Source organism: Haliotis rufescens, unplaced genomic scaffold (genome assembly GCF_023055435.1).
Source record: "Haliotis rufescens isolate VD_foot unplaced genomic scaffold, xgHalRufe1.0.p SCAF_10, whole genome shotgun sequence".
Lineage (NCBI taxonomy): Eukaryota > Metazoa > Mollusca > Gastropoda > Lepetellida > Haliotidae > Haliotis > Haliotis rufescens.
Window position 1 is genome coordinate 19,816,992 of NW_025963780.1, and position 72,089 is coordinate 19,889,080.

At 39.0% G+C, this 72,089-nt stretch overlaps 1 protein-coding gene across 1 annotated transcript; it reads left to right on the forward strand.

The window, feature by feature from the left end:
• Positions 1 to 11,973: 11,973 nt before the first annotated feature.
• LOC124143107 (thyrotropin-releasing hormone receptor-like) lies at positions 11,974 to 47,452 on the forward strand. Its single transcript, XM_046511933.2, has 2 exons — positions 11,974 to 12,314; positions 45,161 to 47,452. The coding sequence occupies exon 2, from the start codon at positions 46,013 to 46,015 to the stop codon at positions 47,093 to 47,095; it is 1,083 nt and encodes a 360-aa protein (XP_046367889.2). The 5' UTR covers positions 11,974 to 12,314; positions 45,161 to 46,012; the 3' UTR covers positions 47,096 to 47,452.
• Positions 47,453 to 72,089: the final 24,637 nt, after the last annotated feature.

Here is a 72,089-nt window from a genome sequence, read left to right on the forward strand (position 1 = left end):
CTAAATGCACCACTCTAAAATGAGACAGAAATCTAATAACTAATTTAGTGTGCTCGCACAATCAGTAAAGAAGATATTCAAAGGAAAGTGAACTTTTCTGATGGATGAGCTTGAAACCATGTTGTAGCCACGTAACGGTACTTCACACTTACATTTCCTCAGATGCGACGTGTTAAGTTAGAGAGTTTCGTTATTAGATTTGAATTTTTCTGGTTTTGAGAAAGGTCGTCACATTCCCTCCTTTTTATCAATTGAATGCGAGTTCGCTATGCCATAAAACACATGTTAAAAAGTAATCAATTACAGAGCAATATCTTCTTTAAATATTTTAGGAAGTAATTGTTTTAAGATGACAGGGTCGTATCTTGCAACAAGTTCAACTGAGAATCAGTGATTCGGCACAAAACAAATTTAAACGGAGTTGTTTTTTCGGAGATAAATATACTGTGCTACATGTAGGTTACCTGTATATTTAATCCGCTATCTAAGAAAAGATCCAAGCTGAATTCCTTCAACACATTTGATTTTCCAACTTTGTACACTGCTATCCAACATGGCAACAAAACCCATATTTCTTGATGCAAGGGGCATTTTGGAGATAAAGCTATATCTACTCTACAGCCAGACTACATCAAATTTTAAACCCAGCAGGTTTATCTCCATTCTACCATGACAGCAACAACGCTTTGAAATCGGCGCTCTCTTGCAACGCGTAACAACACTAAGTAAGGACTGCTATCTAAGAACATTCCGAAAAGGGGTCACACGTAGTTATATATGTAACAATTTTTACTAAAGTTCGACATTAAAATACTCATAGCCTTGACTAGTTCAAAATAAGTGTCCGAAACACATAGTTTTTCAAAAAGAACCTGACAAATAACCCTCCAGACCTAGTCGAAACATATATGTTTACATTTTATCGCAACCTGTTGTGCACTGTTTGAACTCACCAGTCATTTCTTGGAAATCAAATATGCCATTTCCCATTGTAGGGGTGACAGACTGTAAAATAGTTTTAAAAATGCTTAACGGATATATTTCCCCAACAAACTTTATGAACTTACATTCTAGTATTTATTTTACTTGTGTAAGTCTTAGAAGTTTGCAATTAACCTCCGTAAATAATACACATGAAAAATAAATGTCTCTCCAATCCGAACTTGGTCAATAGCGACCAATGTTGTTGTTTACATTATCCGTGCCTCAGACAAGTTACATGAAGAAATATGACAAACCTTATCTATGATGTGGTTCAACATTAAACCTGTAAATTTAAAAGGGAATGGTGGTTCAATGGTGTAACCACTGGAACTGGAGCATAACGGAACAGCCGCTCTTAAGACTGATGACGAACCAGTTATTTTGTCACAAGGGACCTGATTTGACCTGTCAGTTTCAAGATTTCATTGATTAGACGACAGCGTGTGAAAGAAATGTAACATATGTCGTCAAAGAACAGTGGATCGTGTACGATTTGCTTATTTATGCATGTTCTGAAATGATTTCATCAAGTTTGATGAAGCGCCCGTGACTTCAGTGACATTAACATTGTTTTTATGACCTTTCGAAGGGAGGAATGTTTACTGATGTGCTTTCAAATTCCCTACTGCCAGACCCTTACGGTGGTGGTTGACGGAGATGGCAATGAATATCGATCACAAAAAGGTTTGTAAACAACTTGTCTTGAATAAATGTTTTTCAAAAACTTTTTGTAATGTTATATTTGACATTAATTGTCGGTTGTTTCAATAAGAAAATTGCCTGTTCCGAGTCTGTTCGACATCGAACATGTATGAACAGTTTCAATGATCCAGTATCGTTCAATAATGGTCAAATAGCCAACTTCCTTCCACTGATATATCCTATAGAACTGAAAATTATGGATACCAGTGAGACAGCTGTGTCTTTTTCATATTTGGATCTATGCATAATGTTTCAGAGTGACCAAACCAGTCTACATTGCAAGAGGGATGACTTCAACTTTCAAATAGTCAACTTTCTCATTATGTCGAGTATTATTCCAGCTGCACAAGCCTTTGGGATCTACATTTCACAACTTCTGAAGCACAATCGAGCATGGTCTTTCCACGAAGATTTGAAAGAGCGCCTACGACACTTGTTCAAAGGTTGTTTGATCTGGATTTCAACATTTAAGGCCCCAGCAATGCATTGTTGACATGTGGTGGACATTTCCAAATCTGACGCAAATGACGTCCAATGTCCGATGTAATTTTGATTTCTATCTTACGTTCCCGTGTTTTTGCCTTTGCTTGTATACGCTTACCCTTTTCGCGAACACTTGGTATTATCATTATTTGATAGCAATTCTTAAACAGATACTCATGATACAGTCGTAATCATACAATCGACACGCAAACAGTCATAGAGTCATTTCCAAAGGCTAGGAGACCTAAAGTACCAATTGGCCTCAAAGCGTCATTGTCAATTCCCCTTCTGTACACGTCACCAGTTACATCTGTGCTGTTTGAGAAGGTACATCTAATGGACATGCAAACACTAGATGGATTTGCATTCGCACCCAAAATCTATTTTTACTGAAACAATCGGCGAGAAATAAAAACATAATCATTATATTAAAGGCATTCATCACTTGGTTGTCAGAAAAAAATGTAAAACGCAATGGGTGACTATTGAGACTCCACTTGTTAAATTCTGTGCCTGTCACGGCTTTGACAGCCAAGAGAACCATAAAATGTTCCCGTTATCAAGATTTGAAAAAAATATATTATAAAGACCCCTGTGTCCTTGCAATTTAAGAGGTTGCCACAAAAATCGTTACCTGGAACACTATGTTGACCTGACAATCTGTCAGCTGCATGTAACTTGCCAGCTTTTCAAATGTATGCATCTGAATTGGCACTAAGATGTTCTTTCACATAAAATCTCGTATTGTTCATTAACAGCGGACGAGAAGTCGTACTTTATTCTGTTGATAAAATTTATTGACAGACAGGCAGAGCATGTATTAAAAACACTGATGTAGCCTTTTGAAATACACTAGGAGCTCTAGTTGCATATCCTAAAACGATGTTTCAAACAAGCTGAAACTGTATGGCGTGTCTTGTTGATTAAGTGCATAACTGCGGCTTCGGGACAGAACGCTGTGTAAACAACACTAATTTATTAGTTCACTTGCTTTAGACAACTTTTGACTTTGAATACATGACACTTTTCTATGGATAGCAACTTCTTTTATTCTTTGTCACGACGTTTCAGAGATACTTCTTTCTCCTTCATCAGGTGCATGAGACCGTCGTGACAAAGTATAAAAGAAGTTGCTATCCATAAAAAGCGTCATGTATTCATGTTCTTCCAACTTCTAAATGCCTATCAAAGACTACTTTTGAGTTTGATGCTGCAGTCTGTTTCAGTAGTTGAAAGGTATTCAACGTCATTGATTTTGTGTTATACAGAATTAGAATTTCAGAGCATTGTCTGTTGTCTTTCAATAAAACAACTGCTTTTGTAACTTGTGAACTAGAAACGTGTTTACATTATATTCCAAAACGAAAGCTGCCCCTTTCTCGAAAGTCCCACAACACGAACCAGTACATATATACATGCCTTTCAGCTGACTAAATAAGGAAGCCTGGTACAATAAAGACACTTTCATTTTTTGAAAACACGCTACCTATTGTCGCATTTCCAATCAAATCATCAATCAAGTTAAATGCACTACCTTTGTGATGATGATACTACTCTTAAGGGTACAAAGGTCGAGTGTAACACATACCCACAATGTGCACATGTCACAACAATAGTGGTCAGTCCAGCGACATAACGTCATACTTTCATACTCTTGTTCAATGCGATATGGAGCCACCCAATGTTAATGGGGTTATTAAGTGATTGCATTACATCATCTGAACAAAAGGCTGACTTTATGAAGGTTTCTCTGTATTGCTGACATGTCATAGGTTTTTCTCAATGTTAGATCTTGTAATGAAAATGAGTAATATGTAGATTCACCTATTCTTGGAATCTGTCCCTTGCCAATGGATCATATATACGTCATTCACAAAAGGCTCGTGGCACGCACCATGTATTTACTCGTGAATGATAATTCGAAATGCTTCGTAATTTGCTATGTCTCTAATTAGTATCCATTGTAGAAATTACATGATGCCCACGAAAGGAGAAATTCCTATAACAGGGAAACATCCCAAAGCTGACAAATATATTATTCATCAAATATTCTTCCTGTATTCTATTAAATAAAAAAGCATAACCTACCTACTACTTTTGCTCTCCATAAGAAGTTTTTTACTTGTTCTATTTATTATTTAGTTTTCCTGATATTACTGATACCGTATTTCGGTCACGTGTTTCTTTAAACCTTCCAGTCTTTCGGTAGCTCTATGGCCTCCTTTAACTGTTACAAAACATGAAGAGAAGGTTCATGAACCATTTGAAATATGAATGTATCTAACATAACATGATGTATACATAGTTGCAACAAAAATCTTCTTACAAGTGCATGTAACTGTGGAAAAAACAACATTCTTTGCATCGAAGTTTTTCATTATCATCTGGGATATGTCAAAGTTGTGTCAAGGAGCTAAAACGAAAGCAACATGTGTGTACTATCATTTAATTTGGTTCGTCTGCGAAATAAAGAACTTACCCGTAACACAAGGTATTCTGAATGGATGTCTGAATATAAGAATTATTATGTCTTTTTGAGTGACTTTTAAACACCAACTTGAAAGCCTTTTATCTGAATTTGTTTAAAACTTCTAAAACTCTGCAGAGAGTGACAAATACATGCCTGTTGCGTGTCCACACGGCAGTGGTTTCAACACAGAATAAGCCAAGTTTAAGAAGTTTAAGCAGAAGGCTGACACAGCTTTAAACAGACAGGCTTGTGCCTGGACGTCCTTATTGGCGAACTACTTGGACTTATATCATCAATCAAGTAGGTGTTACACTGTGACGTGTGGACGTTACAAATATCCGCCAATGAACACTTAATAACTAAAAGCTTCCAAACATCACTCAGTTCATTTCTGCGACATTCTGTGTATAACAGGGATGAGTTGCTCCGGTCCTGAAAGCAACTGCCTTTGGTTGAAATGTAGTTAGTTCTGATCATTGATTTTTCGTTGGAAGGTTGCTGCTGCAGGATCGGCTCTGGTTTCACACGAAGCTCGATTAGTCGAACATGTGGGTTTAAAACAAGGATAGAATGATATAGCCGAAGGATCTATACATATTGGTGTGTGTCAGGGTCATGTATGTGTAACTCTAACAAGTGATCAGTGGTAAGTATATACATCATTGCGTACAAATGCCTCAATAAAGTTATACCATTCTTTACTCGCAAAATGGTTATCGTTTGCATAGGTTGAAATGATTATATCATAAAAGTGGCATTTAATTAAAATTTGCATTGTATTTCATTCACATCACGATATATATATGTATTCACAGATGACTTTTAAACAAATAAGCTAAATATATCATAGTCCATATTGAAGGAAGGAATGAAGGCATGTATATGTCAGGTTCCATTTGTTCAAGAACAAAATACATTACAAAGACAATTCCAACAATTTAAAAACGAAATTAAAGACAGGTAATACTGACGCAAGTAGGCATCTTCATGGGCACCAGTTGTGCTCCCCTTATGGCGGATTTGTTTCTTTATGCACATGAATCGGAATTTCTGCTCGGATTGGCAAAGTCAAACCAAGATATTTTGGCCAAGAAGTTTAACTCAAGTTTCAGGTACATCGATGATCTGATATCGTTCAGTAACCATGAAATGGCCAATTCCCTTCCACTGATGTACCCACCTGAACAAGAAATAAAGGAGACCAGTGAGACCTCTCATCTGTTTCAATTTTGGATCTATGCTTGAAGATTCAGAGTGAGAAAACACTTCCCACAATACTTTATGACAAGAAGGATGACCTTCCAATAGTCAACTTTCCCTTCATGTCGAGCAATATTCCAACAGCTCCAGCCTTTGGTGTTTACATTTCCCAACTTTTGAGGTACAATCGAGCATGCTTTTTTTACCAAGACTTCAAAGGGCGTGTGACAAAAATGAATCCGATACCATTCCTAATTTGACTTGTACCATATGTTCCCGTGTTTCACAGGGGAACATATGACTTGCCTTTGCATGTGTTTGTGACGGGTACCACCGGTGAGGCAGGGTACGCTCACCTTTTCGAGAAAAACTGGTATCATTACTATTTGATAGACATTCATAAACACATACTCACTATGTAGTCGGATTCGTACAAACAAACAAAGAGATTTCTATTAAATATGGAAAGGGTTTTGCCACTTTATTATAACGTCCCAGAGGTCACGATACCACTTCGTTATGCTCCTGTTGGTTTCTATCTACGCTACACGCATGTCTACAATGTGTATCTAACGTTCAACGTGGACCTAGCGTTCTCATAATCACCATAACATTCATTTGTTACTAAATGCTCGGCTTTTCAACATTGTCAGTTGAGGTTAAAATTAGTCATAAAAATGCCCCATTTGGGGAAAAAGACAACTTCTGGCATGGATGTTGTCATCATGAATGATTGTGCCCCAGCTATGCCACTTTAGAAGCTTATAGAATTTCAAAACGTATTAAGTTTTTACATGAAATGATCTTCAACACGTTAGTGTGGATTACGGTTTTCTGTCGTGTTACAACACAAAGGACGTGCCTATCGCCAGTCGGTAACTCGAGGCAGTAACTCCGAGGAAATTTGACCTGTTGCTGCACAATCGAATCGGTGAGAAGATTGCGTTTTTCCAAAGTAAAGCCATGTGATTAAATCAAGTAAATAACTTGCGTTAGAAGAGAAATCATTCTGAAAGAAGTTCAATTGTAATTTCGTCTTTTTACAATCAGTTCTGCCTTTTTTGGTTTGGAACGTAAACATCCGGATCAGTCGCGTAAAGAAGGCCTGACATTGAAGGATTTTGGTTGAACATACTGATTAAAACTTGTCTTTCTACCTAACATAGCCAGCAGGGTAATGCTGACGACAGATATAAAAACTAAGCGACGTTAACATTGCGTTAACATTGATGGTACAATAATGTATAATGTCTCCCATAAGAAATGATAATTGCAAACTCGCAGGTTTAAAATGAAAAGAATGTTACGATTATTTTGGGTATTAGACGCTATCGATAAATGTCAACAGCGGTAGCATGTGGGTGACTTCACACCTAATACATGTTGCTGTTGAACTGATTGCTTTCTCCAGACCTGGTCTGTTCTTTACGACCTGCCCAACTTCTGACATCTTGGCTCCGTGTACACTTCCTGAATTATGCTTTGATCGTAGATTGTTCTTTATTGAGGACGCATTACATCTCTCATTGTAATGCACACATAATGCAGATGTCGTCACTGCAACATTATTTGACAAATAAACAGGTTTTCATTGCTCTCAATGATAATGTAGTGTAGTGGGTGATCGTATTTAATTAACTACATTTGCAAACCACAATGCAAAGAACAGAATGTTGTATCCGCAAAGGTAATTACGCTGCGTTTATAGTAGGGGACGATTCTGAGGCTCCGCATCAAACATGGAAGAAACATCCCATTGTAATGATTAAAGACGTTTTGAGTGAGAAATAAAGTGCACACATGTGACACCGATGAATCATTACTGTGATGCTTAGAAAGTGACACCGCAAATGTTATTAAAGACGTTAAACCAAGTCTTAAATTTTATCTTAAATTTGATTGTTGGATTGTTGTCCTCAAAATAACGTTGTTAATTAACTACCATATAAATATATGTTTCAAATACATACTCTATTACGAATGAGAGTACAGATGCAGAAGGCCGCAGTTAAGTATTCAGTCGGGCGGTGAGTGGCTGTGATGTTTGTTAGGCTGTGTATCATCTTAAACTTTCCTCTGTGCTTGGGTGAGACCATTGTGACATCGTTACCGTGACTTTAGAATCAAATAACGTCGCTAATATCTCTGCTACTGAAGCTGGTTAGCTGTACCTTTTACACACATGAATACTTTTGACTGTTTACAAACTGTAAAAGGTGGAAGAATGATTTTGGATGATATAACAGAGTCTCACCGTTGTGGTGATATTCTTTATTTATACTGTGAAAGGATGTACAGTGATTCTGTTGCCATCTTTCGATTTTCAGCAAATAATGTAGTCACACAATGTCGTGTTCCCATATTTGTATTCAGTCATCAATAATATTATAGTTTGTCTGGAAAGAGTGTTGTAGATGGCTCTCTTTTTAAATAGTTGACCCCCATACCATGCTGTAATTATTCATAACAATGCCACGCTACGGAGCAATCGAACTAGTGTGATCTTGAGTGTGAAATTTTAGGGAATGGAGTAACTTATGTGATATGTATTGAGAGACAATATTTTTTCGGTCAAAGTATTAAGGTCTACTTCAGTTTAATCATTTCTATGATATTTGTATGGATTGGAATAGCATCTTTTGGTGTGCGCTAATGGTTATACTCATATGAAACAATGATGTTCCACAATTCAATCAACTTTACCACCCGTAACTAAGGAGTGTAATTATGTAAAACAATACAAATAAATAGGCTTCATTTAAAAAATAGAATCAGTCAACATATATTACTCCAAATTCCGCTCCGTTTCCGAGAAACTGAGATATTCGGTACATATAAACAATAGAAGAATATTTGTATTTGTAATTAGAATACTGCTATATCATTTGCTGCTAAGAGGCGTTATTGTTTGTGTTTCTGAAAGGAATACTCTATTCGCAAACACAAAGAAACAAAACGAAAGCGGACAAAATCACATTCACAAAGATACGAGTATAGCTGATTTTTGGTTGTCTCTAAATAAATTGCCATAATTACTAAAGATTCCGATTCAGTGGTGGGGAATGGGTGAGCTTGTCGCCTAAGGCGCCACAATTCGCTGTACGGAGTCCGTTTGGCGTGCCAGAAACCTATGATGTTCGGTTCGATTCCCGGATTCGCCTGATTATGTTTCTTATTTCTTCACCATACCACTGGTCGTTGGTTTCGCCAAAGTGGTAAACATTTTATAAAATAGACCTCCCACATCAAGTTGACACACACTGATATAACTGCAATACTGTTCAAAGCGACGTTAAATAACACTCACTAAACTCATTCCGATTCAGTCAGATAAGACAGCAAAACACTCCATCACTATGACGGCAACATAGTCTGATGAAACAAGTTCATGGATTTGGACTGTTTAGCGATTGATTTTTTTAGCAATTACATATATAAGCTGGGCATTGAGTCTAACGATTTCCACTACGATCCCCTGTCACTGCTGATCTTCAATCACGCGAGTATGAACATGCTAAAGGGAGGTTTTATTTCCCAGGACAAAAAAACCCACTGATGCTGACACATCAGCATAATACACGTGTGAATTGGTTCCAAATAATTTAGGGGGCGGTGTGGTAGCTTAGTGGTTAAAGCGTTGATCCCCCACATGGGTACAATGTGTGAATCCCATTTCTGGTGTCCCCAGCCGTGATATTGCTGGAATATTGCTAAAACGGGCGTAAAACCATACTCACCCAAATATACTCTTCAAAGCAAAGCCAGATTTGTGTGAGGAAGGAAAATACATTTATACGAAGAACTGTACAAGGTACTGAGCCAAAATGTTGTGGAGAGAATACTTGGTGATTGTAGTCATCTCAGTTATCGGTACATAAAAAGCCCAAGGTGAAGGTCAGCTACGGTCAATAACGCGTACGTCTCCCGTTGGAATCGATAGCGTCCTGACATCTACAGCCTATGGAAGAGACGAGCATGCGAATCATATCCTGGGGAGTAGTAGGCCACTACGCCTGCAACGCAAAAGCCAACTGCTGCAACGTCTGGGGTTGTGGTTGGCGTCGGCGTTGCCGTCTTTCCAATTCATACCACGGGTGTTTTATCGGGTTCAAATCCGGGAATCTGGAGGGCCAGGGGAGAACATCAACGTTGTTGTCGTGATGTCTTGTGATGCGTGATGTATGCGGTCGAGGGTTGTCCTGGTGGAATACACCGTTGGCTGCAATTGGGAGGACGTGTGGTAGGAGAATTTCGTTGATGTATCGTTGAGCCGCAAGACTGCCCTGGATATGGACCAAACCCTTCCTGCCATGATGAGATATAGCCACCCACATCATAACGATACCCTCACCAAACCTGTCCATTTCCTGTACGTAGTTTCCGGCGTAACGTTCTTCCCGACGTCTGTAGACCCGTGCTCTTCCATCCCCTCGACGGAGGAGTAAATCTTAATTCGTCGCTGAACCAGACATCTCTCCATCGCATGTTGAGGTCATACCCAGTCGTAATGCAGTTGTTGTTGACGATGCTGTCGACTCAATATGACGCGTCGAACAGGACAGCTTGCTCGTAGACCTGCTGCTCTTAAACGGTTTCGTACGGTCTGGTCGGAGATTATGTGCATCCGGGTATTTGGGATGCGGTTGACGTGGCTGTGGTCGTCTTTTCACGTAGACGGCACAGTCGGACGTAGCGATCTTCGGCGGGGACGGTTATTCTTGGTCGTCCCGACCTTGGCCGATCACGTGCTTGCCGTAAAAGGTGATTATGCTTGTCGTAAAAGGCGACTAATGGGTTGATGCATGTCAACGATCCCAATTGCGTGGATCGATGCTCATGATATTATTCACTGGATTGTCTGGTCCAGACTCGATTATTTACAGACCGTCGTCATATACCTGGAATATTGCTGAGTGCGGCGTTAAACAACAAACAAACAAACAAACGTGTTGACCCATGCTGTTGAAACCGATCCCACAGCCCCGTGATGGTGCTGGCCTCTTCATTGAAAACCCTGGCTCCAGCTAATAGGGATTCACCTGCCTGCAAGCGGCCTATGACCTTGTTTCTTTGCACTTCTGTTAATCTTGGCATGTTGTTGAAATGTCACTGTTCGATTGACGCAGATGCCAGGCAATCAAAAACCATGCACTTTAATACCGTTGATAGTGCTGCTGAACGTGCAGTGCGTGCAGCTCAATGGCCTTTTTGTTAATGCACTGGGTGCGTTTCTTTCCGAATCGTACGACGTCGTGTTTTCCGACTAATGGTTTGCATGTCCTTGTTGTGATCATTTTGATCCGGAAAATTTGTTACTGACACTTTAACACATTAAACCTCTTCATTTTGCACCTCTTGGTCCTCTAATTTTGTTCTTATTGCCAAAAATATCCGTTTTGCGTGTCTTTTTAAAGAGTATACTTAGGATGAGGCTAATAGACGCATTCATAATATCCAATTACTAGTAAAATGTGAGAGAATATACAATGTACAAATTGCAGCTAATTCATAGCCTCATTAACATTCCTAATTGATACATGCTGAATGTGTTTTTTGTGATCATGACATTGCCAAGAATATATTGCTTTGATATTTAACATGTAATTCCCATATGCTCTTTGTAAAACACGTGCTGACACGTGCTGATCAAGCGAATTAATCTGAGGCCCTGTGCATATTTCCTTCGCAATGGTGTGGATCCCTTGAGGTGGGTTCCGAGAACGGCCCCATTTATTATAATTATCTGTGGTTTGTAAACATCTTACCGGTGCTAGTAGGTTTCACAAGAGGATGAACGCTGAATACTGGCTTTGCTTCGGACTTCCTTCCCACATTAAGCCCACATGCCGTGATATAACGTAATTACTGTTCAAATTAGTGAATTTAACCCAACTCAATAAGTCATACGGAACAAAATATCAAGAATATAATTAGATGGTGATTAAAACATGTTAATGGCATATTATAAGTACAATTAATAGTGGCACATTAGGAAATACTATGTTTATAGCTCGCCATTTGATAGATCTGAAAAAGAGTAAAAACATTTTCCTCACAGCATAACGAGAGATCGTTTATATCCATAAACGCCACTGTATCTAATGATGACACCTCCAGTTAATCAGGTGCCTCAGTCTGGATATTACTCTCTCATGGGAGGCAACTGTTCTTTGTCTAACATCTCCAAAGCATAGCCAGTGTCCAAATGGGTGGAACAGGACAAGCACTGTGCGCATGTGTCTGATGTATTCGACGCATTAAGAACCAACGTTGGAAGCATGGCGTCACGAACCAAGATCAATGATAAAGTATAGATGAGAGAGAAGCTGCAGGCTCCCCACAAGGCGAGCGGTTGGCATCAGGTTCCAATAAAGGATCACCGTTCGGAAGTTAGGTTTTCATGCAGCCTGTACAAAACACAAATGATGGATTTGTGGATAACACGCAGGTCCACGTTGACTTACAAAGTTGTCTGGTAAGTGTTATTTGTTATGGTTTTAAATTTTAAGCAGAAGTTTGGCAGCGTGTTATATCCATTGTTTATGTTCGTTCTAATTACCCATGACGGAGATTGTCAATGATTATCTGTTGTGACGTGTGTTTATTTGGTAGTGTAATTTGACTGTATATCTTTCAGTCAGTATTGTGTGTGGTGTTAGATTCACAGACTGATTAACTTCTGGACAAATTCAAGTCGATTAAGCTTAATGCATTCTATCTTATATGAATTATCCTTTTCAGTTGTAAATATATAAGCATCGTATTTGTACAAAACATATAATGTCAATGAAAGAGAATAACCAGCCTGGCGTAAAGGATCAATTAGCTGTGAAAATTATCTGAATGGACAACTGAAAGTACCATCAAGCTATGACCTCTTTACGATATGTAGTTTAGCTGAAAATGTCCTCAATATTAATAATAGATCAAAGTTAATTAAAATGCATTGGCCACACAATACTACAAACGTTTGCACTGTAAACAAGAAAATAATTAGTAAGCGTCTTCCAGCTTTTGAATATTTTAAAGAATGTTGTTTTACGTCACGGTCAGCAATATTAAAGCTGCACGTTAGCACTTATTTAATCTCGCCTGGATAAGGCAAACCAGAGGCTGACAATTGAGCTGCGATCTAGGCCCCCAGTGTAAATTATGACTGGACGTCTCAATCAGCCAAGTAACACATTACACATGTTGCTATCTGATGCTTATCTGGCTTACATGTATATTACAATTAGGGGGCCTTCCGGGTAAAGATTGTTGTGTTGGGTGTTGCTGTAACTGAAGTCTGATATATGCGTGTAATAAAACAACAAGGGGAGGAAGTAGTATGTGACACATATGTGATAAATACACGCTAGAATCTTACAAGATCTTACCATGAGCTGATTGGAAGATTCCGATGTCACATTCTATTGGCTGACAATGGCTACCGCGCTGATGAATATTTTTACCAAATATCGTCTCGAAAGTAACAGTCTGCAAAAGCATGCCTTTTGGAGCGACAGTACCCTTTTCTCCCCGACCAGGTAATATCTCAAGTTCTCTATCATATTAATAAAACGCCCAAGTGCATGTGCATGGCACATACGTAGAGGACAAATGGTTGGTGTGGTGACGGTGTGGGTTGGTGGTGGTGTGTGGGGTAGGTGAGTAAGTGGGTGAGTGAGTTAAATTCACATCGACAGTATTTCAGCCATATGGTGACTACTGAAAGTTCTACATTAATTGTATATAACTTTAAGTCTCTATTAAACGAAGAAGAAACGAAGAACAACAAGACGATCACAAATGTGTATTTAGCAATTTAGTATTTATGCAACCGTAAAAAGATATCTCTATACATCCAAATACCTTATAAAAACTAACGATTGCCTACAACAAAAAGTTGTCAGCCACCATGACGACTTACAGTACCTCTGCTACCTGCATGGTACTCCAACAGGATTTATACCAGCCCTTTAGGAAGAAAGTTCAGCGAGATATTAAATTTTATACATACTACGCCGGAGTAGAATAGGTCTTCAGCAACACATGCTTGCCGTAAAAGGCGACTAGGCTTGTCGTAAGAAGCGACTGACGGGATCAGGTGGTCAGGCTCGCTGACTTGGTTGATGCATGTCATCTTATCCCAATTGCTTGGATCGATGCTCGTGATGCCAACCACTTGATTGTCTGGTAAAGACTAGATTATATACAGACCGCCGTCAAATAGCTGGAATATTGCTGAGTGCGGCGTAAAACAACAATCAAACAAACAACATATTACGCTTAAAAACTGGAAGGCAATTATACAAAAACAAAAAACAACTAGGAATGACTTGATTAATTTCCCATGAACCACATAGTTATCGAGGTTTTCTTTCAGAAATAAGGCTTAGTAAAATTTTGAAACGTCAATTCCAAACGTCAGTGAATAAGCAATCTCGATCATCTGCCGAAACAGGTTCCATTGGGCGTAAAAGGCAAATTAGTGGTGAAAATCATATGAATGGATCACTGAAAATCAGTGATGACACCAGGTGTTCGCAAAAGGGTGTGCGTGCCCAGCTCCACCGGCAGCACCCGCCACTCACACATTTTTTTATATAAAAATGTAAGTGTTTGTTTTTTGCTTAACGCTGCAGTGAACTGTCAAACACATATTAGAACAGTTATTTCAAACTGATCAAATGCGATCATCATGTTTTCCCTCCTTTTTTACAAAGAAGGCAACTCCTTTTGGTTGGCTCCCATTGGTTGACTCCCATTGTACCATGGTTTAATGAGGCGTGGAAACTCAACGATTTTCTGTTGCTAAGGTCCGGCCCATTAATACTGCGTACAGGACCAAAACATATCACTCACCCTGAAAAATCGTCCAGAAGGCATGCTTACCATGACGAGCAAGATGATAACAGTATTTCCATAAATTGGCGGGGACACGGCAGGCCCAGTCGTCTAAGGCGCCGCGATTCGCGTCCATTGGGCACGCCAGAAACCTATGATTGTGGGTTTGAATCCCGGTTCGCCCCGATTATGTTTCTATGGTTGTCAGCACCATACCCGTGCTCGTGGGTTTCGACGAAGTGGTAAACGTCTGTGACCTTCATCACTTCGGGTTTTCCTTAAGTTGACATGCCGTGATACAACTGGAATACTGTTAAAAGCGGCGTTAAACCCAACCCACTCACTCACCATAAATTGGCTTTAGGATTGGCATCGATGTGGGCAATGGAAACCCTTGGTATGATGAGCAACGTTTTAACCTCGAGGCTTCCCCACTGCTCCTTCTCACTATTAGTGTATCACATGCTACAACTACAAATCACGTGAGTATACGACTAGCTTCGGGGTTTAGTTGACAGACCCAAAGAGCGGAATGTCGGCTTTTCGATCCCCGGCCGCGTGGTATCTCAGTATGCCATGGCCAGCACTATACAAGCAGGCACTCACACGTGCATGTATGTCTTTATATATGTGCAATATTCTTGAACTCGACGTAAAACCCCATTTCACCTCACCTAAACACATGAGTGCCCTATGATTTTTCACTACGCGAAGGAACATAATTTCATTATTAATGTTTGGAACTGAACGTGTAATCCGAGGTCTGTATAAACAAGTACTCGAACTACATGTATAAACATAAGATCAAAGAATTCATGGAAATGTTACTTGTACATACGGCAATAAGCGATGTTCGTATGTTTCAAATGTGAAGCTCCAAATGTTAGTAAGTAACTGTTCTTACACGCAAATACGACTCTTGCATGTATAACATGATTTGTGATTGTGTCAAACGTGTACAATCTACCTTTTGTTCCCGTGTACGTTTATTATGTAAATGTGTATGCCATGTCCTAGTATCTTCATTTAATCGGCATTGAAGCAACGTGTGTTGAAGTGCAGGGAAAGGCATTAATGTTTATCAATATTTCGTATTTCGAAACGAGTAAGATTCCAAAATGACAACCAAATATCTCTTTTTGAAAAAGTACTCATATGACGATTGATTTCACTATAGTGAGTGAGTTATGTTTCACGCCGCTTTTAACAGTATATATCCAGTTATATCACGGCCTGTCAGCTTAATGTGGGAGGAAAGCTCGAAGTGATGCAGGTCTTAGACGTTTACCGCTTCGATGAAACTCACGAGCACGGGTATGGTGCTGACAAGCCTAGAAACATAATCGAGGCGAACCGGGATTCGAACCCACAATCATAGGTTTCTGGCGTACCCAAGGGACGCCATTCTGCACAGCGAATTGCGGCGCCTCAGACGACTGGGCCACCCGTGCCCCCGATTTTATGATAAATGTGTGAAGTAATTTGTGAATTTGGCGCATACCGATGTAATTGCAGAGAAACGAAAGTTTTTATACCAGTTAATAACCAACAAAACACTCTTGCTACAGAGCAGCAGACACTCATAACATGGCTATATACACGTCAGAGTGTTTAAGTGAGTGAGTATGGTTTTTCGCCGCTTTTAGCAATATTCCAGCAATATCACCAGAAAGGGGCTTCACACATTGTACCCATGTCGAACCCGGGTCTTCGGCGTGCCGAGCGAACGTTTTAACCACTAGGCTACCCGACCACCCCTTCAGAGTGTTTAAAGAGTAGACAATGCGTTGTATGCAAACATCATATTACACAAGATATGAAAGCATCTTCTTTATTGCTTGAACGAATCTTGCAATGTAACATATTTGCAATCTGAATGTTCGCAATGATAAGAATTATGTGGAACAAAAGGTTTCAGTTTGCAGTGAAACTGTCCGGAGTACTGTATCTGAGCATAAATTCAACAGATTTGTGTTATTACGAACGTTGTATATACTCGCTTGTGTGGAAGTGCCTTATCCTCTACCGTCAAAAAGGTGTGAATTCCTGATTAAGAGGGTTCAGATTAACCAGGTTTCACTCTATAGTGTTTGGTCCTCTAGGATGGAGACATACAAAACCTCTGGCTGAGAGCCGTATCGTTACATATCTGAAACGACGTAGTGTGCAAAGGGCCCTTTTGGGCTACGGAATATGGATTACTTAAGAAATGAGGAAACCGTACACAGATCATTATGAAAGTTATGAGATCTGCCCATATGGATGACAGTTCATTTCAAAGTCAACATGTAGGAGACTAACAACAAACCAAATTGTACAGGCAAGGACAGAAAATGTTAAAATGTCTGTGAAGCGTTTTTAAAATATTTGAACATGAGCAAGTTCTTGACACACGCCTACTTTCGTAGGAGATGTAGATCACGGTACAAACGTGTGGTTATAAATTCATCTTGGGTCACGGACTTGCTTTTAGTTAGATTTTCTCGAGAAAAAAGTCTTACAAATATACTTGAACATTACAGTAGTAACAAAACATATAGGTGTAGAAACCTTAGTCAGCCATGTGTGCGATAATTTTCATACCAATTACGTTTTCCGCAACTTTTAGATTTGACAATATATTCCAGTGAGCCGAAACGGGCCCTTGCTCTACCTCGTCCCTTTAAATGCCAATGACGAATACTATAAACACAGCATTAAGGAGAGATGCTTCGGTCTGATCACAGCGAAGATATATGCTGTCATGACATCAACTGATATCTGTATCTATTGCATGTACGTACATATCTGACCTGCAGAACATGTATATGGTATAGAGCCATGTGGTATGGGGCGATATGAAGCAAATTCAAACATTCAGACATAAACGACGAGCAGCGGACCGACAGATTCAATTATTGGGAAACAAGAGGACGCCAATAATCTGTTGAGAAATTAATTATAGAACTTTAAGCAGGCTCTTAACTTATTTTCAGGTTGATTTCTCTAGTTTATGGGGATTGGCGTTTTGCATCATATGGTCGATAAACTTCAAGAACAAGCATTTAATGAGCAGTTGTGAACGGGCTAATCACGATAAAACACGGTTCGTGACATTTGAAAAATATAACGCAATTACGCCAAGCTGACCTCATTATTTAACATGGCGACGAAAACACGGCCATCGTGAGTATTGATATTTTCAAAACTGCGTCATTTAGAAGACAAATCGGCTTATTTCACAGTCCAATGATGCCAAAGACACGAAACTTTCAGTTACTTTATGTTTGCAGGTGAATTTTTATATCTCTTTGATACTCTTTTATTGTAATCAATTATTGTGCATATAGTTTAAAGTTAATCTGATGTTGTCTCGCGAAAATCTGTGGGAGTCGTTGTGAGTTCACATTTGTCAAACCTCCAATCTCCACTTCATTTAGGAGGTGTGATTATGTTTGTAAATTGTATTTCAGGAAATACATAACTTTATAATGGGTTACAACAGAAATCTTTGATGGAAAAACACAAAAACGCTTACTTATCCGTCACCTTTCTACGTTCATTAATAATACATGGTGGAACATTTGACAACATTCATAGTTAATCCTCTGAAAAAAGACACCGTACTACTTGATATGATGAGTAACCAATTATTGTCCACCGCCGTCATATAGCTGGAATTTTGCAGCGTTATAAAATACAAAAATACTGTCAAACAGAAATCTTACACTGGCAGCAGCCATCATGTGTTGCTGTTGTTCGAAGGCAACCATTCATACCAATGAATCCATCAATCTGGGGCACAACCAAGTCCTAGTTTAGCGGATGCTTCAGGCGGAAAAAACATGTAGGGAGAAGTGACAGTAAATCATTTGGTGTGTGTTGTGCTTCAGCTTCATTTCCAACCATTTCGGATATGACTTTGTGTCAAAAACAGATGTCACTGCCTCACCCATCTTAGGAAATGAAGTCCAAACAGTTAGTCTTCAGGTCAGCATTAAATTTACACACTTTTGAATGAAATGATGTCTCTTCATCTTCAAGGATTCGAGAGCCAATATCTGAGACCCTTTCTCACCACCACCACCTAAGTAAATTTTATGTTTCTTTGCAATGTCACAGCTATGTAAAGGAGGTCTGTAAATGATAAACAAGTGAATGATCTTATGATAGCACCCCCATGCCGTAGGGGTGACGATGAAACGTTATTAACCAAATCAACAAGCCTGATTATCCGAACCATCAAGTTTTACACAACAAGCATGGATTTGTTAGGGATGTGTTCTAACCCAGGGGACTTACATTACGTTACCAGTGACATCTTTATTCTTCAGGTGCAAATTAGGAACGTGTGGCCATTATTATTTACGGACGGACATTTGAACGTGGTTGGCCGCAATATCCGCTCTCTACCTGTATTATCGTGAGAACGTATTCATCCGTACTAGCGTTACACAACAGCTGTGATAATCATGCAACGAACTGTCAAACCGAAATCGGGTCTCCCACTTTACAATTTGCCACTCAATCAAGCATGAAAGAACATCATCTAAAATTGTAAATTGCTGCACAAGTAACCACATGGAATTGTCATTTTCCCCAACTACTGATGGATGAAACTGTTTGTTGTTTCACATGCGTGACATGGGTAAAGATAATGTTACTTTCAATTACGTAAAACGCTTTGAACGATTCGAAATCATTGTGTTGAATGTATTATTGAACATTTCAGAATTTATATGCTAGTTTGCACAAAGTTACGTCTTTATAAAATATGAGATCAATAAAGTGCACCAAATGATGGATGGGTGTCCATTCTTGATTAGTCAGATAATGCTCCATAATAAATATTTTGGAACAAGATTTTTGTTAAGCCGTTCACACAAAGTTAATATTCTGTCGCTTATTAACGATCAGTCCACAAAATGGTTAATAATACACATGGAAGGGCGTCCTTGAGAATATACCCAATCATATTGCAATACATTTAATTAAATGAATACATTTAAAAGGCAAACTAGAAACCCTGCTGCAAGACGTTTTGTGAGTGAGTGCGCGAGTATGGTTTTACGCCGCTATCAGCGACACTCCAGGAATATCACGGTGAAAACACCGCCTTTTTGGACAGTAAGCTACCGCATGCAACGGAAGAATCTAATTCCATTGATAGGGGACTGAGGTTGAGTGTTAACCATCTACGCGTGGGCACGGGTGGCCCAGTCGTCTAAGGCGCCGCGATTCGCTGTGCGAGTCGCGTCCCTTGGGCACGCCAGAAACCTATGATTGTGGGTTCGAATCCCGGTTCTCCTCAATTATGTTTCTAGGTGCTCGTGGGTTTTACCGAAGTGGTAAACGTCTGAGACCTGCATCACTTCCGGCTTTCCTCCCACATTAAGCTGACACGCCGTGATATAACTGCAATACTGTTAAAAGCGGCGTTAAACCTAACTCACTCACCAACCATCTACGCCCATTCTTCAAAGCGCAGCGTCGACTCGACACGCACTGTTGCTGTTTGAATTAATTGTAAAGGATTAGCTGTCTTTGACTGTTTAGATAGTATTCATAGATTTGTTTGTCCCACAGAAAAAGCCTTCGGAATAAATGTTATATTCTACATTATGAAATACCTGAGGTAGTGTATAACGTCATGAAGTACACCAGTAAAGCTTCTAATATTATCGACTGCATGGATCATGAAGATCTGCCGTATAAACTATCAGGTCGTAGTGTATGGTACGTTTCTTAAGTGGTACCTCACTGCAAAACGTCCGAAACGTTTCCAGAGAATGTATGTCGTTACAAATTATATGCGCCCCTTGGTGTGTTCTGATAAATCCCCTCAATTTTCGGATTTATGAAGAGGTTATACTCTATCATTAATTATAGCAAATTACGCACTGGAAAAGGGTGCTTGTAATACGAAAGCCGAAATGATCAGTTGTGCTCTCATAAAATAGCACATTAAGAACAGGGATAGTATTATCTTGGTATAGATTAATAAGGCCTACACGTTTCCATCGATTCAGTGATGGAGATTGCCCACAGACATCTCTACATCATAAACTAAGTGGTCTTTGTCCGTCGCTAAAAAGAAACAGAGATGCAAGATGTATTGGTCAATATGCAACTAAGTCACAAATGAGAACATAACCAAAAGGTGTCCATTTCGGTAGTTAAGTGCAAAAAGGGTGTTTATTGAGGTGTAAACAGAAAAAAAAACATTGAAAAAGATCAGAACCCTTTTGAAAATTGTAACTACTGAAGACCTACAAAAGTATTAATATGACAATGGTATTTGTGGCCTAAAATACCTCTGAGAAATTTCAAAGAGGTACGAAGGGCGGATAATCAATTATGATTATCTTTGATGGACTGCATTGCCAGAGTTGTCGCTAACTATTTATTAAAGGAAAAAACCCTCCGAGGTCCACACACTGCTGGTCGGATTACTGCTTTGACTGTTGTTTAGTTTCTGACTGATTGAGCAAGACTCATCCATGGTTACAAATCGCTCATCAAAATCAGCTGGGTCTGCTTCAAAGCCACGTACATTCTCGCGAGACATGATGGACCTGGAGCTTTTCTGACACAGTGTACTGAAACCTTTGTCATTGCTATATAATTCACAAGAATGGTCTTAACTCTCTCATTGGAGAATCCGTCTATATTGGCCATGTGACGTGTGGTGAGTCCTTGATTATCCATAATCATATCATGTATTTTATCAACAATTTCCTTAGTTGTGGCAGTTGAAGATCTTCCTGATCTTGGATTATCTACGATGCTCTCTCTTCCCCTCTTGACCTCCGCTGCCCATTTCCTAACAGTGGCAAAGGAAGGGGCACCATCCCATAAAGTTGACACCATGTCTGCATGGAGTTAGCCCTTTGAGTTAGAGATACTTCATGACAGCGTGGTAGCCAATTTTGTCAATCGTGCGTTAGTAGAGTATACCTAGTCGCTTTGATGCCTACAGAAATATGTGTCTTGGTTGTGTAGTTTGTTTAAAAATGCATATAAAATAGTGTGCTTAATAACTACACATAATCAAGTTTAATAACGGTTCTTTCAATTTTCAATCCCATAAAACAAACTGCTTTTGCCGCTCAGTGTACATCACAGAAGATTTCAGGACGCATTCCACGTTCAGACTTCTCTATAAAGGTATTTTGATGAATTCATATCTCTTACAGTGAGGTGTCTTTAATAGCTATTGGTGATACGAACTCTGTTTGTACATTGTGCTTCCAGTGGATTTAGTTCATGTTTTACTTTTCGTGCAAAGCGTTTTACAGAAAAAAAACCCCCCAAAAGACGAAGGGATTAAACATTATTTGCCAATCTCTGGCATTTTGTACAACGTTCCCAAAGCAACAAGAACTGTTTCAAACAGTTTTGAAACGGCATTTTATCTTTATTCGTGGAATCATTTTTCAACTTGACAGGTGATATCTATGACGATTGTACTCACGTCATATATCACTAGTTCCTAAACTGACAAGAAGGAATACAACATTAAGCAACATAAATTGCTGATATGAAATACTGGTTGTATTTGCAGATCAGTTGTCATACTTGACAGCATTCTACTAAGATTTATCGACGCGCTATAAATGCGCGTTGAATTATCAACGCACAGGTTGACACATAGCCAATCTTTTATGATCCCAAAACCAATATCCAAATTTAGATTTCAATTCCACGATTAAGTCCCCATGCTCACTAAGTGATTACATTTCACAACTTTATTGTGAGTGAGTGAGCGTGGTCAAACACTGCATCGGACATCCATTTTCGTTACATCAGAGAGTCTCGGCTGTCTCTGTGAGGAAGTTAACGAACACTTGTATTGTGCTCACCCACTTAAGAATCATATTTATAGGAGGCGAATCTGGGAATCGAAACCCAAATCAGTGTTTAGATGAGCAGCCACTAGTGTCCCTTCACCACTTCATGTATATGCCTTGATATCATGCAAGCAGACAAAAGACGCCAAAATGTCTGTCGGGTGTGGGGGCTAGAATTTAGAATTTAACAGTAGATTGCCCTCGGGTAATACACAAAGAAATAATTGTCCACTGGAGATCTCTGCGCCCCCCCCCCCCCCTTCAATAAAAAGGAATACAGAAAAAGATATGGGATATTGTGTTCGGTTCCTCCTTCCTGAGAAAACTTTTGTCTGGCTTGAAGCAGTGTCCAAAAAAAGATTCTGTCTCTAGGATAAATTTCAGCACCACAAGGCGAGTTGGTATAAGATCACTACAACAATAGAAGGACAAAGCTCATGCTGTCGGGGAACACACATATGTTTTCTGGTTCTGGACTTATTCAATATTTCGAGAGAAGTGCTTTGTTTATCCTCAGACAACACATGCGACACAAGTTAACCCCTTCTTGTCGAGTTCAAGGCTATGTGTTGTGTAATTACATGTTGACGGATGTTGCCATGGGTTAAGACGCATAACGAGCAAGTGTTTAATGTTCAGGGACGCACTACATACGTAAATAATGTCAGATCGGTGCAATAGCCTTGTGGTTTAAGCGTTCGCTCGTCACGCCGAAGACCCGGGTTCTATTCTCCACATTGGTAAAATGTGTAAAACCCATTGGTGGTGTCCCCCGCCGTAATGTTGCTGGAATATTGCTAAACGCGGTGTAAAATCATACACGCCCACTTACTAATTACGCTTTTTCCGGAAACCTTCTAGACGCTAACCAAGATCGTAGAGCATTGCATTTAAGTGATTTACGCGTTTCTAAGGCAACTTAAAATTTCGGCTTGTATGTTTTTGTTTTTGTGTTCACTGTTTAACTCGAACTGCCACATATGGGGGTCCTTTATATTTATCGCCAACATGAAGAGGCGCAGTTGAGAATCTGACAAATCAAACGTGAATACCAACTTGCAGTTGTGATGTCGGCAGTGTCTCCTCAATCTTTAGTTGTAAATTTTGTTTTACTATTTTCACATGAATGGTCATGTTCGAACAACAATATGTTTTCTGTCAGATCACAGTGCCTACACGTGATTGACATTATCGAAAAATGCATGCCAATTTGATATGATACAATTTGATGCAATTTTAATAAATATAAATGTATTGTGTTAGATTATTCGTCATCCCAAAATGTAGTTTTTGGTGTCCTGAGCATATTTGTGTTTTGCTTTGTTTGCTGATTAACCCCACTGTCCTGAATAATCCAACTATATGATCTCGCGATCGGCTCCTAAATACTCGATTCGTTAGGGTACGATGACCTGAAAAAATTTGGTCACCTAGCCTTGCCAGTCTCATTTGTCACATCTCCCCTTCCGAACTAAGGGGCATAGTTTCATCGGGAATCCCCATGTGAAAATATGGATCATTGTGAGGTGAGGTGAGGTGAAATTGGGTTTAACGTCGCGTCCAAGATTATTGCACTTATATAGCGACGTGCATGCACGTGTGTGTGTGTCTGGCTGCTTGTACTAGTCCGGACTGATGCCGATTTATAGTGCAAGCTCACTGAGATACCATGCCGCAGTTTAACATGAATACCCCACTCAGACACAGTATACTGACTCCGAGCCGACCAGTCCTTGTTTTAGCCCCTTAATGTCGAGCGCCAGACAGGGTAACAACAAGAACCATCTTTTAACGTCTTTGGTATGACGCGGCCGGGGATCGAACCCCGGACCTTCCGCTCTCCGAGCGGACGCTCTACCACAAGACGACGGAGGCGGCACTGGATCATTGCATATGTGAGTGAGTGGGTTAAAAGTTAACGCCGCATCGGCATCATTTCAGCCACATAGCGACCATTGCATATGTACACATGAATATCATTTCGTTTACGGATATTATTTAGAAGATTACCCATCTCACAGTTTGGCGCTCTACGGCCCCATTTGAACCAGTTTACTATTTATTACCACACTTTTCCCGGAAAAGCATTGGTTATGTCCCATCGAGATGGTTGAAATGAAGATTTATGGCAATGATTTGTGACCTGTTGTATCTGTGGGTAATGTCTCGTTCATTTATTCTGTCATACGTGAAGAAAGCCTTCTTCGAATTTTGCTCAGATCTGTAGTTTATGAATTTTAGAAAGTCGATAATGGGACATTACACCAACGAAATAGCCTGCACTGTAAATGATAAAATATATATTTGAAGGGCTCATGACAAATATAATGCTCAAACAGGAATATAATACTATTGATTAAAATGTCCCTTTGTAATAACATTCGGCTCGGATAATGCGCGTCTATACACATGACGGTAGGTTATCGATGGCGCAACTGTTTAATTAAATAAACAACATCTACAAACACACTCCAGGAAATAATCTCATTTTAACATGGTGTTGATTTCATAATGCTATTAGATCCGTCATGGTAATTCGGTAACGGAAATACGACTTGATTGAACAAATAATTGACTATAGGTATAAACAATGTAACCTTTAATGCCAATTTTAATAATGTTGAAGACTCGGGAAACGCATATGAAACAGTATGATAATAAGTGGCTATACATGATCACAACTGCATCAAATCAATCCTTATTTAAATGCTTATGTGTCCTCTGTGTTAAAGACCGAGACCGTTGACTGTTAAATGTTGTGGTTGAAACAAGAAGAGCTTCAAACATCAAAGACCGGAAAGAAAACCATAGATGCTCAGCCACAGTGAAAGTACGTAACGCAATTTGAGTTAATCCCTCCCTTTCTTGCATGGACTTTTAGGTTTGGATGCACAGAAATAATCTATCTTTCACAAAAATCCCTTTCAAAGAAATATTAAATGATGGGTGACAAGGAGAACGAAGGCAACTAATGTCCTAGTTGAGCCTTTTGTTTTAGATAATAATTTGTTTCCTGAATATAATATTGGTTCTATTAATAAATATTCTGGATAACTAGATACATTTACATTAGATGATCGATTGGATTGTGTAAATGAAGACTTATATGGTAGTATTTAGCATCCGATAATGAATTTATTTAGCTTATCAACACACTCTGTTCACACTGATTGGTAATCAGTTCATCGCTTTTACATGTCGATCCTGTATATTTGTATGTGAAATCATTAATCATTACACCTTTTGATTTTATGCCAACTGATATGTTTGATTCCATTTCAAAATTGTTCGTAATCAACCAGAATCAACACCCTGTTCAGAGTTCGCGATAAGTAAATACAATTAATTTGTTTCCTTGTATTCCCTTGAGTTTCTATGCGATTAATGAGAGCTCAGCACAACGAACGCCCAATGTACTACTGCCCCTGTGTTGACTCTTGGAATGCACTGACCTGTTTGTGTAATCAGCGATAGAGATAAGTTACACTATTCATATCAGTTTGGGGGTATCCTAGTGGTTAAAGCGTTCGCTCGTCACGCCGAAGACCCGGGTTCGATTCCCGACATGGGTACACTGTGTGAAGCCCATTTCTGGTGTCCCCCGCCGTGATATTGCTGGAACATTCTTAAAGCGGCGTAAAACCATACTCACTCATTCACTCATATAAGTTTGTTGTTTAACGCCGCACTCAGCACTATTCCAGCTATATGACGGTGGTCTGGACAAGAAAACCCAGTGATTGACATCGATGACATGCATCAACCAAGTCAGCGAGCTTGACCACCCGATCCCGTTACTCGCTTGTTACGGCAAGCATGGGTTGCTGAAGACCTATTCTAACCCGGATCTTCGTGTAAGTGATAAGGGTGTACATAAAAGCGACAAAACCGTTTCCATGGTCACAAGAAATATCAGCGTAGAGTTCATGTACATTAGCATTCAATTATGAACCACTGTCAAACAGTGATGATACCAGGTGGTCGTAAAAAGCCGACATGTTCCTGTCCTATCTACATCCTTTCGGGCTTTCCTCGCGCGTCAAGATGACACACATGTACTTGATATAACTGCAGTCCTATTCAAAGAAGTGATTAACCCAATTCACACACTAACTCGTTCCTTTAAATTGCCACTCAACACGAGTTTCTTGGGGATCCATCAAAGATCTAATTGTGATGGAATACATCAGCAACGTCAATCAGCCGATTTGTATGCTTTACTTCGTTCCTTGATACCTTTGATACGCACATAGGCAACCACAAAGGATCCATTAATACATTCTAATTAATACAGACTGGTATGTTAATGAGACAAAGGGATTTGTCTTCTTTAACCCTTACACAATCACATTAAAATACAAATTTAGGTAAGTGATCAGCTGCCACCGGGGTGTCATTGGCATTATTATTATTATTATTATTATTATTATTATTATTATTATTATTATTCTCGCTTTCCGCTGATAGGCACATGTACATGTGTGTACCTCCATTTAAGTTACATATATTTAATTTGAATTTTGGCAATGAAACCCAACTGAACACAATTATAAGCTTCGTCATTGCATTAATAACTGAATGATGAGTCTGCAAGATCTGTTTCCTGGACAAAATGCATTTACGCAAGTGTATATACATGTATTAATGTAGTTAGAATAGCGTAAGGTCTGTGTTAATGTAGTTAGAATGGCGTACGGTCTGTATTAATGTAGTTAGAATGGTGTAAGGTCTGTGTTAATGTAGTTAGAATGGCGTAAGGTCTGTGTTAATGTAGTTAGAATGGCGTAAGGTCTGTGTTAATGTTGTTAGAATGGTGTAAGGTCTGTGTTAATATAGTTAGAATGGCGTAAGGTCTGTGTTAATGTAGTTAGAATGGTGTAAGGTCTGTGTTAATGTAGTTAGAATGGTGTAAGGTCTGTGTTAATGTAGTTAGAATGGTGTAAGGTCTGTGTTAATGTAGTTAGAATGGTGTAAGGTCTGTGTTAATGTAGTTAGAATGGAGTTAGGTCTGTGTTAATGTAGTTAGAATGGTGTAAGGTCTGTGTTAATGTCACTTGCCCGAAGTGATTCAGATCGAGTACCAACCTAAATTAAACCCATTAGAATGGTCATGGGTAGTAGCGGACAAAGATATATAACCAAGTTCCAAGTCAGAATCCTAGGTTGAATTGCTGCGCCTTAGACGAGAAGATTACCCCCAACCAAATTTCGCATTGCATGTTTGTTTTGAAGAAATGACGAATATTCCGGATAAATTGCAATGTTCCCTGTAAAAGATCATATACCCAATCTTCTATCACTGCCACTCTGAACAGTCTTTGGAAGAGATCAGAGTTTTCACCATGTCATGCCAAAGTGAAAATGACAGATGGCGACCCGTTGAAATGTTTGTGTCCGAGTCGCAGTGTGACGTCGGAAATCAATTGTTCAAAGTCCACAGGAACACCAAATACGAGGGTTGATAAAAAAGGGCTGATTAACTTTCAACTATGGTCCATAAAAAGCGAATGAGAGAATGAAGTACATTGTTTGAGTATTTCATTGCAAGTGCATTTGGTCTGTTGAGGACGTTTGTGTGTTAGTGACAGCCAGTTGAACGTTATAGGGGTCCAAATTGACACAGAAATGGAAAAGAACGAGTACCGATCTGTCATCAATTTTTTTACTTTAAGCAAAGGAATTCATGACCGCATGTCACAGGTGTATGGGGATAAGTGCCCTAGCTATTCCATTGTAAAACGTTGGGCAGTAATGTTTAAGGCTTGGAGAACAAGCCTTGATGATGACCCTAGGTCTGGACGTCCCTCAACTTACATCAATGAAGATTTAATCAAGGAGACAGTAACGCTGATATACGTAGATAGACGTATTGCATTTGCTGAACTTGAGGAAGACACACGTACAGGTCTAAGACACGGATCCATTTAAAACTATACTCTTCAAAAAAGAAACTTGACATAGATGTAAAACCACTTTTTGCTAAATATCTAAAATAATTACATTAAATGAGAACCAAATAAGTCAAACAGAAAGATGATGTGTCTATAATTCGCGAAAACACGGTGGTAGGACGCATTGACAGGTGTGCGTTACAGAGACTTGGTCCTACAGCCTTACGTTCTTTCTCGCGTCATCGTTCATGGCGGACAGTTCCAGCAGGACAACGCTAGACCGCATATTGCACGTGTTTGTCAGGACTTCTTACAGCACAACAACATCCTGACATTACCTTGGCCAGCCCAGTCACCAGATTTGTCCCCGATTGAGCATCTGTGGGACGAGTTGGATCGACGCGTTCGCAGAAGGAATCCACCGCCTCAAACACTTCCGGCGCTTCTTGATGCACTTCAGCATGAATGGCAGCACATCCAACAGCGTGTTATTGACAACCTGATTGCATCTATGGGTCGTCGGTGTCAAGCGTAGATTGATGCACGTGGTGGGCACAACCGATACTGACAATTTTCTTTACCCCTGTGACTGTATCGTGTACGTGTGTCTGTCTAGGTGATACGATTAATGTTTTGAAGATTGTGTACAGTGTTTCAATTGTGGTTTCTGTGTCCTATTTTGAAACAATCGCATTATATTACATTTTGAAAGTCAGTGTCAAGTTTCTTTTTGTGAAGAGTATATTATTCATGAACATTAACAGATGTATACTATATCTGCTCGTTGGGTGCCGAAGTTTCTAAATTCTGATCTTAAGGGAAACTGACATTGCCAGAGAAAATCTAGAGCTAATTGAGGAAGATTTCGTCAAATTTAAAAAGAGATTAGTAACGGGTGATGAAACATGGGTCTACCACTATGATCCCGAGTCGAAATGTCAATCAATGATGGAAAGACACCATTCCACTTCTCCGGCACCCAAGAAATTCAAAAGACGATTACCGGTGCCTTCTATGCTGGTTTGCTTCGTCGCCTAAGAGATTCTATCAAAAACATACGGCGAGGAATGCTGACTGCTGGAGTTCTACCTCTTCATGACAATGCCTCTTCTCACACCTATCGACTTGCAAAGGATGCTGTGCGACCATGTGGGTTCGAAGAGCTTCCTCACACTCCATACTCGCCAGACCTGGCACCAAGTGATTTTCACCTGTTTCCTAAACTGAAAGAACACCTTCGTGGAAAGCACTTTGACGACTCCGATAACCTCAAAGCTGCCGGGAATGGGTGTTTCAGGGTGGCATCAGAAAACTTCTTCCCGACTTGAATTGAAAATCTTCACTAACGATATGAGAAGTGTATTGAAAAGCAGGGACATTATGTTGAAAAAAGCAGGGACATTATGTTGAAAAATATACTTAAAAATACTTTCACAATTGTTGGTTTTGTTTGTTAGGCTTGAAACCTTTTGACAAGCCCTCGTAGCACTTGCATTGCATGGCGACGTAATCAACAGGACACCCACGTCAGACCGGTACCGTAGTGGCCACCCACCCGTTTCAACCCCTCGCCAAGACATATGGTTCGAACCACGTATCTTCGACGCAGGTTCCAGATAGCAAGTCTTACAGGCCATACCATTCCTGGCCAAATTCTGACGGCAGAACGTCCTGCAAGATCCCATGATCTGTCACTAATCAAACATGTCTAAGATAAATTGGAACGACTCTGGCTTATCCTTCTTCAGATATGGAATGACATTCCAATGCCTTTCTTCAACGTCGGGGAATTGCATTGCAAGTTTAAAGGGACTTACCTTGATGCGCACGAAAGATCCAGGGCAATATTGTTCCAATGCTACAACCTCCATCCACTTACAAAGGTTGGGCTGTCGGCTAGCCTAGTGGTTAAAGCGTTCGCCCGACACGCCGAAGACCCGGGTTCGAATCACAACATGGGTACAATGTGTGAAGCCCATTTCTGTTGTCCCCAGCCGTGATGTTGCTGAAATATTACGGAGACATAATCACTCACTCACTCATGGTTCATTGAAGTATGAATCGAAAAAGATATATAGTCAATCTTCAAAAAACCTTTGCCGATGAGTATATGATCTGCTCTCAACAGTCATTGCTTTACACAGACATGTCATTAGAAGAATATGATTGTGTGAATATAGACACTGATGTACAGACCACCTGTGGCATATTAGGAAGCAGGAAGGACAATATACTAACTATACTTCCGACCGACATTCTGTTACTGATATACTGCCTGTAATGCCTACTGGCCAAGTCACCGATCACATTTTATGCCTGTTCAATCCGGAATCCATGAAATAAGGATCACACAAGTTGATGGACATATTGGTATTGTGGGTATAATACATATTACCCATCACACAGATTGGCCCTGCCCGACGCAATTGGAAGCATTTCACCATTTATTACATGACACCTTCCCGGAAAACCATTGGTTATGTCCCCCCGAGAGGGTAGAAATTAAGATGTATGGCAGTAATTTGTGACCCGTTGTGATTGTGGGTCTTGTCTCATTCATTTATTGTGTCGTGCGTGAAGTTAATGAATTTTAGAAGGTCGATAATAGGACATTACACCAACGAAATAGGCTGCACTGTAAATGATAAAATGTATCTTTTAAGGACTCATGATCAATAGAATGCTCAAACAGGAACAAAACACGACAACTCCTCGCCAAGACATGTATATGTCGTGATATGGTGTTATATTGGATACGAAAGATTATTACAACGTTGTTTAGGGAATTTTGGTCAAATCGGAGGTGTGGTACTTAAGATAAGGCTTCTGTTGTTAAAATGCAAAATAATTTAAAATTCTGCAAGAGAACGGCTTAAGAATTTTTTCTCATCAATGGTAAATCCTGGGCCACCGTCCGGCTCCACTCTGAGACAAGGCGTGGTTCGTACGTCGTTGGATATCTGTACCTCTGTTTACCCAGCAATTAATGTGATTGTGTGAATGAATGAATTAGTTGGCTTATGTTATATCACGGCTGTGCCGAGTGTAGGAGAAAATCCCATAGCAATCGATTCAGGTCAATAACAATCCTATAGAAACCCGTAGCTGAAGGCTGAACCAGTGATGTGAATTCGAGTGAGTGAGTGAGTTAACATTTAACGTCGCATCGGCATTATTCCAGCCATATAGCGACGAGACCAAGTTAATATATTAACAATTCAGTCATAAATGCAAAGTTATATTTAAAAACAAGTTATGAAACATATTCGAGCATACTATATTTTAAAAAAATTGATGAAACATATTTGAGCAAAACAATATCATTAATACAGTTTAAAACACGGGCAAAAGGCCACCAGTAACCAAAAGTAGGCCACCTCCTTGGGGATGTGAATTCGAATATTGCTCAGATATTTGTATACTCGCCAACGAACTGAGACCTCGGGAGCAAACTTATTCATGTATAACGATGTGAAATGTGCTTTGAGAATGTCTTTCTGCAGCGTGGAGTCATGCGCTATACAAGTAGTTCATGTGCTATTATAGCCTCTTTATTCTATATCATGTAATGTAATCCATCAACGGTAACTAACACTAAGGTAATAATCAGTGATTGGTGACATGTAAGATACATGCAGCCAAGGGCAATAGTAACAATAATTGTAGGACAATTGTCAAAATGGCATTATAACGACAGAGCAGATTCAATTCATATACAATAATAACCCCATAATTCATTTTTTGTTCTTCGTTATTTCATACAGCAGGTGAGATATATTTAGAAATACTTGTTTCATAACAGTTTTATAACAGACAACCACATACATAATACATCTTTTATGTCCATTCCAAATGTGTCCCAGAAACCTATGATTGTGAGTTCGAATCACGGTTCGCCCCGATAATGTTTCAAGGTTTGTCAGCACCATACCCGTGCTCGTGGGTTTCAACGAAGTGGTAAACGTCTCAGACCTACAACACTTCGGCTTTCATCCCACATTAAGCTGACACGCCGTGATATAACTGGAATACTGTTAGAAGCGGCGTTAAACCCAACTCACTCACTCACTCACTCACTCACTCACTCCAAATGTGTCCATGATAAGGAAGTTGTGGGTCAAGACTATGAAACCGAAGTGTAGTAATCCCCACTGTAATTGCAGATAATTCGGGTACACATGGATTACCTGGAAGAAAGGTCACATTTATTATTACCGAGTCTATTATGTCGATGTCGTGTATATAAACACCGGATTACTGACAACCGCTATTTTGTCTTTAACGCCCAATGGAATCAGTTTGGGCAGATAATCAAGACTGGGTATACTACTGCGTTGACGATTTGTATATTATGTTCTGGGACTCACCGAATAGTGGCATGCGTATTGTTAGACCCTTAAGCGTGGTATCCACGTAATTCACTGGTTGAAAATAAAAGCGACAGAGCCCTTGCCATATTCATAAGAAATCTCTGCCAGAAGTAGAGTCGGTTGTACGATTCCATCTGTGTCATGAGCATGTGCTTATGAACCACTATGAAATAGTGATGATACCAGGTGTTCGCGAAAAGGTAAGCGTATCCTATCCCACCAACACATGCACAGGCAAGTGTCACAAACACATGCACAGGCAAACCAATTGTTCACCTGAAAAACCACATGACAATATGGTACAAGTCAAAATAGGGAATTGCATCGGATATCATTCTTGTCACTGATGCGTCAGATTTGGAAATGCCGTCCTCATGTCTACATAAGGTTTTTTGAAGGCTTGGCTGAGGCCTTGAATGTTGTAACCTTGATCATGATCAAGCAGCTTCTGTGCAAGAGTCGCATGACGCTTTTTGAAATGGCTGGTATGTATATTTTAACTGCACAACTTGAACTGTCCTGCATTCGGGAAGGGGTGAAGGATGGGCACGGGGTTTGGGTTTCTGGGGTGGAGTCCTTTAGTCTATTGTTTATGTTTGTTACTAGAAGTGTTAAACGTGTATTTAGGTACATTAAATGCAATCAATGTGTTTATGTTTTTTTCATTTATCACCAATCAATATGGTTCATATCATAAATGTGCAGTGAACAGTTCTGAATTTGAAGAAGTTTGATCAAGAAAAGGAAACTATGTTACCAATTAACGTACTTGTCAATAGACAACTGAGTTGAACTTATCTGTTTTCTGTCTATCTTATATTTTGTCAGACTCACAACAACTTAAAGCTCGAATTGTTTATTGCTTACATGGCATCAAATTGGACCTACGAAAAAACGCTGTCATCTTTCAAAACGGCACTTACACGGCCTTAAAATCTCTTACTCACACACATACCACCTGCAACGTACAGACACCGGATTTGTTATTAAGAGGAGATAATCAAATCAGTTAACGCCAGCCGCCAACAAAAAAACAATCGATAAATTTACGTTACACTTCTACCAAAATAGGGCCTCTAATGTCCTATTAAACTGCAACAATACAAATAATCATTACACTATGCATACGGAACACAGCTGTATTTGAACTCACGAATACTCCGAATCATATTAAACATATTAAAAAGCTTAAATAAAATTAAGTTACAAATGTCTTTTTTGAGCCAGGTACAACACAATATCAATTAGAACCAACAGTCCATGTTTTCATCAACCTGAAATAAGACACACTTACAGTTGTATGTCTGCATAGTCTACATTGTTTTCGTCATTGCATTCCAACAACAGAGCCATTTCCTGGATTGGTCTCTCAATGTAAGTAACCGGTCCAGTTCGTTTTCAATTGGCTGTGGAATCTCTTTTACCTGCAGCTACATTCACTCGATGCACAAGGTTGTCCTTACAAAGGTAAGTATCACTTCCATTGATTGCGAGATCATTTCATCCCTTATCAGAACGATATAACCCTAACAAGGGTTCTACGTGGTCGTAACCGCCTCTGAGCAACTTGTAAGTTCTGAATGAGTTCTCTCCACCTGAACCAGAATTCCCTAACACAATGCTGGACACGTCTCCACTGTTTATGAAAGTAAATGTCCTTGATCTGGAAATTGCCTGGTGGTGGCACAACGATGCTTGTCTTGTGTTTAGAAGATGATTTGGTGGCAATTTAGGTGAATTGGGTACATACAGATTATCTGTAGTCAATGGCCGACTGTTCACAACTTGTCAATAACGTTCTCAAACCTTAAACATCCAATTGCTTGCCGACTTGATCCATCAAGCTAGAGAGCACATACCTACAGTACGGATTTGTCGCTACCATGATCCCCCAACATGGCAAGCACAGGGTGGATTCATAACAAAGGGGTTGAAACCACAGTCTTTGTTCAGCAGAATGTTGACCTATTCAGAGTCATACAATTCGTTTCGAGCACCCACAAAATTAGTACTGTGATCATCTCTCAATTGGCCTCGCACAGCAATAATCTCCTGAAGGCGTTAATGAAGTGAAGGAATCCCTAGAAACTGAGTTTGTTACTTCATTATGTTCAGCACGACACACCAGGCACGCGAACAAAGCACCGTAACGCTTGAGTTCCTTGCGTCCCTCTTTGACGAAAAATGGTCCGACCATATCCAAGCCACAATAAGAAACCAGGGGTGCCTCTGATATCCTATGGAAGCCTTATTCTTCCCTCACTGTAAATCTGTTTCTTGTCTTTGAGTTCTATTGCTTCATTCCGTCAATCCATGGTCAACGTATTAGTTGTAACATACAACGCAGCTGAGCCAAACTGAGCCTCATAATCCCTGGATACCTGCTTCAGCCCATAGTATGTGCAACCAGGAGATGCTGCTGCCCCGAACAAATGCACAGTCATTCTATACTCAGAAGGTTCAGTGTTGAGGTCACCTTTGTCACACAAGAGGAACCTAAGATAGTCTCTGTGCTTCTCTACCACATTGATTTGATAAAACATTTGCTCAATGTCACATTTCCTTTGGAAAATCTGCATGACTTGCAGACGGAATGGATTGAAACAATGGGCTCGACAGATGACATGACATCATGACTGATACCAACTGGTCCGCAATTGTTAATCTCCTTGTGTTTAATGGTACCACTATTCCCATCCAAAGTCTGTCTTTTGTCCATACGGATCATTGTCATTCACTGGTGGGAAGACTGTCCTTGTGGTGAGCGCTTAAGGACACTTATAACCTATCAACAGGCCCACTTTCACATCACTAAATGGTATAATGTCCTTAGCCAAATGTTCAAGATGAGGCCACATTTTCACTTGTTTGGGGGGTAGGTATATGATTCCTGTTCGCTGGCATAATGTTCCGCGTATATGCCGGAGGCAAATTAATAGTGATTGAGTTGTTAAATCGACGAACCTTCAGGCCAGTGATTTTCCTGCTGTCAATTAACTGTTCTTCTGCTGTGAGTGTAGACAGGAGCAGCGTTATGTGTGTTCCATTCACTTGCAACTCCTCACACGTTGTGTCGAGCCGGTGTATGATTGAGTATCTAAAAGTGCAAATACCAAATGTTCATACTCTGGACTGTCACAGTGTGATCCCCTTGCCCACTGTCAATGTGGCCACTCGCACTTGACTTCTTTGGCTCACAAACAGGAATGTCACTTGAATAACCAGTTTCTTTTACTTTAGTCTCACTTGATTCCTGCTTCCACGTATCTTCATGAAAAGGGGTTTGGTGGAACCTGCCACATGTTATGCATTTGCATCTCTTCGTGCAGTCCTTCGACCTGTGCACCGACTTCAAACATGCAAAACATAAGATCCTTTCCTTAACAAACTCCTTCTGATTCAGCATTGTAAAAGTTCAAGAAAATGGTGGCAGTAATCCAGGTCATTACCTTCATGGTCACTGTTAACACACAGTGACACACGTTTGACTTGTGAAGTACCAGCCTGTAACACTGTACGCCTCCTTGGAGTTGGGTGTTAGGTATCTTTAACCTTGAAACTGTCACAGGGTCGCACATATGATGTCGGCTTCCTTAATTAAATACAAAGTAAACAAATTCCCTAAATAGGGGAAATGAATAACCTCTTTATTTCCAATCAGAGACAATCCCGCCTAATGATATGACAACCACTCTGGGAGCTTCGCCAGCAATTTTATCGGCTAGTTTAATAACACAAACACACACACACACACACACACACACACACACACACACACACACGCATGCATGCATGCATGCACATCACTATATAAGTGCCATATTCTTGGATGCGACGTTAAACCCCATTTCACCTCAGCCACCTGAATTTTGGGCCATGCCTCAAGCTTGTCCCTGAAAGAGTTCGCAATGACAAACTGATTGCCGAACTTCTTGTCAAGCAAGGTCTTTGCTTCATAATAAGTTCCACTTATGTTGAGTTGTAGAACACCTTCAACACACTCCCGAGCTACACCTCCAAGATATTTCTGTGGATAGTATATACGTCCTGCAGAGGCAACACCACGAATCTCAATCAGTGTCTCAAATGCACTTTTCCAACTGACAATATCAACGAACATACTGGTTCAAGAGTTAGGAGTCTTCCCAGGCTAATCTGGTCAGCCAATCACTTTGTGATGTGAGAAAGGTTAACGACACTGTCCATGACATTTCTCTGTGAGTTAAACTCTGGAGCAGACACATCAAGTCTAGGTGAGTCTCTTGTTGCTTGAGAGTTACTTGCCTTGAAATTGGCACTGCACTCGCAGGTAAAACAGGTGTTTCAGTTGGCGTATTTGGCAACAATGGGTTTTTCTGGCACATATCTTTCAGCACTATATTGCCGTTCAATCCCTTCATCAATTTATCTATCTTGCGTGTGTCAGCATAATCAACCACTAAATCTCTCTGCAGCTTTCGCTAATACATGAATCGAGCCTCAGTTATATCCAGCACTTTTTCGTGTAGCTAACTAATTTCTTCTTAGATTCCAAATCCATGTATTTCATTCTCACTTTCAGTACTGCTGCATCCGCTGCCGCTTCGACGTTTTCTACTCTCACCATGCATTAGCGAGCTATTTTCACTTATTGTCTCTTCCCACACACTGTGTCCTGTTCAATCACGAAAATGCAAAGAATCCGCGAAGTTCAGTCAGAAATATCCCACTAAATAACATGTTTTGACATAGCATACACATGTCCAGACTCGACTATTTAAATTTACAGACGGCCGCCATATGAAATATTACTGAGTGTGGTGTTATACAACAACAAACATGCAAAGAACAGATGTAGAATAAGTGTTCTGAACTTTTTCTAATCAGTTATATTAATGTAGTATTGTACCACCACACCGCATGTACCGTTTGACTGATATGTAGTTATTTCATGAAAATGAGAACGTTTATGAAATATCTACTCCCCGCAACGTTCCCGTATTGGAAGATGCGCTAATTGCATGATATGATCGTTAAAAGGCCAGTAATTTAATGATTTAATCAAAACAAAATTACCACTAATGAATGACATTCGTAAAAACAGGTATTCATGGTATATGAACATCCATAACACTTGGTATGATGGTTATATCTAAAGCTTCGCTTTGATGGACAAAAATGTATTGTGCATCAATAACAGTTATCTGATAATGTATTTTTTGTGTCCTGAAAAATATGGATCAGTGCATACGTGTTAAAAGTATTAAAACGTGTTTATGAACATCCTTAACAATGTTCCGCATTGCGAATAATGGGTGAGTGAGTGAGTTAATATTTAACGTCACATCGGCAATATTTCAGCCATATCGTGACTGCGAATAATGGACATACATGTATTGTTTATTAATAATAGTTGCCTAATAATGTATTTATTTGGTGTTCTGAAATATGGATCAATGCATACGTGTATGGAAGTAGTAAAAACGTGTTCTTAACAATGTTCCGCATTGCGATTATTTTTCTTTATGGACGATGTTTTGACCCTCCATGTTCATTGGCAGCATTACCACTATAAATCACATGACACATTTCTGAAGAACCATTGGTTACGTCTCCTAGAGGGAGAGGAAATGAAGATGTATGGCATTATTTGTGACCCGGTGTGTTCATGGTAATTTCTCGTTCTTTTATTTTGCCGTACCGGAAAAACGCCATCTTCGGATTGGTTATGTAGCTACAGAGTTTTATAAGGTCGATAATCGTGCTCTATCTTAAAGAAATAGGTTGTACTGTAAAATAATAAAACTACTGGCATGGTATCTTCAAGGACTCACGACAGTACTCAAGTAGGAATAAAACACTCTGAATAAAAAGTCCCCTTGTAATAACATTAATCTTAGATAATGTGGGTCTATTCGTTGACGGTGGCGTGACTGTTTAATTAAATAAAAAATATCTACAAAAACACACTCTAACATATAATATGATTTTAACAAGCACCGGGTAATCGTTTGCACAAATGTTTAGATATTAATACACCATCAACATAAACTGTCTTGGAAAGTGATTCTGATTTTCCAACAATAACATTGATTTTTTATATCCATATTTTTACGGAAAACAGACATTTCGGCTACAAGAGTGTATATTAAAGTAATATTACGTCCAACTGATGAAGTATGAACACCTTCCTAAAACATCATGATAGGAAATGGACTTCATTGCAGTAATATGTGAAAGAGCACTATAATAAAACACCAAAAGGGGTATTCAAATATACAAAACGCAATACAGGCAGCGTTACATTCATCTTACTGATGAAGGTCTTAAAGGGTTAAGCTTCACTTCATGGCATGATTCATTTGGCGTGTTCTCGAACAGCATGGGCAGCAAATATCAAACATCAACGCCAGACATTTATATAAGCAGTCTCGATTATCCGACGAAACAGATTCCATAGGGCGCGAGAGGCAAAATAGCGGTAGAAATTGTGTATAACTAAAAATTAGTGATGACATCAGGTGTTCGAGAAAGGGGTTAGCATGTTTTCCTGACCCACCGGTAGCACCCGCCACGCACATAATTTCATATAAAAGATGTAATTGTTGCCTGACACCGCAAGGCAGTACTCCAGATTCGTAAACTGGAAGTTTCTCGATTAACAATTAAATGAAAGAATTAACCTGAAATATGGCCCTAACTCCATGTCATATGTAGACATGATTGATTGTTTTCATATTAATTCCAACAGTGAGTGAGTTTGGTTTAACCCGCTTACAACAGTACTTCAGTTATATCAAGGTGTGTCAAATGATGGCCGAAGTTCTGCATGTCTTAGACGTATAACACTTTGGTGAAACTCGCCGGTATGGTGCTGGCAAACAAAGAAACACAATCAGGGCAAAGCTGGGATTCGTCAGCTTGAAAAAGTCCATTGTTTTTATAGATTGCTGTCTTGGGTTTGTTGTGTAATGGTCGGTTTTTTAAAGACGGAGACAAATGAGTGGGGATATAAAAGTGTACATCCTGTACATCCAACAAATACTTAACATTTAGTTTTGATGAAATGACTAAAGCATTATATTTACAACTATTGTAAGCTGTCCCCCTTTGCAAAACAGTTATAATTACGATGTATATAAACGATAGGGTTGGAAAGTGTCACTGTGTTAAACTGATCTTTTAACCAAGAACATTAACAAGTATGTCAAGTGAAATACAACGGTTAGGTTATTTGTGGTTATTCTCACTCATTGGCTCATGTCACACATACATGTATATTCTTCCATTTATGTTACAGTAGGGATTATTCAATATTTTGCATGCACATTAACAATACCGTTTGACAAACGAGATCAACGTATTCACAAGGTTTCATACAGAAGAACAAATTGAATAGAATGTCATTGTTGAGGTATTGGCAGTTAGACTTCAATAATACCAGTTACATGCATAATTAAATATAAGTACTTAAAAATACATGATGCATTAATATCATACTGAAGTTTAGGATAACCAGATTCTTTCATATTGCTATTGTTATTCTGTCATGGCATGACTCGTTCATATTTTTATTGTAGTATGAAAGAATCGGGTGGTGCTTAACTTCTTTTTAATAGTATTACTATATGCTTGGTATGCATAATTTCCATCTACTCCTGACCGACAGGGGTGAAAACAGTAGGTTACTTGGTCGCTATTGTAACAAGTATGTAGTTAGAATGTTTTAGACACTGTGCAAATGTCATTGCGCAAAGAAATATGAACTCTTTCATTCTTTCTAAGCTCTATTTGTAGTTGATGCGTTAAATGCGTTTGGTTATAGGGAAGAACGACAGACAATCTCAGGCTTTCTCATTGCATTTAAAACTCAACGGTTGGTATGCATGATCTAAATCTATTTCCTGTACAGCCCACATATACGTAAACTTCATTGATGTGGTCCGTCAGAACGATGTAAAAGCTGTGGACATGCCACTTGATCAAAGAAAGCTGAACTCTTTCAAGGTTTGTACACTATACTTGCAGTTGATGCGTTAGATTGTAAACAGCTCTGTACAACATGAAAAGCTGTGTCCCATGTGGTTACAGAAGTGGAATCAAACGCGACACTCTGGATTTGTCTCTGATTTTGTGCTCGCGTGGAAGAATCGTGGGATTATAAGGCTAACACATACTAGAAGCGATAGCGACCGACAGGTTAATATTCTGGGGAGTGTTTTCAGTCACTGCTTCGATTCAGACACACAATTCTCTTTCTCATTAGAGAATTCTAATCTATAAGAAAGGGGCTGCCATTTTTTTCACATATTTTTTAGGACATTGTCTGGCGAACATTTTTTATCCTCCCGTTTTTCAAACCGGCGATCAGCATGTCCATCCGTCCTCCACAAGTTTCCCGTATCCGGAGCAGAACTCCTAAACCGTTGAATATTTCTTGTTAAAACTTACAGATCAGTGGTCTCAAAGTGAACTGGCGCCTTTTGATGATTTGGGATTTTTTTATTATTATTTTTTTTTTATGACGACAAGTTGGACTTATACTGAAAAGGAGGGCTGTGCTCGTTACCGGAGCAGAACCCCCAAACCGTTGAATATTTCTTGATAAAACGTGCATAACAGATCAGTCTAGTTGTGAACTGGTGCCTTTGGTGATTTGGGATTTTGAAAACTACTGCAAAGCTTTTCTCTCTTCTGAAGGTTCAAAAGGCAATGAACCAAAAGTGGGGTAGCCAAAAGTAGCCAAACTCGAACACCAGACCGGTTGGATATGTTGTCTCCTGATGACTCTTTATTTGTACAATCAGAGGCCCAACATTTTTTTGGGGAAATTATCACGAAAAGGAAGATACAATCTTATATATATGCATGAAGATCTAAGGAAACCTCTTTAAGAGTCGAGTCAGGTGAACTTACTGATGAGCAAATCAGCGCCGAGGCTTCAAAATTATCGTCATGAAAGAAGAAGAAGGTATAACATGGTCATTATATTGTGCATTTTTCATCCTCCCGTTTCTGAGCGCTGTGGCATGTACACACAAAAATGGATGCCATAGAAGGAATATGTGTTATTTGTGGAATCTACTGTGTGCAAATCGCACTTCATTGATGACACTGACATTTCATTTCAACAAAATGTTTGAGTTAATATAATATACTCAATGAAACACTGGATACGTGGTGTATATTAGGAAGCAGCACAAGAATATCATCCAGATGGTAACATTTCGGTCGGCCCGATGACCTGGACCCGGTTATATCAAACTTTAATGATGCATTACCATGCCATGTCATTAACCTTCATTAACTAATGTATCATTAGGGTTTAATGTAGCCATTAGTTAATGAGGCTTTGATACAACCGGGTCCTGGAGATTGACACAGGAAGGAAGATACAGTGAAAACATGTCCGTCCGACAGTCACACAATCACATACCGACTAGAATTCCCTCTGGCCAAGACAGTGGGGTACTATGATAGGAATTAGTTCCGTTATATGGTCGAACATGGTTAACCGCCTCCTTGGTCAAGAGGGGGAGCGTCCGGCCGGAGAGCGGAAGGTCCGGGGTTCGATCCCCGGCCGCGTCATACCAAAAGACGTTAAAAGATGGTACTTGTTGTTACTCTGTCTGGCGCTCGGCATTAAGGGGCTAAAACAAGGACTGGTCGGCTCGGAGTCAGTATACTGTGTCTGAGTGAGGTGTTCATGTTAAACTGCGGCATGGTATCTCAGTGAGCTAGCACTATAAATCGGCATCAGTCCGGACTAGTACAAGCAGCCACACACACACGTGCATGCACGTCGCTATATAAGTGCAATAATCTGGGACGCGACGTTAAACCCCATTTCACCTCACCTCGAACATGGTTAAAAGAAGGAGTTAATGTCAAATGGGTTACGTGGCACTTAAGACAAGGCCATTGTAAGGACAAATGCAATAATTATTTTTAAATTCTTTTGCCATGTAATGTTGATTAATTCACAGGATTTAACAGCATTGAGATGACGAACTTAAATTAGGTCGCAATCTCCGTCTATTGGCTCCTGAGAACTCCGAGGGCCAAGTCCTTTTCCACACCGAAAGACAAGTGTGGTTCGTTCTAAGGTGTACATATTGGCCATGCACGTTGCTCGATAGGTACTCTCTTTTTACAGCAATGGATTTGAGAGCTTCTTATTCCCTTGACGCGCAAAGGTAGCTTTGTTTGTACACTCCAAAGAAAGAAGTGGATTTCATGCAAATGTTTCCGTCGATAATAATAGGTCATGTCCTTTGAGAATGCCCCTCTGTAACAGTATCTCGTGCATTCTCCGTGTATTGACTGGTTGTAGAGCAAGGTTATAACACAAGTAGAGTTCGTTACAAGCAAAATGTCGACCGGTGCAGGTAACATTTAATTTATGTTTTTAGCCTTTACCTACTTACGCGTTTAAGTATGCAGTGAAACCCTGACAAGTAGTAAATGAAAAGGTCATGTGAAAATCTCTACTCAACAGGTTTTCTTTAGTGCGACTTTTGAATCATCAGCTCTTGTTCTTTGATCATTGTCATAGATGTACATATATGAGATATGAGACACAAGTAATGATTAAAATAAGAGTCATGCGGCTTACAATATGTATTTCATGTTAACATATGATCTTGAATAATCATTTAAAACGTTTCATCATCTCTTCTCCAGATCATACCTTTGATGTATATCACCTTTTTACGCTGACAGCGAGATGAACTCAATGTCAACTCTTTGTGGTTTAATGATTAACAGGGCAGTTAAAGTCGGGACGGCGTAATTGTCTGTTAACAACTCAATTGAGTTGTGACGGCTCAGTCAATAAAAGTACTGTTATTCTACCTAAAAAGTCAAATTTACCATGCGACATCTCACTGGGGACCAAGGAAATGTATCCAGACGACAGGTTTTTCTACATAAAAGGTTCTACTGATCAGACATAAAATAATGGTAATTATATGCGAGAATGCCGGTACCAAGGACCGTATCTATAATACAGAGGTTTCCACATTTAAGGTTTTCTACTCAACGAGAATTCACTGTACATATCTAGCAACTCGTGAAGATACGGGGTAGAATAGGTCTTCAGCAACCGATGCTTGCCGTAAAAGGCGACTATGCTTGTCGTAAGAGGCGACTAACGGGATCGGGTGGTCAGGCTCGCTGACTTGGTTGATGCATGTCATCGATCCCAATTGTGTGGATCTATGCTCATGATATCAATCACTGGATTGTCTGGTCCGATTATTTTACAGACCGCCGTCATTTAGCTGGAATATTGCTGAGTGCGGCTCAAAACAACAAACAAACAAACAAAACAAATCCTTGCACACGAACTTTGTGTTTTGATGAAATAACTCCAGAAGAACAGAAACTGTGATGTCACACTGAATATATTATGAAGACCCATTATTGTATCACGACAGGTTAGATTATATTCATACAATATTTTCCAAAAGTGGCTCCCACAGGAGACTAAGTGAGACCAAGCGATATCTACATTGTAGATATCGCTGCAATGAAATTGCATCACAATGTTTTGCAGACCATTATGACGTCATTGATTACCATGACCATGACATTTGATTGTGACGTCATGGTAATCAATGACGTCATAATCAAATGAGATCACTAATTGCTCTGCTACTGAAGCTGTTAGCAAAAGTTGGAAAAATGATGTTGGATGATAAATAAAATCTCACCCTCGTGTCTTTTGATTTAAAATATATCAACACTCATTGATGTATTTGATATCAAAAGACACTCGGGTGAGATTCTACATATATATTTAGTAGAAGTGCGTTTGACAGCTTTTGATAAGAATATCGTTTTATACATGTACAAAAGTGTTTGTTTACTTGCCTGATAGTAAAGTTTGAAAAAATGTCATAGCTTTTTTACAAGTCCTGCATGAAACGACATGTGCCGTTATAATTGTTTTACAATTTCATGTTTTAGAATGTGTTATACAGGGCACAACGTGGCACTACCTTAAAAGTACAGTGTTATATTAAGTCAGTGGCAACGTTCAATATGTATTTAAAGGAACTTATTATAAATCATGCTGGACAAGTTCTGCCCGAAGATTTCTTCATAGAAATGGGAAGTCAATTTTTACTGTTGATGCGAGCTAAATTAACAATGTGCCGGTATTCATTCATCCTTATGTGTGTTCACTATTAAGTTCTCTCTTTTATTTTGGAAGCAAAATAGGCAATATTTTCAAACAACAACGTTTATTTTATGTATGCATGGTCATTTACCTTATAAATGTTGATATGTAAACAGAACGATCAATATTAACATTTGTAAAGTGTGTTTGTGAATTAATGCTTCATGCATTTAATAGTATGCAAATGAAATGTACATATTAAAGACTGATTCTGTTAAAACATATTTTTCTAATTGCAGATGCGATCGTTCTCTTTTGATATTGGACACGAATGAAATTGACAATTCACTGCGTCTGTGTGCCAGGATCCTATACATTATTGAAATAATCTCACTTCTGAAGCCAGGCCATCAGAGGACAACTTGTAAATGTATTGTGACAAAAGTTCCACATTTGAAATTCCCAGGGCATCGACTTGTGTTCCCAGTAAGTGATGCATCCTGTAGTGTTTAATAGTTGATATTGCTTATCGGCTATGGAATGTGTACATGATGTTATTCTTATGGATTGGGACATCACCATATTGAACATATACTTACGATAGATATGTAGTGTATGTCTCAAGTAGCCCAACTCTTACCATTGGAGCAAGGGCTGCTTTCCGTGTGTTATCGATCGGTCGACTGCAGCGGTCTACTTGCTGACGAGGTACTCGATGCACTTGCTATCTTACTACCGCGCTGGAGCAATTGTGAACCAAAGTTACTGAAATGAAAGCAAGATTGGGATTGATTCCTTGAAGGATGAACACCCTGGAGTGTTCTTTTAGTTATTCTCTGTGGAAACCTTGACGTTCGCGGCGATACTTGTACTCTTTCAAGGACAAGCAACTGGTACAATTGACGATCACTGAAAGCTGATGTAAGTTGTCAACTTTTATGAGTAACCTATTGTGTTTTGCGTTCATATTGACTCCCAATTCCGACTTTGTTATTCGCTTAAGAATGTCGATGACCACCTTTTGCTTTGGAATTTCAACAGTGTACAATAGCCACGAATAAAGAAACTTGATATTAAGAAGAGCACAAGAAATACTGGTTTCGTGTGTGGAATATGTTTAATGATTGAAAGTGCCTTTATATTGCCCAATCATGAATAATTCATCCATCAACGGCCTAAATGGTGAAGTGGAAGTGGAAAACAAGGCCTTATTATTGGCAGGGATTTACCTAAATAACTATTACCTGTGGGTCATTTTTGCCATTGGTTTTCCCGGAAACTGTGCCAGTGTTGTGACAATTATTCGCATGCAAAAGCTGACCACGTCGACATTTTATGTTGCCTTCTTAGCCGTAGCGGACAACTTGGCTATTGTTCAAAAGCTGCTGTACCTCCAACTTACATTACACGGGGTATGGATCGGATCCGTTGGATGTAAGATACTGAATTTCTTAACTTTGTTCCTGGTCACTTATTCCAACTGGATATTGGTAGCTATGGCAGTCGAGCGATTTGTAGCTGTGAAATATCCTTTGAAGATTAGTGTGTTTTGGAGCATAAAGCGGGCATATGTAAGTCTTATTATGCTGGGTGTGCTCATGTTCGGAGTGTATAGCCACCTTTTTTGGACCTTCACTTCAGGCAATGGAATAGATTGCGGGATGTTTATTGAATACGTTCAGTTTTACCGTGATATTTGGTATTGGATCAGTGCGGCTGTGTACTCCATTATACCTTGCATTCTTCTCCTTTCTTTGAATGTTCTCATCATACGGGCAATCAAGATCTCCCGACAGCAGCGCATTGAGATGTCTGTTGAGAGTGAAAAGGCACAGACAACGGGAAAAACAGTGCGCCAGGACAGACAAATAACTGTAATGTTAATGACCGTCACCTTTGTGTTTGTGATTTTAACGGTACCACGAACTATTTACGTTGTGGTGGATCTTTTCTGGACTGTTGAGTATGGTACACTGGAAGATGCTCAGAAATATCTCATTAATCAAGTGACATTTTTCCTGTGTGATTCCAACCATGCTATCAATTTCTACCTGTATTTTATCACTGGCCGTAAGTTCAGACGTCAGTTTCTGGACCTGTGCATGTGTCGGAAACGGAAACGACAAGCCCAGAACGTAACAAAGTGTCATTCAGTGTCATGTACAACTTCAGTGAAAGCTGAATCTCGAAACGGCAGCAGAGCAAATAGAAAATTTAAACCAGTAGCTATGTGAATTACTTTTTTGAAACGAAATAGGCATTAGATTTAGAATTAAAAATTAATCATTTGATCGAAAAACAGAATAAATCATTGCTTTCAAAATAGACATTTATGGGTTGAGAAAGTTGACTGATATGTACCATTGAAAGCATAATGACTCTTGATAATAATTATACAAATTTAATTGAAAAATGTGTCCTTGTTGGGCATGGTGTGTAATACATGTGTGACTAATACATTGTATGTTGCTGGGTGTTTTACTATTGTCAACTCCAATCAAATGTGATTGCTAGAATATTTTCGGTAGCACTGACCTGTATAGCTCACTACAGTATACGATATATTGAATAAAATATTTGCACAGCAAATACAGGCGTTCAAGCTTACATTCTCACCATAATAGAATGTGTACATGATTAAAAAAGTAGATGAGAAATAGTTGAAGTGAATACACACCACAGTCATACTAACGGCATGATATTTAATTTCATCTCTTGCCAAAAATCATGTCACTTTTTGAAAACAACACATGCCATAAAGCAATTAGTGACATTCGACTCATCTCAGTTGTTTCTTTGTTGTTTAACGCCGCATCAAGCAATATTGCAGCAATATAAAGGCTGTCTTATATAAAATCGAATCTGGAACAGATAATCTCCAGTGATGGACACCATGAACATTAATCCAAGCAGTTGGGATACGATGGAATCAACCAAGTCAGCGGGCCTAACCACCGTATCCCGTCTTACGACAAACATATTCGCCTTTTACGGCAAGCATTGGTTGATGAAGACCTATTCTACCCCGGATCTTAACGGGTCTTATGTTTCAATAAGACCTCGATTATCACTGACTGACAGGAATCCATATTGGAACTAGTTTGGTGCACGTGACTATCCCAGAGCACAACGAGGTCTCGTTGCGCTGGTTGAGCTGATATAACTGTTCAAATTATATCCTTTTGATTTTGTCTTCAAAATAAAGTGTATACAAGTAACTTTTTTCAGTTACGCATAGAATAATCTGTCTTTAAGAACGGTCGCCCTGTAAACGAACTAAACTGAGGACCAAAAGAAAGTACACCGAATTTGTGATTGAAAATTGAAAGAACCGTTGTTGAATTTGATTGTATCTATTTAACCATCACTCATTACTTCAACTGTTTGTAAAAAGAAATCTTTGGCTGGGTACCAAAATTCATAACTGAATAATAACTAAAATAAAATTTCGATATGAAATCATTTCGGTCAAGTTGGTCAAACATGGCGTGTTTATGTTCGTGTGCACTTGTGATCTGCTTGGATGATGTGACACCTCCGTTGGAAACGTCTAATTAGAAGACTGACTGAACCCACGATCAACGCATGAAGGCGATGGATACATGAAAAGGAACTTTCTTTGTCTACCCAAATGGATGAAAAATGAAAAAGGACGAAGTGCAAGTATGTATATTTTGGTTCTCTCTGTATTCAAATGATAATGATATTTAAAAAAACAACAACAACAACCGTATCCCCAGCTACTTGGAAAATAAATGTGCAGTGGTTGATGGGTATCTTTGCAGAATAAACATCTCCAATGCTTTGTACTTTTATCAAAGCTGGTCCAGACATCCGCCCCGACGAATTAAGATTGATATCTGTACAGATGTGGTACACACCTGTGAAGTACATTTATAATCGTTCGGTCGTTTGCAAACATAAAGTTTTCGAAATATGTTATGATTGTGATTCTGAATGCCCCTACATCTTAGCTGTTTCATATTAAAAAAGGAGTCTTTTCATTTAAACATTTCTGAAATTGCGGATAAGAATAGGTCCTCGGTACGTTATTCTTGTTGAAACTCTCCACAAGACTGTGTGACAAGAAGGACTACTACAACTGCCCCTTTAAAATCGAACGATATTAAAACACCCTCAACCGTTGGTATCCACGTTTCACAACTTTTGGGACACATTCGAGCGTGCTCTCTCTTGAAACGGCGTCATACGACTCTTGTTCAAAAGCTTCTTTTATCAGGGTTACAAAACAACTGTTGTAAAGCTTTCAAAAAGTTTTATTGTAGACATGCAGATGACATTTTCAATTTTCAATCAGTGACAAAAATGATGTTCGATGCAATTCCCTATTTCGATTTTTTTAATATCTCTACCTGATACTGATTCATAATCAACATATGCTCATGATACAGTAGAATCGTACAGTGGACTTTGCATTTAGCAGAGATTTCTTATGAATATTGAAAGGGTTTTGTCGCTTGTGATAACATATTTGGAAGTTATATTCAAGCAAACATGGACATCTGTGAGTAAGGTGACATAGGGTTCTAAGTCGCGTTCAAGCCTACTTCAGTTATATAGCAAAGTGCATGCACTTGTGTGTGTGAATGCTTGTCGTAGTCCGGACTTAAGGATACCCCACTCAAACACATTATACTCCGAGCAATCCAGTCCTTGTTTTATTCCCTTAATTCCGAGCGACAGGCAGGGTAACGTCTTTCAGCGTCGTTTGGTCTTTTGGTATGACTCGGTCAAGGGATCGAACTAAAGGCTTCCCGCAATCAAGACATACGTCGTCTCCACTGGACCATGGAGGCGATAAAATCCACCAAAAGTAGCAATTCGTGAAAATCAAGAGTGATCAAAGCAGGACGAAACAGATGAGTACATTGATCTATTTTGAAGATAAGTGGTTCACGGCTCTCCTTTACTCCTTTCCTGTTTGAAACGAGTATTGAATGGATGTGTGGAGCGAATCTCGCCCTTCAAGCAAGGAAACACTACTTATGTCACGAGGGATCCCATAGAAAACAATACACATACATCAGTTTACGCAAGCACTTCTTTGACAAACTGCCATTCTCGTGTTCTCAGATCGTCAACGTTGATTTAAAGCATGACCATCTCACTTTACAAATATGTTTATCGCATGACACGCTGGCCTTCGTTTCTCTGGAGAAATGGTTGAAGAGAATAAACAGTAATTTCAGGAGCAGTCGTAGCGCTCAGATGGTAATTGAGTTTTTTTTTAGTAGACCAGATCTCTAAAACATTTGTGTATGGACATTTCCATCCTCGCTCAACATTAGCCGCTGTAAAGGGAAAGCTGTATTTGCGTTAGTGGTGAGTTGTAAACGTTGTTTATTATCAACAAGTGTAAGCATTTTAAACACAATGGTCTAACGATTTTGCGTTTTGATTGGCCCGACAGAGGTATCGACATTACACCTCGGTACGTTTTGGGCCGCATCAGCAAACATTCAATAATCGTATGCACAAGCTTCTTTCTCTTTGTACACAAATATAATGAATGCCTTCTTCCCTCGATAACATTTCCGTAGATTATGAGTTGGGGAGTTGCAACGACGTGCTTCAGGACTATCATCATTACAGATTTTCTCTGTGATGGCCAATACAATATTGACTGCATGCCCATCGTCGTGTTCTGTTAACATCAGACATTGTTGCTTCCGATAATGACACTCAGATGCCATATTAAAACGAAATACGCTGACATTTTATTATGAACTTAAATTATAATTAGATATTACGTCAGAACGAAGTGATTCCACAAAACACGAGATCATTTCGTAAAAGCACATTATTGTGTGGCGGAGTAAACATTGCAGTTGTGACCATGTAATGGTCATGGAACAGTGGGGGTAACCTAGGGGTCAAAACGAGATGCACTTTATGTCTGCGTCCTTCTTTAACTAATGTTTATGAAGGTGTCTCAATGCTTATTGCTTATCTTATTAGAAGCGATTCTGTGTATCGGGTGGACAGGCTCGGTGAATTGAATGAAAATATTGCCTAGCGCGGCGATAAACAAGAAACAAACCTGTGTTCTATTCCCCACATGTTGAAGCCGATTCGTGGTGTCCCCTAATGTAATATTGCTTGAATATGCCTTCACACAGCGTCAGACCAAACTGTCTGTACATCCAGTTTGTGAATATCAACTACTGCACACGTACATGTAGGTCTGTGAAATTACATGATCAACCTATAGCTATAGTCTCTGAAGGCTATATACATTTAACATGAACATAATAACCTCTGTATTTGAAAAGGGATGTAATATGTGCAGAACTTCCACAGCATAAAGGCATCTTGCGAAACATCAACTATTTCCTTCTATGAATGAAAGCAATATGAATGTAGCAGTGCAGGGTAGTAGAAGACAACAGGCATGTAGGGCAGCAGCTTCAAGTTTAATAACTACTTCGTATGCAGATGAATTGTATGCAAACACCAACAGTTCTGTGGAAACAAATTTTCTTACATACCTGTGGGTGAGAAACCAATTTGAAATAACTGATATAAAAACCGTAAGTATTAGATCGAATTCCGTATCCACTGGCATCTCCATGGTGATGACCAGAGGTCAGATGTGACGAACTATGTTCCTGATTATAATTCATTGTATGCAATAAAAGACTCAGAATTAATAAATTCTGCTACCGTATTTGTTGCAGTGTAGGCCAAGTGAGGACTTCAAAATGGTATCAACCATCAATAATATCTGTGAAAACGATTATATGAAGATCGACGGTGAAGACAAAAGGCGGGTATATCCAATGTGACCACCCTTGAAATATACAAAATGTACAGCATTCGTACTTATACTGGGGTGATGCGACTATCGTCTTGCTAAAGTACCTGAGACGGTAATGTCGGTGCCTATCCATTGTGAAGTCAATTTGCCTAGTTATTTGATTGATGAACTGATGACTTTATTACTGTTGAACATGATGACTCTAAATATAAAGATCCACCCCAGCACCTATATGATTATTCAGATATTGACAAATTCGTACATGAGAACCAGAGTCAAAACACACTACTTAAAACAATGTACAAAATGAAACGTTTGTAGGGGTTCATGAGTACAAATGGCGACACACGTCCGATTGAATCCATCCCACCAGCAGAACTTTTTATCTACATTATTATTAGTCTCAGGAAGGAAGATGGTTGCAATATTACGAACCATCTACAGTTCGCGGCATGTCAAGTTTTGACAGACATCTGAAGTCACTGCACTACCGTTCATTTCTGATCAATGATCGTGAATTGAAAAGCTTACCACTGTCTTAAAAAAACCCGAAACGTTCTAAAGATGGAAGATATGAGTATCCAACCTCGTCGTGCTGAATCTCTCATTGATGATGACATTTAAAAAATGTATAAAACAAACCAGCTTGGTCCTGGGGATCCTGAATCAAGTTTTGGGTACCGTTGTGTCAAAACCCCACACTGATAATGACATTAACTGGGAAGATGTTGCACTTGAAATGTTGACTGAATCAGAAGGTGGAGAATTTCTTCAGTTCACAGAGAGGCAGTCATGTCAACATGCCATGGTGCATCCGTAACATACACCCCCAAAGCATGGGCGACAAATGATGTTCTTTGATGTTATCTAGTTTGCATCATCGTTGATGATGCACAAATATGTCTGAACCTTTTTTTTGTGAAGGTCACACTAGGTTGCAGAGTCGTTAGCAGCAAGCCGATTGAAGTCACTCATTCATGAGTTGTGTATTAATGCGCCACTACGATGAGAATAGACGAAATATGCGATCCCAAAGTGATGCGATTTTGGGGTGTGTAAACATTTCTGTATTCGTGTCTATCAGATACCAGTTATCTTACAACTCCTTGTTTCAAAGATAAATGGTATCTGACAGACACTCGTGTAGCAATCTCTATTTCGTGATATAGTATCAACAACAGCAACATGAGACACATACTGTCAATGAACATAAAAGATCATGGCTGACATTATACTTATTTCTGTACAGCGAAACTCTCCTTTTCCGTACAATGTACCTCTGTGTAATCCCTACTATACAGGTTAAAAAGATCGCCTTAGGTTTTACTGTCGAAAAACAGTTCGCGATACACGCTGGATTTCCTGAATGTCATGGATGTGTTGTGAAGAAAGACGTTTTTCAGCTCCTTCTTTCACACAAGAAAATGACTTGAAGCAGTGACTGAACAAGACAGTGTTTGTGATACTGGAATGTCCTTTGAGCAGCTTCAAATAATAGCCACCAACCTGCTTTGTGAAAGGATGTGCAAGACGAGACCGATGCTGCAAAGCGAGGACCCAATAAATTGATCATACAAAGGAAACACCCTAAATCACTAGTCTTACAACGTTAGACACGTACCGTGACACACAACGCGTGAACACATCACTGCGTTGTAACAAATTTAACTCCCTTCAGATCAAAAGGCTTTAGTTTCTTCCCAGCGGTCAAATTTGCCACTCTCTGTAATGAAGCAGAGCGTAAAGAGACGTTTAACATTCCCGCTTCCGTTCTAACTTTCTGCTTTGGGGAAATATTTCTTTATATTACTGTCCAGGGATATCAAAATCAGAAGTAAAAAATATCTCGTTTGAACGCATAACGGTAACACTTTGAGTGTCTGTGATATGGGGCTTACGATTAGGGAGAAATAATTATTAATATCATACGACAATTACAGCATACATTTATAAAAAAATAGTATGTGGTCAGAAATGATCGTAAGCCGGTCTAGATTCATTGAATCTACTTTTGACGAGAAGTAAAACCGTTAATAACCAAATTTAAGACCTAATCCTTACTGTCAAGAAACAATGGGCCATTTATGAAGAACGAGTAAGTGTTTGGTTATATAGAACGTACCAAATAAGTGACTGAGTTTAGTTTAACGCTGTATTGAATGACTGTCAGCTCAGTATGTGAAGTGATTTAGGCGTTAAACTTTCTGGAAAAACCCGTAAGCACTGTTCCCAAAGATCACAATAACAGCGAACCTTATGTCTTTAGTGGATATCATGTCAAAAATTGAAAAAGGTGATTTATTAGTGTTTCGTTGCAAAACTTTTGTGTAAGGTGGCCCTGAAAGTATCCACGATTTGTGACATCTGTGTCAACGGTTGTGTCCCTAAAAGCTTGAGTCGGAGAAAAGACAGCTGATAAATGAGGTTGATGTATATGAAATGAACTTAAAGGTCCAATTGAACCGTGAAGATCTGGGATAGAATAAATCTTCAGCAACCCATTCTTGCCATAAAAGGCGACTATGCTTGTCGTAAGAGGCGACTAACGGGATCAACTCGGGATTGCTGACTTGGTTGATGGATGTCATCGTATTCCAATTGCGTGGATCGATGCACATGATATCAATCACTGGATTGTCTGGTCCAGACTCGATTTTTAAGCTGGAATATTGCTGTGTGCGGCGTTAAACAACTAACAAACAAACAAATAAAGATACAGTGCCTGTTGAAAAAAAGCCTCGCGAGTTGAAGCCACACTCATTGTCAACATAATTCCCGCTGCCTCTTTACATTTGCATCAGCACGCAGCAGTGTTGTTTCTCCTCCACCCAATAAGGCTCCAGTAGAGATACATACTACACATGCGCCAAAATCACCTAATGCTCCAACTGCTGTTCCCATTTGTTCATGTACCACTCATGGTCAAGTGCATGGATCAAACATTGAACAAGTCTTTCTTGATGTCTCAAAATATATTTTGAACCAAATATATGATAAAAAACTAATTATTGATAATTATTTTGTTTTCCTGACTGTTTTGGCATTGGGATGCTTTCACTCTGGTAGTTCGTGGTGATAATCATAGGCAATTCATTTCAAATAGTTCTAAGCTCCAGTAAACATTGTTATGGCCGGAGAGCCAAATAACAAGCAATCCAAATTCATGCTGTGCAATCGATTCGTCACAAAAGGCTACAAAGAGCAAAAGTTGCTTCAAGCTGTTTTTGAAGCCAACGCTGTTCGGGTTTACTCGGATAAAAATAAATTAATGAGTGATTATAAAAAAAATAACAGGGGGTGGTCATGAGCCCTATTTTATTTGTGGCGATTATATAATAGTCATAGCATTTTGTGGGGAGAGTGATAAAACAGACTACAGCGGAACAGTTCTTGATTCTTTTTGATGGACCAGTGAGTGAGTGAGTGAGTTGGGTTTAACGCCGCTTTTAACACTATTCCAGTTATATCACGGCGTGTCAGCTTAATGTGGGAGGTAAGCCCGAAGTGATGCAGGTCTTGGACGTTTACCACTTCGGTGAAACCCACGAGCATTTGATGGACCAGACCTGTCGATGTTGATGATAGCTGATGACGGCTACAGTTGCCAGGTGTTTATGTCAGCCTCAAAATGTTGTCTTCGCATTTTGCGAATATACATGCGTACATTCCTACTCTAGTTTCAGCTCAGGTATGCTCCTGAATCACAGAATATCATGATCTTATGTCTCTGGGATTATATCTCAAAGTGAAGGATGAAATAAAAGTTTTTTCCAATATTGATATGGTTAATGATTGTGTTGAATATCATTCGTGACTGGTATCATGGTGCCATTGGTCGGAATTCTCAGAAACTTTCTTCACAGCATTGAGTTGCACAGTTCAATCCAGTGGATTCTTCGTCTCCTCCACATACTGCTCAATGGTTTCTTGTGAAACCTGGATTTTGTTCTGATATCGATTCAATTGTCAGTAAAAGAATGAGTCCAAATATCATAAAAGCTGTTTTTCGTGTTTTTCTGTCATTTTCACTCATAGTTTTACTGATGCCTCAAAAGATTCTGGCATGATCCGTACTACTGGGGGATATTGGATTTCTGATTTTTCTATCTCAGTGGGTGTTGGTAAATGAATATGACCATGGGATAAATGTCAGATACATTGCAATAACGTCTGAAGCCGATGGACCAAGAAACGACAATGTAAGCGAACTATTAAAGCTGAACACAGATCCAAACACTAAAGTATATTACATGCGATAATGTGATGATCTCATGTTGGGACAACATGGAAATGAAATTACACTTTCCTTCTTTTGAACTAAAAATGAAAATTTGTCGACGACTGAAACTCATGGAAGTTATTATTACAAAATTATTATTGGTAATAAGGTCTCTTCGGTATGTAATCACTGCACTGATCTTCAACCCGAAATGAGTAAACAATATTATTTGAAATTTCATGCCACAATCAGATCAGACTAGATTTTATATTTTGGTTTGGTTTGTTGTTTTACGCCGCACTCAGCTATATGACGGCGGTCTGTAAAGTAATCGAGTCTGGACCAGAAAATCCAGTGATTGACTTCATGAGCATCGATCAACGCAGTTGGGATCGATGACATGCGTCAACCAAGTCAGCGAGCTTCACCACCCGATCCCGTTAGTCGCCTTTTACTACAAGCATAGTCACCTTTTACAGCAAGCATGGGTTGCTAAAGACCTATTCTACCCCGGATCTTCACGGGGCGATTCATTTCTCATTGGTATATTGTGGTCAATTAATTTGCTTATGGACAATGTTTTTATGATCTTCCTATGGCATCGACGCCTAGATGTTTCATTTAATTATATATAACAACAATTATGTCGCAGTGATATACAGCACTCGGAACTGTCTCTTAAAAGCCTCAACCCCAACCTATATCTTTCTTATTATCGTTTTAGAATATCCTTTTAACGAATCTTTGATCAGAGCATCAACTACGAAATATAGCCTAAGTGTATTCTAGTTGTCATGTTTCCAGTGTCAGGTTTTGGCATCTGCACAATTCACAATGTTCAGAATACTGTTCTCTTCCTTGACGATTACGTTACCGAATCTGTTGCTATCTTACCGGAAGAGCAGGACACGTTCACCCGATATCATCACCAATTTTCAGTGATCAATTTATATAATTTTCACCGTTATTTTGCCTTTACACGCGATGGAATTTGTTTTGGCAGATAATCGAGACGGATTATTCTCTGGAGCTGTCGTTTCATATTTACAATCAATACTGCTACAACAATTTAAGAAGATATTCATCTCAAACTAACATAGCTCTGAGAGCAAAGTCATGAACAACGCCATCCTCTATGTCTAGGACCACCTTTCAATCCAATTAATTTTTTTCTTTGGCTTCCTATTTTCTGAACGTGCCATGTAATAAGGGGGAAGTTAGTGTTGCGTGTATATTCTGGTGATAGGATTCGAATTGAAAACACGGCGTTCCCCAGGTTCTCTATATTTACGCAGGTTTGGTCTGGTTTGTGAATGTACATTGCATGATTTTTTAAACCTTTCAAAAATGATTTTTGTCAGGTCTGGGTTATCTCAAAGGGAATTGAAATACCAATCACTGGGTGCGTGTTCGCTCGAGAGAAAACATGACTATAATGCATGTGCACCATACCTTCCTTTCAGCAATCTTATAAAAATGCAAATTTGGTTGAATATTTATATTATTTTCATAAATATTTCATTTTCATTGGAAATGGTTTATGTATGAGGATATGAGAGCTCTTTTGAGTTCATTGTTCATTAGTTTCTTAAATCGTATTTCAATCTGTACGATGTGTTTTTGTTTGGTTTTGTCAGTTTCATGAAATGTGAATATGTAATCCTTCATTGCTGGTTACAATGGGATTGCAAAATGATATTCGTTTTCATGACGTTAAATTGTCTCTGTGAAAAAGAATCGACTACAAGCCTCAGGGTTCCCCAGAAAGGGTTTCTGGACACCACTGTACACAACATAAAAGTGGGTTATTCTTTCAATTAAATTGAAGATTTCGTGGATGTATCTTACGTTGTATTTTACGTCAGTTTGTGAATCGAACACTGACAAGTCAAATCCGTGACGAATAGGCAAACCTACCCCCCCCCCCCCCCCCCCCCCCCCCCCCTCACACACACACACTCTCACAGAACCTAGCCACCGAATCCAATTTATAATTATGCCTTGCAAAGAAGGTGGCGTGGGTCCATTTAGACTCCGATTGGGATGTCACTGCTGCGAGAGATGTACGCAGGCAGTGGTAGTGTTCATGGATAGGTTACCACATATATCACTGACAAAACTCAATGTTACCTGTCAGTGTGACATAAACTAAGTATGAAAAGGACCATAACGTTATCAACATGCTGCCTCAGCAATGAGTTAGAAGCCCTACATTCATGCTGAATGTTCCTCCGTCAACGTGACTGGTTTCTTGTATTCAGCATATGGAGATCACACAAAGCTTTAATCCTATGTCCGTGACTTTCCATTGAAAAGTGCCTGTCATCTACTGTGCTTGTAGAGATTTCAGAAAAAAACCAGGAATATTCACAAGAAGCATCAGAGAAAAGAAAGAGACTCTCTGAAAAGTATTTAATTTCGAATATACAAATCCGCGGCGAATCAGTCAAGCGTTTAATAAAGACATGCAATATGTCCATATCCGTGTCACTTATAGCTTAAGTGGGTAAAATCCGAGGATTACTTCGAATTCTGTCCATATATTTCTGGAACATATGCCTCCTTCCCCGGAATATCATATGGTTGTTCCCCAACCCGATGATATCCAGAGTCAAATGGAGGATTCTATTTGTTGTTTTCAATCATCATCGGTACATTTATGTTCTGTTTAACATGTTTTGAATTTCAAATTTCATTTTGAATTTCAAATTTCATTTTTGTTCAAAGGTTCCATGTAATATAAAAACTGAAATTCCAGCGTAAACCAGTTGGAATGAAATCCTGGCATAAGTAGCAATAAGAATTACTGCAACCAATGTGTTTCTTGGTATCGTCTTGTTTTTTGCTTAGATTGAAATTAGCCTGATTTAAGTTTAGATTTTCGAATTTCAGAAAGATTCCCCGTGGTTTATAGGTGATCGTGTTCGGTAGCTTGACTGAGTTTCTAGGGCTTCAGTCCTGACCAACACTGAAGCACATGTGTTGTATTCTTAGGCAAGTGACTGTTCAGGGATGAAATGGTAACTGTTAACCTTCATGCACCTCATGGGCAGCATGGGTGGCATACTCCCCATGGAACTGAGAAGATATATTGGCCGGGGTAATAATAATGTATTGAATGAGCATGCATTGTGTGGAATGTTGCCCTTTGTAAATGTTCTTCTTGTGAATTTGTTGGGTTTATTCTACTTCTTCTTCGTCTTCTTCTTCTTCTTAGTAGTAGTAGTCAAAGTAGTAGTAGTAGTAGTTGTTGTAGTTATAGTTGTAGTAGAAAAAGTAGTGTCACGATTATATTTTTGAGCGAAACCATAATCGTGACACTATTTGTACAATCATACACTATTTGGTACTTCTGGTGTGATTCCTTGTCTTTGGACGTCCTGTAGCCCGTCATAGCTCGTAAACATGTACAGTGCCCTGAAAAATACATTTAAGATTCCTCTAATATTTTGCATCCACTCAGGAAAAGTGCACCGATCTGTATGGTTTGTGGGAATTTGAAGGAAATCCTTTCGTGTTTCCTTTAAAATAATGCTTTCTTTTCTGCTCCAGGATTCAGAGTGGTAAAAGTTCCAAATTATCGCTGATTGTATACAAACTACTTTTCAAAGAACGCTATATTTGACAATTTTAATCATCAAAGGATATTTTTAATGAACTATATCTCAGTTATATGTGGTTAACCAGTCTTTTAAAAGCATAACCTCACTTAATGTTCTTAGTTAAAATCAAAACTGAAATTAATCAACAAATGTGGTTATTTGATAAAAACAAACCATCCAAAGAAGCCACACATGAATTTTTTATTGACAAATTATCTTTGGAACCTTATATTTTATCTCTGTGGCATACTCCATTTGAAATTTAGATGTTGTTGTAATACTATCGAAACGGGAAGATGGAAAACTATACAACATATTAATTGAATCTGTAATCTATAGTAAAAAAGGGATACATGGGATGAATTCCACTTTCTTTTCATATGCTCAGTATCCTATTACAACAATCCAAGTGTGAGTAAATTATGAAACCTATTCAGCGCAAAAGTCGTAATTTTGAGTTAACTTTCAAAACAGTGCACTCTAATTATATTGTGTAAATTTAAATCCTCAGAACCCCTGTATTCTAAAACTTCCCTCTGCGTCCTCCTGAAAACTCGTTTGTGTCTATGACTACATAATGTACAGACGCGTTTAAGAGTGAATACAATGTACGTCCTTATAACATCCATGTACCTCTTATAGCGCTCTGATAATCTCCTGGTACTGTCACCAGAGCCATAGACATTTATTGAAGACTACCCTTGCCTGATAAACATTTAATTATAAAGGTCTATTACCATGTAACGGTTCCACGTATACGTCCAGAGTCACTCAAATGATGTTAATATAAAAGATGTTCATCCTCAGTGGAGCCTGGTAATTGTTAATCCTGGTCTCCATATTGTAGTGTACATGGACTGTCTGCCACCCTGAACGCGCTGTGGCCACATATGTTATGCTACACCATTGTTTTATTTACGGAGCTGAATGGGTAGCCTGGTGATTAATTAAACAGTAATGGATGATACAAAACTACCATCTTGTTAAAGTAAAGTGCAATCACTCCATCATGCGACTGACTCACATGTTCATGCACCAGTCACGAATACAAGTATATACACGTGTATCTGTAGACAGATTGAAGATTAAGTATGGTCGCATGCTAAGAACCCTAAAGTCTGAATCAACATTACAGTCGAGAAGCCAGCTTGGGGCATTCTCTTGCGTGTCAAGAGAGTCCCAACTGAAACGGTTGTTAACTTAAAGAATATTATCAGGAATTATCACCACCTCTACCATGATATGAAGGTTATCCATTCCGTGTTGTGGTTTCTCATCACGATACATGTAGAACTGCCATTATACACTATTTCAAGTGCTGGTTTATCATCACAAGGTTTTCACAAATAGTTTGCAATGCTACGTAAATGACAAGAATAATATCTCTTTGTAAGACAAAATATATTCTATTATCACAGCACTATCAATTTTATATAAATTTTCGAAATGGGTAAACGAGACTGTCACGATCCAAGCTAAGCTACAGCCGGTGGTGTTCTTGTGTCCTTGGACCTACTAAGTATCTTACAGCATGTCACCAAGTATGTGTTACTGACAAATAGCTTTTGTTTAATAGACAATTCTGCCACTTTAAAATTATACAAACCATCATCATACTGTGAATGTACTTTTAAGCCACCTCTGAAACGAAATCAATACCTTGGTAATAAGATGCTACATTACATAGTGAAGGCAGTCAGCCACGAAATCATGCATAATGACTGCACGTCACTTCTTTATTCACAAATGCAAAGGTCAAGTTATTCTTGAGCTGATATAAATACATGCCTTGTACTCATCTGTTATGCCTTAGATAATAATATAATCTAGCCAACTTCGCAGGGAATAACCAAACATCACTATATATAGTGGGCGACGTTTTAACTCTGCTTATGCTCGGCATATTTGCGTGCAGTAAAATTAAGAAACCCCGTGAGGTACATGCAATACGAGATTAGTGGCCAGAACCTCAAACTGCCGACATACCCCTCTCCATAGTAGAACAAAGCACACTTAAATTTTCCTTATGTTATCCAACAGACTAGAAAATGATGGTTTAGTGTCAAATACTGTTCTTGGGTCAAAATGCACTTTTCTGTTGTGAAAATAGAGAAAATAAAAGTCCCCTAAATAAGTAGTGTATGCATTGAGTCCTTATTTTTATCATGTATGTGATAGTTTACACATAGTAGATTTGCATTATCATTACCTTTTTGATCATAACCTCTAACAACATGAGTTATTAGTAACAATAAGCCATAATATGGTAAATTTTGCTATCTTTTCATTTTCCAATTATTGGAAAATGAACCGTAATGAATGATGAGTATTATGAACTAGGCCATTTGATATCTCAAAATAATCCGGCACGTCTTCCGATGAGATGGTAGTGTTCGTATTCCACATAGCTTTTATGATTTTTAAAAACATTGATTATATGTAATCCCAGCCCCCCATTTTGTCAAAATAAGATTTTTTTAATTCCCATTATTAATTTAATTAACAATAGATTAATACAACACAAACATATCACCATTTGCAAATACCTTTTTTATATAGGATATTATTAAAGGCTTGCCTAAAATCAATGATTATCTAAACCACCGAGGAGGTACATTTGAAGGTCAATGTCACTTTGAGGGTAAAGATCTAAACTAATACATAAAAAGTACAAAAAAATGTTACAAATGGACGTACAACTATCACTACCGGTTCTTGGTATGCTTGGTACAGCCTTGTGATATGTACGAAGAAACAAAAAGAAAAATTTCACAACAAGATCAAAATAACTGCTTCCCCTCAAATGCACAAGCAGATGATTCTGTGGACACAATCTCAAGACACATAAAGGTGTAAGGAAACGAATTTATGGATGTCAACTTCTATATTATGAGGAACACAAAGTCTTGTAGTATATACTTACTCCTTCATCAGGTGAAGTAATGCTATGAAGCAATGAACAAATATATTTTTCTGTAAGAAGAACAAAAGTGATAAGATAACAAAGGTGGAAACTTAACAAGGGAATCCAACATATAATTGGCGCTGATGGGTGATACGCAATACGTCTCCAAGCCAATGACAGAGGCATCGGCAGCGCAAGTCCACCCCAGAGGATATATATATATATATATATATATATATATATATATATATATATACCAGATCCCCTGCAACTGTGGCCACCAATACTTTAGAGAAATCCTCAGATCCCTCAACATTAGACTAAATTATCATCAAACCTCTGTCAACAAACTGGACCTGAAGTCCGCTTTTTCCGAACACATTATCAAGAACCAAGACCATAACATCATGTGGGAAGCCATCAGAGTCCTGTCGACCAACAACAACAACTGGCGACAAAGAAAACTACAAGTAGAAACTCCATCAGGAGACACCAGCCAGCCATGAACCGTGATCAGTGTGCGTCAGCATCTTCAAAATCGCTTTGTTACTGCTGTGGAAACTGCTCGACAGACCATGGGGACACATCGGCGACACATTAGTGCGGACACCGTGCGTCGACGATTGACGAGAAGACACCTCCACTGTCACAGGCCACAACAAGGACCCATTCTGACACCACGTCATCGCCGGGACCGTCTTCATTGGGCAACACAGCACCAGCATTGGCGCCACCATCAGTGGAGAAGGGTCCTCTTCTCAGACGAGAGCCGTTACTGTATATCAACTGCAGATGGCAGAGACGGAGAGTCTGACGCCGCCGTGGCGAACGTTATTCGGATGCTTGTGTTGTTGAAAGAGACTCGTGGGGTGGTCCGAGCATCATGGTGTGGGGTGGAATTGGTCTTGCACAGAGGGTCGGCCCTGTGGTCTACCAGAACATCGGTCCAGGGAGAGGCAATGGTGTCACAGCAGCTCGGTACATTGATTAAGTCTTGAGACCACACGCCATACCTCATTTGGCATGTCGCCACAACCACAAGTTTCAGCATGATAACGCCCGTGCCAAAACTGCGAGAGCAACAAGAGACTTCCACCAGCAGAATGGCATCAGAACCATGCATTGGCCTTCCCTCAGTCCCGATTTAAATCCCACTGAGCACCTGTGGGACGAAATTGAAAGACGGCTGAATGACGTCCGACCAAGGCCGGACGTTTTATAACTTTTTACGAAAATATTTTGTTCTGTTATCTATCACAATACTGAATTTTAAGGGTCGTATCTAGATGTTACCGCATTTATAGACTGTGATAATGTGTAATGGTATAAAATAGGTTTTAAACATGCTCAGCTGTAAACATGCTTTGGATTTATGTGGCTCAAAAGGAACAAAGTCTTTGTGTGTTTTAACTCAACACGTTAATGATATATATGTGCCCAATTCTAATATTAGGAGATCACTTTAGATGACTAAATATTAGCTGAGATAATGATGAGGATAAGATCTTATGAAAATTACTTGAACTCACATTCTTGCATCACTTGACGATACACTGCTTGGGATCAAAGCTTCAATAGCGTAATTGCACTGAGCTGAGATAATCGAGACTGGCCATTCTCTTTTATTTATTTGTAAGTGAATCGGGAAAGGCAGTTGCACGCTGGTAATTGTGATCTAGAAGAACATTGTTAAACATGATATGCTTATGGTGATGTCTGGTTATAAATTCGAAGACAGCTTTCTCAACATTGCTGACACATGTTGAAATGTTGAAGAACTTGTCAGTTTGGATTGAACCGCCTAGAAGTGTCCCTAAACTCTGCTAGAGCATTCGTCCTCCTGCTATACTTTTGAACAACCAGGATGACCTAAGCTATGTCCAGGCTTCAAACACTGACAAGGAAGCTACGATTTTCCCAACTATAGAAGATGCTTTCAAGCAACACATGGTGAGAGCCATGTTTCAGGCAACAATATGGCTGCAGATACATCACTCATCTCATCTACAGTGACAGACCATATGTCGTTTCCAGAAAGTGTCCTTGTCTCATGCCTGGACTGCCACGTACTGAACACTGCACCTGCCTCGTTTTTCCCAAACTCTGCACTTGATGATGAACCTGAAAGCCTGAGTGTCAGTGGCAGTGGTGGCAGGGACTACATGTATCTTACTGTATTGGAGAATCATTATGGATTTGTTAATAAGTTACTGATAATATTGAATCAGTTGCATATAAGTGCTGCACATTAACACTTCAAAGTAAGTCAATATGATCTGCAATTATAGTACAATACATATAGGCGATAATTATCTTTTATATGAAAATGACACAATCGATGGAGTTCCTGGTCAAAACCTAAATTTTGACATTTAAATTTCTCATACATTCCGAAGTGAAGACGAAATATTGTCATTTTCCTGTATTGGTGGCCATCTTGGAGGCCATTTTGTCCGCCATGTTGGATAAATCAAATATCTCAAGCTCATTTATGTAAGATACTTAAACGATTCATGTGTTCAAATAAAATAATTTGTTGTACAAAAATGTTATTGCTGTCATGATATATAATTATATATTTATTGATTTTTAACAGGATAGGGGGTTGGAGAACATTTACTAAATTGTCATACATTATATTATACCCACAGTCATTAATTGTGGATTTGTTTAAGCTCCTAAAGCATTCAGTCAGATTTTGAGATATCACACGGCATGATTGTAACTATGAAGGTTACCTTGTCTTTAGTTTTGTAAATATTTTAAAAAGAAAATTGAGTATTTTTTTCCATGTTTTTGACACATTTTTGCCCATTACTCGACTGAAACAATTTTGCTAATTATTTAGTAATTCTATCGTAGGTTTCGTAAGTCATCAAACTGATATTGTGTATAAAATGAGCATCGAAATTCACAATTTAACAGAGAAACATTACCATTTCAGCAATATTCTCTTCACTGTCACAGATACTTCGTATGCCAAAACATGACAACATGTATATTACTCATACTAGAGATCATATTCTTTTCAACAGAAATGTTCCAGTCTCTCCGCCGAGTTAGCACCTTATCAAAGAAATGCTACTGCCACTGAACCGATAACACAATTGCTTGATGAAACTTTGAACAAAACAATTTCAAATTACATATTCTTATAAACATGACTGCATTGCATTACATCATCCAAATTGAAAAGACAACATTCGAATGCTATCTTCACTGAACATTAATACTTATCACTGCCCCTTTGCAAACACGTCAGCTGTAAGCCTGTCAAAATAGTTAGGTCAGAGTTTTATTCTGACCAAAGTTGATACATCAACATGGTCGTTGATTAGATATCGTACTATTTTGATTTCCGTTGGATTGTTGTCGCCGCACTCGGCAATGTTCAAGCTATGTGTCGCGGGCCAGTAAATAATCGTGTATGGACCAGAAAATCATGTTATATGGCAGTGTATTTTATTGTTTAACGATGATTGTAACGGTATTTTATTGTTTCTGCTGACATTCGGTAGACGCTCATTGCATTTTATTTGGGCACTGATTAGTCTTCAGGATTGCAGTACTATCTAAGGTAAGCAGTCGTCAAGAAGTTTCTATCTTTAGATGCTAGTGTGGTGTGTAAACTTCCCGAAACGGCGAGGTGCGTCCACCATTGTTTTGAACATAACGTCATGGCCTCAAGGTTCTTGAAATTTCCCGTAGCAATTGCAAGGTAGGTTGTATATAAGGAGACAAGAGCGTGTTTTCGCATCTCTCACACATTTGGTCTCTCACTCATTTTGTGTTTCATGAATTTCATCGCTTTGGAACAAGCTTTCAAGTGAGGACAGCTCAACATCCCTGATTCCCTGCCTTGTCCATCTCGCATCTCTCACACATTTGGTCTCTCACTCATTTTGTTTCATGAATTTCATCGCTTTGGAACCAGCGTTCAAGTGAGGACAGCTCAACATCCCTGATTCCCTGCCTTGTCCATCTCGGAAGCTTCACCGCTGTCGCCGCTGGGTGAATATTTAATTTGTTATAATCACTGACTTTTGATATCACCACTGCATTTTTGTATTTGCTATTGAATATTTTACTACCACTCTATTGTGTGCTGCCATTTTAGTTTCTGTGCAGTAATTCGTTTTGATTTTGTAACTTAAATATGTTTTGTAATACATTTGTTGATTGTATGCCACGTTGTTTGTTTGTTTGGTTTCACATTAGGTTTTCTTTCGTTCAGATTTCTGGGTTGACATATTGTTTCAATTTGGAAATTATAATAATATTGATATTACTTGTACGAGCAACGTCCAACACCGTCTGGGCGACCAACTCGTCGCACAAAACATTCGATAATGTTGCGATATCGAACATAAACAGTTCTGATGGTTATCAGCAAAATTAAACAAGTCTTTCCTGTAAGGTAGTTTCATATGACCTTTGAAGTACAGAGGGATGTCCTGAGAAGTGCACAAGCGCTGGTTCATTAGTCTTTAAATAAAAACTATGGGTTCCAGTGCAAGCCCCGATAGTAGCCGTTAGGAATGGTGGACACGTAAATCCCTTAGTAATTCAGTGGATTACATGGGAAACTCTACCTTTCAGTTCAGTCTCGTTTAATTCATAAATTCCACCTCATTATACCGTCACCGTCAGAATATCGTGAGATATTAAGAGAAGAACGTGTATTTCCCAGAATCAGACATGTCAATGAAAGATATTTAATAATGTGTTTATCTTATAAACATTATGAATATTTATAAACATTATGAACATATATGAGTATGTCTAATTTAGCATCAGAATAAATATTGAATATCCGACAAACCCCTACACATCCTCTATTATGCAACCTCTATTCTATCACAAATCTCAACTGATATATTGTAAATAACAGACGTCCTTATAATAACTACTATGCATCAACAAATCATTTCAAACTCTTAAAACATCGCACTTTACTACTGCAATTTCAATACATAGTGAACTACTTATAAGATGTCTTATGTATTAAAACATAGGATATGTTTATGGAACTAGGCTAATATTGTATCACAACATTGTCAATTAACCAATGGTTTATTGTAATATTGAGCAAACACAAAATCCCCACGCCATCCAGCTGCTTAGAGAATTATTTAAAAAGACACTCTGAGACAAAAATGCCTTTCATGTTGATGCTCCTGCCATAATGGCATGAGGCTTAACGACCTCCATATTAACTCCAGCTTCTTCTATAACTTCTACAGTACTTTTTTTTATCAACCTCTTCATTGTTGTAATCACACAAAAAGATTTTATCACAAGAATTCTGAAGGGTTATCACAGGTCTCCTGTTTCAACAAAAACCCAAATCTGATTTTAATACTTGTCTCTGTGATGTCAACACTCCTCTAGTCCATCAAATGATTGAACCCTTTGTGCTGAAAGGAGAAAAAGCTGTGTTCATAGTTTTTGAGAAAGCTGCATGAAGGAATAACTTTCTTCCTGACTTTTGAGATAATGACTAAGCTAGCATCATTTTTCACTTTGTACCTGGGCTGTTCTGGTCTTAAATTAAACACTCCCTTCTAAAACCTGACAACTGTAGGGTACACGATTGAAACTTAACGACAATAGACAATGGAGATTTGGCATCGTTTATTGCTGAACAGCTTAATCCGTCTCTGAATTTTGCAAGGATATCCAAACCTTGCTGTAAATCAGTTGAAAAGGGATCAACATTCCTTTCACGGCAAAACAACATCCATTTTGTTACATGACACAACCCATATATTGTTTGGATTTGGAACACTCCTGGCTGCTTTCCGGATTATTTTGCTGCTGTCAATGTTAATGTTTTGGGCACTTGAAGTTTGTCTTTTCGTCGGCTTGCCAGAGTGGACTGATTTGCTGATTTCGGAATCAAGCTTGGAGAACCAATTTGTCCATATTGGTGCCACATATCTACTGCTTCCTCCTGATGTTTCTTCAATACCTGTCCTATAATGCTAAAGTACATAATCATATGAATTTCCCCGAAAAAAACAGAAAGAGCGTCCACTGCTCCCGCCTCAGTATCTGCATTCCATGATGTGGAGTAATGTTCAAGCTGTGTATTACGTCGAGAGGCAAACAACGATATGATAGGGGTGTCAAATATCTGAGATAAGTCATGAAACTGATTACTGCTTAAATTCCATTCTTTGTCATCGGGCACATTTCTAGTATCGTAATCAGCTTCCGCATTGCATACATCTTGGTAAATGAACTGCACATGTATCAGCCGTCATATAGCTGGAATATTGCTGAGTGCGGCGTTAAACAACAAGCAAACAAAAGCACTTATATCTGCCAGTGCACCACTGCCAATTTGGTGGCAAGACATTTGGGCATGTAGGCATACCAATGGGCGCCAATTTTGACCCCTCTCCATCTTGCTGAACTGTTTTTATGCATATGAATAGGGATTTCTATTCCGATAGGCAGAGTAAAAACAGGTTAATTTTGTCCAAAAAGTTTAACTTGAGATTCAGGTATATATCGATGATACATATGATATCAAATAGCCAATTCCCTTCTACAGCATCCATTCCCTTCCCTTCCAAAACAACATCCATATTGTTGAACGTGAAATATCTGGATGATGAAATTCCATCACTGTTGACCGGTTTCCTGATAATTTTGCTGCTGTCAGTGTTAATGTTTTGTGCAATGGATATTTGTCGTTTCGTCGCCAGAGTTAATAGAATTGGTGATTTCGGAATCACCCTCGGGCAATAAAATTGGAGAACCAAGGTTGATTTGTCCATACTGGTACCACATAACTACCTGGATTTTATTCAACACCCTAAAATACATAATCATATGAATTTCCCCGAAAGACAGAAAAAACATCCACTTATCTGGGTTCCATGGTGTGTAACATTCAAGCTGTGTATTACGTCGAGAGGCAAACATGTGATAAGGCGGGGTGTCAAATATCTGAGTTAGGGCATGAAACACATTACTGTTTAAATAAGCTGCAGATATCTCTGTCAGTTCACCACTGCCAAATCTTCCTTGAAATAGAGTTACAGGCTTACTTTCTGTCTCCCATTTTATTTATGAAGGCGAAAGCAATTGAATTCAATGTGTGTGTGTTGTTCTGATCTGAGGATAATGATTTTAACATTGGCTCTATTAACCATAATCCTTCATACAATCAAGGAAGGATTTTCCTTATATTTACACAAAGTTTTTGAGACAATTGGAATTAATACCATATGAATTCTCAAAATCTCAAAGGATTTGCTTGACCTTTAACAATCTCAGAAAGGAGCCAAGTTGAATGTTGTCTGAACACTTGACTACTGTCCCACAAGAAAACTCAATGAAAACCTTTATTCCTTGATCAAGAAGCTTGACCATAGGTACACATTTCTATCTTCATAGTTTTAAGCATAATTCGTCAAAAATGAAAGCTAATGCCATCTAAAATTTACTGATTGCAATACAAATTTTTTACTGTCAACGGAGCTATTGCAGCCCCATTGTTTTTGCTCCATTGTGGAGTATGCAGCCCAAGCTGAGGAGCTAGGTTTACCTTAACATCCATTTCTACCAGATAAGCAATCACTTCTGGGTGAACATAGTCATGTTTCGGTCACTTACATGTTTCAGTGTTGGGCAGACTCGAAGCCCTGGAAACTCAGGGGTCAGCCACATGTTCTCCGCAACCAAAGCTTCTTAACTTTTCCTGATTCGATGCACACAGGGTCACAGTTCTTCAGAACATGTTATTACTTTGTCAACATTAGGAAAGTAACTAATCAGCTTTTTTGGATGAATACGTTAAATTTCTGTGATGCTATTCGTGTGTGTTCTGGAAAAAAGGATAATCACCAGCAATACTAAGCTTGTATTTTTCTAAAGAATTTCTCAGATTGTGATGTTGTTTGTTTTTCAAGATATTTTCTGATTTGTCTAAGATCTGAAATGGAAAACATGTCTCTGTTGTAAAGCCCTGAACAGGATGGTATTGATTAAAATCTTATAGTATTCGATATAAAACTTGAAATAGTGATACAGAACAGATACTTAATTGGGATGTTCTCAACCTCTTAGCGACTTAGGATGCCATGTGGAGAAGCGATCGTTGAAATAATCGCACGGATATTTCAGAAAGCTATCCTTAGCAGAACAGATTTATTCGATATGTTCTACATACAACGAACCAATTCATTTACATCAGTACTTTGGCCTTTTAAAATAACAGCAACGTCCCATGGCTGTTGGTGGTTGTTATGCCAGAAACTGGGGCTGCGGCAATACTCTGGCGTTATAAGTCGTCATGCAGTGTCATTGAACCCAATCACTCACGTACCCAGATAAAGTTTCTCAGTGTGTTGCTCAGAAAATGAAAAATAGTGTTAACTTATATGAAATTTGGACGTCAGGAGATTCAATAGATTACGGAAATATTATTCAGATTGATTTGATGTCATCGGCAAATACGTATATATTAAATTCGATTATATATAAAGTGTCTTTGAGCATGTATATCTAAGCTAAAACGATTCGCGTACATGTAGATGTTTTATTTTGTTATTTATTTGCCAGAAGCAAAAAAAATAATGGAAACAGAGACAATACAAGGTTTATTGATAGAATGTGTGGTGGTAACGTTTGAAAAAAGTATATTCTGAAAGGATCGATGACCTGGTGAGGATCAAAATCGGACTTGCTCCCATGAATTCAATTTCTTTCTGGTGAAAGAAAATCTCATCTGGATGACTTCATGACTTGCGACTGAGTATTTTTCTAAACTGTCTGTCAGATTCCAGAGATGCAGCCAGTCACACGCAGCTGTCTCTGAAAGATCATCATGCCATGAGTTTGTTTCTGACTTGAGTTGTCTGCTGAGAAATTCCATCAGTACGCCCCGCTGAGGAAAATGTTTCAACAATGATTGGTCTCAACATTCCGTTACTAGACACTATGAATAATATTTTATGTCGCACATATATACAGCTGATCCTATGCTGCAACACTGTAGGCATTATTTAGGCATGGTTATAGTTTTTTGTTGTTGTTTAACACCGCAATATTCCAGCTACATGACGGAGTGATGTAAATAATCGAGTCTGGACCAGACATTACAGCGTTCGATCATGAGCATCAATCCAGGCAATTCGTATACGGTGACGTGTATCAACCAAGTCAGCGTAACTGAACACCCGATCCTGTTAGTGGCCTCTTACGGCAAGACAAGCATGGGTTGCTGAAGACCAGTTACAACACGGATCATCACGAGTCAGGCATAGTTGTAGGTTCTATGGTATTAAACACATGTATCATAGCAGAACCTGTCTGAGGAAAAACAAGAGTTGAATATAATATGCACACATATTTATGTCGACACGTTCTTTTTAGGATCTGTACATGACACACACATATACATTCAGTGTGATAATACTTTACACGATATCGTTTCGCTGTGAGGAGCTAGAATTGCAGAGCTTACAGAGCGTCTGAATGGTGAAATAATGTTGTCTATCAAACAGGAGGTGATTCAATATTGCTCTATCTTTGAGGCGGACCGACTTGGTCGAAAGGGACCATAGACATAAGTGTCGAAAAAATTACATTGCAATGTATCCTATGCTTTCAGTTATAATGATGACTAGTTCATGTTCATTGCGTGTTTTTGACAGTTCCATCAGATCATTTAATTCATAACTGAAATAGATGGCACAAATAAAAACCTGCA

Excerpts from the sequence above, each read along its gene's own strand:
- LOC124143107 (XM_046511933.2), top strand. The coding sequence starts at position 46,013 with ATGAATAATTCATCCATCAACGGCCTAAATGGTGAAGTGGAAGTGGAA.